Source organism: Juglans microcarpa x Juglans regia, chromosome 2D (genome assembly GCF_004785595.1).
Source record: "Juglans microcarpa x Juglans regia isolate MS1-56 chromosome 2D, Jm3101_v1.0, whole genome shotgun sequence".
NCBI lineage: Eukaryota > Viridiplantae > Streptophyta > Magnoliopsida > Fagales > Juglandaceae > Juglans > Juglans microcarpa x Juglans regia.
The window spans coordinates 17,827,805-17,899,893 of record NC_054596.1 but is presented as its reverse complement, the minus strand read 5'-3'; the positions used below and the strand labels follow the sequence as shown (position 1 = coordinate 17,899,893).

Here is a 72,089-nt window from a genome sequence, read left to right as displayed (position 1 = left end):
AGAATTTGTTGAAGAGGAAGACTCCCTTTGGGTCCCGGTTTGGCTCTCTTTATCGGGATTACCGCCAAACTTGTTTCATGAATCAATTTTACGTAGTATTGGTGGGGGCTTCGGGAGGTTTTTGAAAAGGGACAATGCTACAGCTTGTGTGACTAGGCTGGAAGCTACACGAATTTGTGTTGAGATGGATGTTTCGAAGCCTTTGAGGCATTCTTTTTGGCTGGGAACACTGGGTTAGGAGCAGAGTCTTTCCCAGGAGGTGATTTTTGAATCAGTGCCTCTGTTCTGTATGCATTGCAGAAAACAGGGTCATTCGGAGAATAAATGTAAGCGTCAGGAGAGACCTTAGCAAAAGGAGAAGCAGATGGCTAGTGTTGAAGATGGGCATAAAGAAAAGTCAAAATTGGTTTGGCAATCAGTGGGGCTTAAAGGAAAAGAGGCATCGTTGAAGGAGCAGAATACGGATGGTCTGGCTCAACAAAAGTTGCTTCGAGAGGCCTTTCTGGTGGGTAATCGAAATCGAAATGAAGAGAATCAAGTGGTGTTGCCTGGGGTATTTTTTGTGGCACCGTCTGGTGAGGCTCTTGAGAATTGTTTGGATGCCAATGTTGCTGGTCCGTCTACTTACGTGTGCTCCCAGGTCGATAATGGCTCCAATTCTGGGGAACCAATTATTCAGAAAAATATGTAGGAGGGGAATGTTAATTGGTTTAAGATCTTGGGGGAGGAAAGTGAGGAGGATCCTATTATTGCTTTGGAAAAATGTTCTCCCCGAAGCTCCTTGAAATTGATTGATGAAGCAATGGAATTTGAACTGGGATGCCAGACGGAAATAGGAAGGTTGGGGGTGGAAGGTTTTGACGATGAGGGGTTATTTGCTTTTGATCGAGCAGTATCGGATGTGGAACCAGAGGATGAATTAAACGAGTTAGCGGCTAAGTGTTTTGATTCAAATCCAGACATATATGCCTTTAAAAAAATTGAGGGGGATCACGAAGGAAAAATCAATAGTGGTTCTGGAGCGGCGTACTCGATCCAAAAAATTTCTTTGATTTATAATGTACATACTTACGTGGAATATTAGGGGTATTCTTTTGTCGAAGAGTAGACTTCGGCACATTGTAAATAAAAGTCGCCTTTTGGTGGTGGCCCTTTTAGAGCCTTTTTTGGATGCTAATAAGTGTAGTCGTTGGGCTAGATGGATGAATCTGCCCAATTTTTTTAATAATGCTGAGGTTGGGGAAAAAGTATGGTTCTTTTGGGATGAGGGTTTGGAGTTTGAAACAGTGTCAGTGTCGGATCAAGCAATTAGTGACTGGTTTGTCCATGGTACTTGCCATGTGTTAGTGACTTTTGTTTATGCAAGCTGTTTCCGGATTAATCGTTTAGAGTTGTGGGAATATCTGTGTGACCAGAATGCGAATGGTTTTCCGTGGCTCGTAGGGGGGACTTTAATGTTATTCGGGATGATACGGAAAAGGTTGGTGGAAATTTACAAGCGTCGAGGGTCAAGGCTGATTTTAATGTTTGTATTCATGATTGTGGTCTCATTGATCTTCCTTATGAGGGGCATCGGTTATCTTGGTGCAACGGAAGATTGGGGGGGAGACGTATTTCGGCCCGATTAGATAGAGTGTTGGTAAATACGGTATTTCTAAATTCATTTAGGGATGCTCGAGTGGAATATTTTCCTTGCGCTTCCTCGGATCATTGTCCGATGTTGGTTTCTTTATTACGAGAGGGGGGCGGTGGTGAGGCTGTTTCGTTTTCAGCGAATGTGGGGCACTCATGAAGGCTTTCTTACTATGGTAAAAGATGTGTGGGATACTCAAGTGGAGGGATGCTATATGGTGCGTATAAGCCTGAAATTGAAGGCTCTTAAAGCGGCATTGCAGAAGTGGAATAGGGAGGTGTTTGGTCGAGTGGATATGGAATTAAAACAGCTTAAAGATCGGATTGTTGGCCTGGAACAAGTTGTGAGTGTGAATTACTCTCAACAAACTGAAAATGAGTTATTATTGTGCAAACATAAACATGTGCAGTGGCTTCATCGTGAGGAGATCATGAGTTGTCAAAAGGCTCGTCTCAAATGGCTAGCGGAAGGGGATGATAATTCTGCTTTCTTCCATGTGACGCTGAGAATGAAAAGGAAAAATCAAAGAATTGAGAGAATGGGGCTTGATGACGATCAGGTGTTGGGTTCGGCTGATGAGGTTCATGAAGCTACTGTTCTTTTCTTCCAAGAGTTGCTCACGATGTCAGTGGTGGAGTTTGACCAAGAGGCCTTATCTTTGATGTCTCCTTCGGTTTCAGAGCAAGATAATGAAGTGTTATGTGCGAGACCCTCAATGGAAGAGGTTAAAGAGGCTCTGTGGTCTATTCCAGCTGATAACAGCCCGGGCCTGGATGGCTTATCGGCTAGTTTTTTCATTCAAGCCTGGGAGGTTGTAAAGTCAGATCTTTTGGGTATTGCTATTGAATTTTTTGAAGGATAACTGTTGATGACATTTTTTGGAGCCACAAATTTGGTGTTAATTCCTAAGGTAGATGAGCCTGTGGGGTTCGGTCAGTTTCGCCCAATTAGCTTTGCTCCGTTGTTTATAAGATCATGGCGAAGATTATGGTTTTTCGGCTGGCACTTATTCTTGATCGTCTCATTTCTCCTGAGCAGGTAGCATTTGTTCAGGGTCGTAGTATTTTTGATAATGTATCTCTAGCACAGGAACTGGTGCATGAGATTAATAGAAAGGTGAGGGGTGGAAATGTAATGTTAAAAATTGATATGGCAAAGGCGTATGATAGGGTGAATTGGCGTTTTCTCTTGGAGGTGTTAGGGAGACTGGGCTTTTCGAAAAAATTGAGGAGTATTATTTTTAATGCTATATCTTCTCATTTTTATTCGATCATGCTGAATGGTGGAACGAAAGGTTTTTTTAAAGCTTCTCGGGATCTCCGTCAAGGTGATCTTCTCTCACCTTATTTATTTATTTTGTCAGAAGAAGTGTTGTCAAGGATGCTGCATCATGAATTTCAGTTGGGAGGAATAAAGCCTTTTAATGCGAATGGGGGTTTTATGATTATCCATTTATTATATGCAGATGATCTCTTGATTTTTGCGAATGGTGGTAAAGTTTCAATGAAGAGGCTCATGGAGGTGGTTCGTAGGTATGAGGTCATGTCGGGTCAATTGATTAGCCCGCATAAGTCTTCAATATTTTTTTCTTCCAACATGTCATATGAGAGGAAAAGCACTTTGAGACGAATTTCTTGTTTTGAGGAAGGAGAGTGGCCGTGCACTTATTTGGGGATTCCTTTATATGTGGGGAGGATGAAAATCCGGATGTTCGACTCTTTGTTGGCCAAAGTTCAAAAGAAATTAGCCGGGTGGAAAAGCAAGCTTCTCTCATTTGGAGGTAGAATTATTTTATTAAAGCATGTTTGAATAGTATGCCAATTCACATGCTTTTAGTTTTAAATTTGCCGAAAGGAATTTTGTCGGCGCTGAATGGGATTTTCTCAAATTTTTTGTGGGGATCTAGGAAAAGAAAATGGATTTCATGGAGAAAGATTTGTTTTCCGGTAGATGAAGGTGGGTTGGGTATTAGGAATCTCAATGAGGTTCAAGATTCTTTGCTTATGAAGTTTGCTTGGAAACTAATTACTAGAGATTCGATGTGGTCAAAATTTTTTGTGCAAAAATATGTGAGTGGAGCGCATATTGCTTCAGTAATGTCTTTGGGGGAGAGGTTCTCATTTTTGGAAAGGTATAATGAGATTGTTGCCTATTGTTCTTCAGAACTCGCATTGGATTGTTCGGAGTGGAAATGTTAATTTTTGGTTTGATAATTGGCTGGGTGTGGGGACTTTGGCAAGATTGGTTTCGGTGGTAGGGGAGCCGAGATTAAAATTGAATGAAGTGTTGACTGCATCGGGCCCAAACGGTGATTTACTTCGAGAGTTGGTACCAGAAAATATTGTTGAGCAAATCCTTCAGGCTCGGGTGAGGTTGCGTGAGGGGATGGATATTTATGTATGGAAGCAGGCATTGGATGGACGGCTTATAGCGAAATCAGCATGGCAATTGATCCGAAAGCAGGGTCATATCTACAATTGGAGGTGTTGGTTATGGCAAGAGTTTGTGCAAAAAAAAAAATGTCTTTCTTATGCTGGAGAGTTCGACGTCAAGCTGTACCAGTGGATGATATTGTGCAGAAACTTGGGATCCCAATTGTCTCAATGTGCCACTGCTGTAGGAACGCAAAATAGAGACGATTCATCATATGTTCTGTGAGGGGGAGGGAGCACAAGAGGTTTGGAATTATTTTGCACAGGTGTGTAGGATTCATCTGTCACTTATGCGAAGCTGGGATGGTATGATGAATTATTGGTGGGCTTAAGCTGGTGGAGCTACACAGGTAGGGTGGTGTCGTGGCATTCTCCCAATTTTTATTTCTTGAGAATTATGGAAGGCTCGCTGCGCAGCAAGGATGGAGGATAACAATTCAATAGTTGGGCAATTATTCGTGCTGTAAAAGGTACATTAATAGAGACATCTAGGAATATTCGGAAGTTCAGGAAAATTGGAGTTCATGATAGTGCAGTTTTGCAGGAGTTACTTTGTCCAATTGTGCCGGTGTGGGAGATGATGTCAAGATTTATTTCCTGGTACCGCCAGTAAAGGGGAGTTTAAAATTAAATGTAGATGGGAGTTCTTGTGGTAATCCGGGTATGTCAGGTGAGGGTGGGGTTGTTCGAGATTCACACAGAAGAGTTATAGTCGGCTTTGCTCATTTTTATGGACATGCTACAAATACAATTGCAGAATGTAGAGCTTTGCTAGATGGGTTGTAGATGTGCAGTATACTTGGGCTGAGAGATTTAGTGCTGGAGTCCGATTCTAGTGTGGTGGGGGGTTGGCTATGTTCAGGTATTTGCAAATATTAGTTTTTATGGGATTATTGGGAGGAAGTGAAGGATCTTGTTCGTCGGCTTCAGGTTTGGGTTCGGCATAATTTTAGAGAAGCTAATATGGTGGCTGATTTCTTAGCGAGCGAAGGCTCTAAAGGTAGAACAATTGATTTTTTTGGGGAAGAATTGGTTCAAGGTCGCCTCCGGGATTTAGTTCGCATGGATAAATCGGGTTTACCTTTTATTCGACATTGATTTTTTGATTGATTTTATGAGCTGTTATTATTGGTTTTCCTCCACCTTAGTGAGGGTTTATTAATAAAAAAAGGCTTTGACCTCACATTTTTGTTGAAAAAAAAAATTCATAGCATATATGCTCTTTACCGTTGCAATGCTCTCCAGTTCTACTCTTGACAGATATACTTTGTTTTACTTTCTCCTTGTATAGATTATGGTAAGCTGTAATATTTCAAGAATATAAATAAGACAAACTAGACACATTCTCAATATTACAAAACATGTTTTCTTTATGCTATCATAGAGCCAGATGCTCATACTTTTTTTTTTAAAGGCTGGGCATGGTATTTTAATTTTATTAAAAAACCCTCACTTGTGGCGGAAGAAACCCATGATTACAAATCAATATCTGGGGGATACAAACTCATACCCTTTTGATCCTTCCTTTTGCCTCATTTTTTTCCCTTTCTTCTCTCTAGTCTACACCCTTTGTTCTTCATGGCCTCTCCCTTAACGTCGGAAATTTTGTGACCTTGCATTTAAAGCAAGAAAACTACCCTTTATAGAGGGAACAAATTATAGGCTTGGCCAAGAGCCAAGACCTCATTTGGTTACTCACAAGGGAACTCTTTGCCCCTACTCAATTCATCTCATGTCTTGAAGGTTCTTGTGATGGACAACTTCAAATTAATCCCAAGTATAATAAATGGAGACAGTTGGACAAACTTCTTCGAGGATGGGTTATTGGCACACTAATTGAAAAAGCCTTCGGTCTAGAAACCACAGAACAAGTATGGCAAGAACTCAAGGAAGCATATGCCCAAGCGTGAGCTTCTCAAGAGCGCCAGTTTCAACTACAGCAAAAACTCTACTACATGCGTAAGACCTCATGTTTCTAATCTACATGATTACTTATGCAAATTTAAGAGCATTTGTGACTACTTAGCAACCATAGGAACCCCTCTCCATGATCGAAACAAAGTCTTCTCCCTTTTCAATAGCTTAGGTCCAAAATATGAGCCCTTCATCACTGCCATGCTAAAACTTCCAATGCCCTCATATGCATAAATTCCTCTCCTTCAAAGTTATGAAACATGCCTTACCTTGCATGAAAGTAAGACTACTGATCATGTTGCTTTCTACTAGAACAAAAAAAAACTATCCAATACGTGACTCATGACCACAGTAGGGGAGTTCCTAGAAATTTCACTCGAATCAACATTTTTCTTCTCAAGGTAAGGATTTCCATACCCAAAAAATTTTGGCCCATCAATAGCTGTGGCGAACCCCAACAAAATCATGCTAGCAATTGTGTAGTGACCTGCCAGATCTGTGGACAAAGAGGACATGAAGCCCTTTGATGCTGGCATTGGTTTGACAAAGCTTACCAAGATGAAGAAGTTCCACAAGCATTGGCAACAATGAAAACATCCAATGGGGCTAATGAAGAATGAATGGTTGACTCAGGGGCCTCGACACATATGACTGCACACTTAAATATATTACAAAACTTAAGCCTTTATCATGGTTGTGATCATGTCATGGTCGGCAATGGTACAATGTTGTCGATTACTCATATTGGTGAAATCTATGTTGGTAGTCCTCCAAACTCTATTAAACTTGATAATGTTTTACTAGTCCCTGATCTTGAAAATAATGTACTTTCTATTGGGTATTAACTACTGATTATCCTATTAATTGAGTTCTTTTATTGTGGATTCACAATAAAGGACAAGAGTACCAATAAAACACTGCTAACAAGCCACAAGTAGTGTAATTTATACCCTAGCCACCTCCTTGGAAGCTCATTTTTCAATGCACTTTCAAGTTGTAGACAAGCATCTTTGGCATCAATGGCATGGGCATCCCCAAGCTACAACCATTCAGTCTCTCCAATCTCTTTGTTTAATAAAAATGATTACCCCAAATAAGCCATGTTCTACATGTGATAGTTGTCAACTTGGCAAAACAAGCTGTTTACCTTTTATTTCTTCCCCCTAAAAAATGTTTGGGCTTCTCAAAAAAATTCATTATGATCTTTGCAGTTCTACCCATGTTAATTCTATTGATAAATTTTCCTACTATGCAGTTTTAATTGATGATTGCAGTCGATATATGTGGTTCATTCCTTTAAGAAATAAATTTGATATTTTCCATCATTTTATGTTTTTATTAACTTTATTGATAGCCAATTAAAAAAAAACGTTTAAAAAGTTTCAATCTAATGGCGGTGGCGAATTTACAAGCAAAGCACTCACTACTTGTTTACAAGATAACAATATTATTCATAATACTTATTGTCTCCACACCCCGGAGCAAAATAGTGTCGCTGAGCGACGACATCGTACTATCCATGAATTAGGCCTTACTATGTTGTATCACGAGTCTCCTTTCTTTAAACTTTTTGGTTATCACCCTAATTACTTCTCTCTATGGGTTTTTGGATCCAAAATCACTCTTATGTGTCTTCTTGGGACATAGCACTAACCATAAAGGTTATAAGTGTTTTTATCCCCCACTAGACGCATGTATATCTCCTGCCATGTTATTTTATGAGATGATTTTTTCCTTCAAACACCCTGCAAGTCTTCACTATCTCACCTCCCCGTCTCATACTCTCTGAAATTATCCAAATGTCACTGTATTATAACGCAACGGAAATATCTACCAATTTACTTAACAAATTGGTTAGTTGTTAATCATGCAATTATTTAATAAATAAGCAATAACGTAAAGTAAATAAATTGTATAACACCAAGATGGTATCAAAGAGAAACCCTTTAAAGAACTCTTTAAAGGTAAAACCCTATGGGATAGTAAAACTCAGAAAAGTCAATTTTTTTATTTGAAAATCAATTACAAGTAAAACTCAATTACAAAACCTTTGTCAATTGACACTTTTACTTAACCAGACAAATGACACATTTGTCTCTATCGCAATAGCAGCCAGAACCTCTGACGATCTTCAAACATTGAATTTTCTCCTGAAACTGCAGTGGTTGAATCACGATCACTCCATCTCAATCTTGGATCAACGATCACACTATTTGAGAGAAACAATATGAAAATTCTCCAAGGAATTTTCTCACCAAAATATGCACTATAAGTGCTTTAAAAAATATCCATAACTGAATATCTTTAGATCCTAACTAGTAGGATTTCTTAAATAAACAATCTGAAAATCAATTTGAATTGCAGTAGGACTTTGCTGACGGAATGAGCCTAATAGGAATTTGAGGCACAGTAAGAATCTGCTGATGGAAGGACTCTGCTGGGAACGAGTTTGCTGACGCATCTATTAACACTTGGTGCTAGGTCTTCTCAGCAGATATTGTTTCAATTCAACTGGATAATTCCATACTTCTTGAATTTAAGATATACACACTCTTGACTTATCTAAAACATTATCTAATGATTTCTAGATACACTTCAAATGTTTATAGATATAGATTAAAATATTTGCATTCATCAAATTCAACACTGTAACAACTTAACCAAATCTCTATCGTCCTAGCCATCTAATTCTAGCCAACCACTTTTACATTTACAATCTTCTATTTTGGTGGATTGGTGACAAAATACTCAGTTAATGAATGTAATGTGTACTTGAAACAAAAAAAACTAGCAGACCAAGATCTCGTGAAGAAAATCTTAATACAGTAATGAAAACAAATGACATAAAACATTAATTGAAATTAGTCTCAACAAAATCAGAGGTTAGAAGTAATCAAATCCTACTAAAACTCTGTTATAGTCATCATTAATAACCATGTTTAGTAAGCAAGAAATCAAGACATTGTTTAGCTAGATTACATCCCAAAATAAGCAAAACAATTTCTGTACTAAAATATCAAACGAAAACTTCAACTCCTGCCTACTGCTGCTGCTACTTCCCCTCACTTTTTACTCCCCCTTTTTGTCACAAATCTGTCAAGGCTTAAAGCTCCTCCTCATTAGAATCAGAAGAATAAATACCAAGCATATGTGTACTGAGATGAGGACACTAAGAAAGATCTTGATTTGACACTACAAAAAAAAACTCCCTCTAATCTTTACTCAACCATGCATTTTGATAAACCAAATGTATGAGTATGAATGCATGTCAAATAGTGAGCAAATGATTGAGGTAACCTGGTTGAGACATAAAACCAAACACTTGGTGGGCACTTATTGAAAACTGAGAGGTAGAATGTAGGAACCCATCCAAAAACCATCATCAACACATGAAAATCAGTATAGACCAAATACTGGAGTAGATATGGACAACCTAACATTAAAAAGAAATCCATCTGAAACCTTATATACCACACGGGCACTTCACAATCACACCACAGGAAAATCCCACAATCAATGCATAAATAAGCCCTAGGTAAGATAAAGGAAGAGGATTTGGTACTTATCATGTAGGTGAGGAAGTCTGTGTGATTACTAAACCTCGACAAACTCGAATCCGATAAGAGTGAGAGGAGGTGTTCAGCTAGGGCACAAAGAGAGTGTGGGTGCCGTGAGTGAGTGGGTAATAGAAAATATGGGGGAGGAAGGGTGGGGGGTCAGGGGGTCAAAGACATGTGTGAGGCTATAGGTCTATCTAAGTGACTTAAGTCACTTGCTGCCCATTCGTGCCATGCACGGGTCTAAATCGCATGGTCCCACTGGGACTTATACAATTAGGCCATAACTTATACTAAAATAAAGTAGACCACCCCTACTAGACTTATCCCAGAAAAATATGCCAAGCAACCTAATAACCAACAACAACAAAAAAACTAAAAATATAGGATTAAAACTGATTGCCCAAAAAAAATTTCAAAAATTTTAAAATCAATTGAATCAAGGCTCATGCCAAGTGCACCACATGTTCAAGCATATTGTCACTCACACAACCAAAAAAAAAATAAAATGAACTCTCTCATTGCAACAAACCACAATGGTTGTACACAACTTAGAAGTTCATCATTATCAAAGTCAATGTGAGTGTGTGAGTGAGGCTACTTACTTCAGCAGAAAAAATCCACATTTATGTATGTATATTTTATTCTTCTTCTTCTTTTTTTTTTTTCATAGATACTCCCAAGAGGTTTATCTTTCACGTTAAAAGTAAAAAATTATGCTAGGGTCTAAATACTTTGATAAAGTATCTCCTCCAAACATAAGGTTGCTCACCCTTTGGTATGTCCATCTTATTGCTCATCTCCATAATGAATAGAGCAATGATTTTTTCTATAAGGACGTAAGGATCATATTCGTGTAGAGTGTTTGCCTTTTTTCGCAATGAAGAAACACCGACTTTTTCTATATGGATCAATTTTTTATGTCTGGCAAGGGGAGACCTCTTGTTTTTTAGTACTAGGTTCAACTAGTATTAGTCAATTTAAGGTATAGACTCCCCATTTGGACAACATCTATAAAACTTTCTAGAGCATATATTATAATAATAATAATAATAATAATAATAACATACGAAAATAAGTTCCTCAGAGTGCACTAGGATTTTACTTTGGAAAAATGAGCCATAAGGTCTACACCCACATGTGGACTGCACAAAAATAGAAAGGTGCTTCAGCTCCAAGTATAGGAAGTGTGAGGACCAAAAAGACTTGGCACACCAAGCATGAAAATTGCTCAACTGAACAAAAATAAAACTGAGATACAAACTATAAAAAATAGAAACCAACTCAACCCAAACAAAAAAGATGCAAACAAATAAAATAACGTGAAATGCATATCCTAAACTAATGATATGCAAGGAATACAAGAACATACAAGTGGTCTTATCGCTTAATGTCACACACATGTTTATCTAAAAGCTTTTAAAAAACCCTCATACAAATTTTTGAATAAACATAGGTTTCCTCATCAAAGTGTGGCGAGATATATAATGACAACATGATCTACATAGACACATATCACGTTCAAATGAGTGAACCACGCTCTGATGCTAATTGAAATTTCCTAAATGTCCTTGTATTGTAACGCAACGAAAATATCTACTAATTCACTTAACGAATTGGTTAGTCGTTAATCATGTAATTATTTAATAATTAAGCAATAACATAAAGTAAATAAATTGCATAACACCAAGATTGGGTTTGAAGGGAAACCCTTTAAAAAACTCCTTAAAGGTAAAACCCTACGGGGCAACCAAATCCAGAAAAGTTAATTTTATTATTTGAAAATCAATTACAAGTAAATTTCAATTACAAAACCTTTGTCTATTGGCACTCTTACTTAACCAGAAAAATGACTCATTTATCTCTACTGCAGTACCAGCTAGAACATGTGACTATCTTCAAACATTGGCTTTTCTCCTAGCACTCTAGTGGCTGAATCACAATCACTCCATCTCAATCTTGGATCAATGATCACACTCTTTGAAAGAAATAATAAGAAATTTTTTCAAGGAATTTTTTCATTAAAATATGCACTGTAAATTGCTCAAAAAATTATCCATAATTGAATCTCTATAGATCCTAACCATTAGGATCCCTTATATAAACAATCTAAAAATTAATTTGAATTGCAGTAGGATTTTGCTTACAGAATGCGTATGTTAAGAATTTGAGGCACAATAAGAATATGCTGACGAGATGACTCTGCAGGGAACGAGTCTGCTGACGTGTCTGCTTACACCTAGCGCTAAGTCTTCTCAACAGATATAGTTTCCATTCAACTAGATAATTTCAAACTCCTTGAACTTCGGATATACACGCTCTTGACTAATCTTAAACATTATCTAATAATTTTTAGATACACTTCAAATGTTTATAGATATAGATAAAATTTTTTACATTCATCCAAATCAACAACGTAACAACTTAAACAAATCTCTATTGTCCTAGTCATCTAATCCTAGTCAAACACTTTTACATTTACACATTCTGTTTTCTCGGATTGGTCTCATCCCAATCTTTCTCTTATTTTCCCTTAGTGACAACTACACCTATTGGTGCTAATATGCCTTCCATCTTATCACCTCCTTCCCTATTATTGCATGCCCACCAACTACTAACACCCATGACACATCTTAACACTAACAACCCCTCCCATGCAAGTTTCCAAGACAACACTTTTCATAATATACAAGCACCATCAAGCACTAACATCCCTCCTTCTCATGCACATTTTCAACCCACTTTTGATCCATCACCTAGGCCTTTCACACATTTGCAGTCAACACCTGAAACACCTCATCACCCTACGCTCACTCAATCCAAAATGGGTATACATAAACCAAATCCCAAATATGCTTTTACCCATTCCCCATGAACCTAAGACCTTTCGTTCTACCCTCAAACATGAAGGCTGGCTTAAAGCTATGCATGATGAATTAGACGCTCTTCACAAAAATAATAGATGGACTTTAGTTCCCACACCTTTGACTTGCACATCATTGGTAGTAAATGGATTTTTAAAATGGAACTCAAAGCGGATGGTTCCAAAAACTGCCTTAAAGCTCGATTAGTGGCAAAAGGTTATCATCAAATTAATGAAGTTGATTACTCAGAAGCCTTCTCCCCTGCCACCAAACCAGGTACTATCCGTACTATCCTTACCGTCATATTAGTTCAAAAATGAGATATTCACCAGTTAGATGTCAAAAATGCCCTTTTACATGATTTTTAAAAATGAATCCATTTTTATGGAACAATCCCTTGGTATTATTCACAAAGACTTTCCTAATCATGCTTGCAAGTTACATCAAGCTCTTTATGGCCTAAATCAAGCTCCTCATGCATGGTTTCATCACTTAAGTAAATTTCTTTTAGATTTTGGGTTCTTTTGTAGCATTTTTGATCCCTCATTATTTATATGTCATCTCTCTCATAGCACCATTTTTTTATTACTCTATGTGGATGATATTATCCTTACTAGTTCTAATCCAAATTTACTTATTGATTTTATTCTTGCTTTCAATCATGAGTTTGCTATGAAAGATTTAGGACCTTTACATTATTTCCTTGGCATTCAAGTGACTAATAAGACTAATAAGACTAATGGTTTATTACTTTCTTAGACCAAAACTGCTTTACATATTCTTCTTCCTGCTCAGATGAATGACTGTGAACCAATGCCAACTACTATGGCTTAGAAAACTGAAGAGTTTGTCGGCACAAATCCATACGTTAATCCCTCACATTATCGGAGCATTGTTGGTGCTCTTCAATACCTCACCCTTACTTGGCTGGACTTAGCCTTCAGTGTCAACTCCATCTCTCAGTTCATGCACAGCCCCACAAAGGGAAACTATCAGATGGTTAAGCATAGTTTACGCTATCTTAAAGGAAAGGCCAACTTTGGCATTGAATTACACCCTAACTCATCTATGGAATTATATGCATTTTCTAATGCTGATTGAGCAGGATGCCCTAAGACTTGCCACTCCACCACCGGTTTCTACACCTTTCTTGCTAACAATTTCATCTCTTGGTGTGCAAAAAAAAAAAAAAGTACAGTATCAAGATCCAACACTAAACCTGAATACCATACTATGACCCATACTACTGTCAAACTGACTTGGCTCTCCTTACTTCTTCATGATCTAGGTGTTAGTCTACCAAAAGCACCTACTTTGTTTTGTGACAATCTCAGTACCCTTCATCTAACTTGCAATCTAGTACTCCATGCTCACAATAAACATATTGAGGTTGATTATCACTATATTCAAGAACGGGTCACACTCAAGTTTCTTCAAACATAGCATGTTCCTTCTTCCTCACAGGTCGCTGATATTTTGACAAAACCCCTATGTAAGGGGTAATCTATGAAGGTTGTTAAGCTGGCCATAGAAATTAAAGTGAAGTGAAGTATTGGGGAGAATCAAAAGCAACGATTTTAATTGATAGAGGATGAAACGTTGTGTAGGGATAAATGAGGTTGTGCGTTTAAGGAGAAGGCAATGAAGAAGATCAAAACGGTGAATTTGCAGGATTCTTACTAGGCGTTTATGTTTACTTGTAATAAAACATAGTTGTTTTGTGTAGGAGAAGAATAGTATAAGAACCGAATGCTTGTATGAAGTTCAGTGTTCATAATTGTTGAGATTAATGATCAATTGGAGGTTGGAAGTCCCTCGAAGGCTTATTCCAAGAATCAAGATTTGGATTCTTGGATTTCTTCCATTTCCTCGTTCTTAGTTTTGTGTTGCTCTAAGATATAGTTTTGTTATTTGATTCTTGCTGTGTGTGGAAGTAGATACTTAATAGTAGTATTAGAGAAGTCAATCCTCTCATGGTGGAGGGAACTCGAGCAGCCTTGAAGATGCATCAAGAAGGTACATTCAAACAATAAGAGGTTCTGTAGAGACAGTTGGATGACCATCATCATGCAATTCACGGCATTGCTGACAGGTTAGACCAACTTACTGATATGATTAAGTCCTTGGTTGAGAATTGTCAAGTATAACTCCCACTAGATGTTTCTCACGAAGTGAGAATTGAGAATAATGAAGAAAGCTTCTTTCAGCCTAGAGGTGTAAGGCTAGAATTTCTCCTTTTCGATGGGAACAATTCTGCAAGGTGGATTTTCGAGGCCACCCATTGTTTTTATCTTCATCAAATGCCTTTAAGTCAAAGGTTGTTGATGGCCTCTTATCAAATAGAAAGGGAGGCGTCAGTGTGGTACCAAGATGCCATACATTGTGGTGTGTTTACTAGGTGGGATTCCTTTGGGAAAGCCTTGCAAATTGGATTTGGCTCCACAGGTTATGATGATCCTATAGAGACTTTGACACCCCTCAAACAAACATCATCTGTAGCTGTATATAAGTCACAATTCAAGGGTATGTCTAATAGGCCTAAAGGATTATATGAGGGGCATAAATTGAGTTGTTTCCTAAGTGGATTAAAGGATGAGATTCGGTTACTTGTATGAATGCTCAATCCTATTAATCTTAATGCAACTTTTGGATTGGCAAAGATCCAAGAAGAGTATTTTTTGATTGCTAAGAATCAGTGGAGGAATGGGGGGGTGAATATTGATAAGAATTTTGAGATAGGGTGGGAAGGGAATAAACCACAAAAGCCAACTGTACCTATTAGGAAAATTTCATCTGCTCAAATGAATGAAAAAAGAAGGAAAGGACTTTGGTATCATTGTGAGGAAAAATGGAATCCAGAATGTGTGTAAAAACCTAAAACTTTATCTTTTGCAAGTGAAGGATCAAATGGAAAAGGGTTCAGAAGTGAAGGAAGACAATAGGAAATTCAGTAGTTTGGCAAAAAAGAAAGGGAGTGAGGAAGACTGCTTGGAGATTTCGATTCATGCCATTTTAGGATATCCTATCAACAATGTTATGAAGTTGTTAGGAAGGATTGGCACATGCTCAGTGGAGATTTTAGTAGATTTAGAAAGTACTCATAACTTCCTAGATCCACTTGTGGTGAAGACAACTAATCTAAAAATTCATGGTGATTCTAGTTTACAAGTGAGAGTGGCAAATGGTGATAGGATGTGAGGAGGTGGTTAGCATTGAAGGATCCAGATTCATACTACCATTTCATGTTTTATCGTTAGGGGAGCTATGATATTGTTCTGGGAGTTTAGTGGCTAAAGACCTTGGGACGCATTAATTGGGATTTTAGTAGTATGTCAATGAGTTTCATCTTTGGATAGTCAAAAGTTACTTTACAAGGTTTGAATTCTGATAATATAATTGTTCAGTCTGGGGATAATTGTTTGAAGTCTTCCTTAATCAGAAAAAAGGCTAGTTTTTGCAGTTGATGGTAGTGGAAGAACCTCAGAATCCTAGAAGTCAGCCAGAAGAATTAATAGAAGTTTTTTAGGAGCTTAAAAAACTTTTTGGGGAGCAAGTGTGGTTGCCTCCAAGAAGGACTTTTGATCATAATTACCTTCAAGGAAGGGACTGCACCAATATTTGTGAAGACTTATAGATACCCACATTACCAAAAGACATAAATAGAAAACATTGTCTAGGATTTATTAAGATCTTGAGTTGTGAGGCCTAGCTAAAATCCTTTTTCTTCACCAGTTTTATTAGTGAAGGTAGCAGATGATACTTGAAGAATGTGCATAGATTATCATGCACTAAATTAAGAAACCATCAAAGACAAGTTTCTCATACCTATCATTGACGAGTTACTTGATTAATTGTTTGACGCTAGATTCTTTCTGAGCTGGGCATGAGATCTGGGTATCATCAGATCAGGGTCAAGGATGGGGACATTGAGAAGACAGCTTTGAGAACTCCTAAGGGCCCTATGAATTCTTCTTAATGCCTTTTGGCCTTACTAATGCACCTACCATCTTTCAGAGGCTCATGAATGACATATTCATAAAAGTTTTTAATAAGATTTGTGTTGGTCTTCTTTGATGATATTTTGATATACAATAGCAGCTTAGTAGAGCATGTTGGGCATCTCATATTAGTGATGAGAGTGTTGAAGTAGCACACCTTATATGAAAAAAGGTCTAGATGTAAGTTTAGAATGGAAGAAACTGACTATTTAGGCCATGTGATTTCTAGCAGTGGAGTGAAATGTGACCCCTTGAAAATTTCATCGATGCTGGAGTGGCCCATTCCAAAATCTATGAAGGCATTGAGAGGTTTTTTGGGCCTTATAGGTTTTTATGGGGAATTCATATGAAATTATGGAGCTATTGCATCCCCATTAACTGAGTTGTTGAAGAAGAATTCTTTTGTTTGGAGTGAAGAAGCAACCCAAGCATTTATGGAATTAAAAAAAGCTATCACTCAACCTCTTGTGTTGAGGTTACTAGAGTTTTTTAAAAGCTTCACAATTGAGTGTGATGCTTTTGGTGTGGGCTTAGGGTCTGTGCTCATGAAAGAGGGCCAGCCTATAGCATTCTACAACAAGGTTTTAAAAGGCAAAGCATTGTTATTGTCAACATATGAAAGAGAATTACTGGCACTTGTTTCTGCACTCAGTAAATGGAGGCCTTATTTGTTAGGAAGAGCTTTCAAGGTAAAAACTAATCAACAAGCCTTGAAATATCTACTAGAGCAAAGGGTAGGGACTGAAGTTCAACAGAAGTGGCTGTCAAAGCTAATGGGTTACAATTTTACAATCGATTACAAAAGGGGTATTCTGCCCAAGGTTCTGCGATAGGCTAAACAGCCTCTTGATGACTTTTCTTCCCAGCCCGAACATGCCTATTCTTCTCTAATTTTCCTGTTCTACAAATCTGCGAATTATGACCTTATATTTTGCACGTAGCGCAATATGCAAGAAGTGTTTCATACACAATTTCTTGGTTGCTACTAGTAGGCAAACCTGAAGCCCCAATCCAGAAGTGAGTTAAAGGTGTTTTTGCTGCATCGACTTCCATGCATAATCTTGCTCCATCCATTCTCGTAGTGCAACAAGTCGGATTATCTCGACGTATGAATGTCCCAATAGGCGCCATGAGAATTTTCAAAAAAGCTTCACGGTAGAAATTAGGAGGAAGACCCGATACAGAAAGCCAAACCGGTACCCTCGAAGGTTCTTCATCATTAAATTCTGGAGTCCAACGAAAGACACGATAGAAATTTCCATTAATCTCACAGACCTCCCTCGATAAGGCTTTCGTAAATTCAGCTTCCGTAGCCATTCGCACAAATACATGATGAGTACACCGCATGGAAGAAACCATTGGAATGGCCGGCCATTCCATAGCTATGAATGAATGCACACACAACGTCCAGCGAAGGACGTTGTTTCAAGAACTTGAGCACCACAGAATATCTGAATGGTTCTGTAGAATGTTCAATCTCATCCTTGGAGAACAGAAAGTAGACCTTTTAGCATTTTCGGAGGTTGGGGTGCCAGCACCATCTCAGGGATGGGCTGTGGAACAACAGCCACCAGGTCGGCAAAGGAAGGCAAACCTGAGCCACCATCAGTGGCTGCCATGCAGCCTCTTGAGGGACCAAATCGTGCGGCTAGAAACGTAAACCCTATGCACCCGTGAATTTCATTAGTTAATACACGTTAATTAGGAGTTAATATTTTAAGAGTAATTCTAGATACAATCATGAATTATATAAATGCCTCACACTTATTTTGAAAAAGAGTGAAGTCTACCTTTAAAAAATTAGTTTTTTCACGTATATCTCATATTTACTAACTTTTCGAAAGGAGTGAACAACGCTTGTGAAACTCATGACTGCAAATATCATTTCTCATATTTTAATATTTATCATTAATTATTTGTTTTATGAGCACTGGGTGTTCGGGAATAGCTTTCTGACTATTCTCAAATACATATTGGGTAATTCAAGAGAAAAAAGAGATTGTTTTGCACCCAATGAGATTTGAACTTTAAACCTGGGGGGAGCATACCCCCAAACCCAAGGCCTTTATCACTTGACCCAACCCGGCCTAGGGGTTTTTGTTAAATATTTTAACATGAATATTAATAATTGTATCTTCAATTTTCTATAATCCATGATAATAAAATAATAACAATTAGAAAACGTAACTCCCTTCACTATAGTGTGATAAAGAATCTGACTTAACTATGAGAGAATGATCACCCTAACAACTTTATGAGTACCCTGACAATGGCTAGAGGCACAATAATTTATAGGTGAGAACCCTTTGACCCCTCAGTACTATTTATAAGCTTTTGGCCATCAAGAAATCTAAGACTTTGTTTTTTACTATAATTAGAGATATAAAGTTAGTCTTATCTCTTAGGAGTTTTCTTATCCCATTATAACTCATCTATTAACTGATAAGTTTTGAATTATTCCAAACTCTATAAAGATGGGTGTGTGGGATATAGAATTTAAATAAAACTCTTACATTCTCTCACTTGGCCCATACGCATATAATTTTCCGTTCATGAGTTTATTACAAGAAATTAACCATACTGCGCAAATTCATTTTTAGAAAACTTTCATAGCTCAGAATACCTTACATGAGGTCTATAATATCAATGTCAAACCAGCTACTAATGCGAGTCATGGTGGTCCTTTGTTATACAACCAATAGATTCCCTTTCATGTACCACAACACAAGTAACTTAATTTAACACGATCTTTCAACATTGCCTTTAAGCTCAAGGTTTTGTGTCCAACACCTATTTACATTCAGGTTTTTATACATTTTAGACAATTTAGACGAAATTATAGACTTTACATTGATTCATGGATTTCAATCACTCTTTTATGCATCGGTCTTTTATAAAATTACTAATTTCTATAATTTGTGAAAATATATGCGAACCTTCATTTATTTCTATATCAAATTTAAATTTTGAAAACACACTACGTAACCAAAAATAAAATCAAGAAGATCACACGAGGTTACCGGTTCTGATGTCTCCATGGCCAATTCTTCGATGGTGTTTCTCTGATGAGATAGATGATCATTTGCTTGTTGTTCCATGTTATCATTAAGAAAATCATAAAATGAACTATAAGCATTTTCGAAGTATAAGAATGCATTTCACAATAATCACATCTCTAGTTTCTATACTCTCACTGATTTTGCCAACCATAAGGAATTTTACATTTCAATTTTCTTAAAATTCAAACTATGAACAGAGACAATACAACCTAAATCATTGGATCTCCTTGAGTAATCAATAATGTACCCATTAACTATTATATGATCCAACCTTTTTTTCATTTGGATTGTAAGGTCTTACTTTAGATTGACTATTCATACATGTATATGCCTTAAATCAAGTATCCTATCACTCCACAACTCAAAATAAGTCTTTGAGACTACTTACTAGAAACACAATTTAAGATATATACCATTATCTTTAATAATTTTACTACACATCTTGTCAAGAAGTTAACAAAATAGGTCAGGGTTATGACCTGACTCATAATACTTTTCCTGACAGTCATTACTTCAATCCAATTCGATGATTTTTACCTTTCTACCTAGTTGCATTTCCTCCCCATGAGAAGAACCTCAAGAATTTCTAATGGCTTGAGAATTCTCATGTAGCAAATAGATACAGCAATACCATGAAAATTATCTATGAAAATAATGAAATACTTATATCTATCAAAAATTATAGAGAAAATATTTACATCCATCTATATGCATTATCTCAAGAAACTCTCTATTCCTTATATCATCTATTCTTGCTATCTTTGATTTGTTTTCCTTTTATACAAATCAATACACATTCTGAGATTAGAAAATCTAAATGCGAAAAATATTTTATATACTAACCTCTATAACTTTTAACAAAATCATTATTATAAAGGCAAATAAAAATTTTATTGAAAGGAAAAATGGAACAAACATAAATGGCCTTTTGAAACAAATTAAAAATTTGAACATTTGTGCTTGACTTCAACTACTAAAATAAGTATCAACATTTATAGAGTTTGATTTGAAACTTATACAGACAGAATACATATGAACATTGCACTCAAGTTCAATCTAAAAAGAATTTATAAACATGTATAAGATCTGATTTGAAACTTGTATAGAAAAAAGTTTTACTCTTCCCTTCGAATCATGTCTTATGCTCAGGGCATCTAAACCTTCATGTATCATTGTTTCTTTCAAAATTCAATTGATACAATTCTTATATTTTCATTACCATAATTTCCTTCATTTCCAAAAGATACAAATGATTTTTTATACAAATTAGCTAAATAAATTTGTATCTAGCTAACAATTATGCTACCAACTTTCTTATATCTCATTACTTTAATGAAATAGTAATGCCTCTGAACTAAATCATTATGTACACCTTAAGAAATTCATATAGTTTGATATGCAGTAATTAATCTAATATTCTTAAACATTTTACTTTTCTTACCCTTATCATTATTCTTAATAATAATTAATGTTAAGACTTAAAAGGGATAAACCAGAGTCTAAAACTCTTAGTGTAAAATTGACATGCTCATATTTCTCTATACTAGAGTCCATTCCATACAGAAAGTCTTGTAAAGATATTCATATGTTTACTGCAAGAAAAACATTTTGATCACATTATTGCTTTGAGTTCGACACTCGCAAACACTAATAAGAATTTAAACAATTATAGATGAACTAGTAGTGTCATCAAGACTCTCCTTTGAGAGTAGATCTGGATACACAAAGTATTTTCACTAGTATTAAATTCAGGGAATGAACTAGTTTTATTATCATAATTCTCCTTTAAGAGTAAACTCTAACATACAAAGTATTCCCTCTAACCTTAAATTATGTGGACGAACTAGCTGTATCACCAAAATTCTCCTTTGGGAGTAAACTCTAGCATACAAATTGTTCAACCCCAACTTTACTTTGATGAATGAACTGGTAGTGTCATCAAGACCCTCCTTTGGGAGTAGATTTTGAGACACAAAATTGTTCACTCCACCAGTATTAAATTCTATGGATGAACTAGTTGTATCATCAGAATTCTCCTTTAGGAGTAAACTCTGACATACAAAGTGTTCACTCCATCATATCCACCTTACTATGGAGTTTACTGATTTTTCACCAAAATTAAGAAAATTTGGTACCTTTGGTCAACCAATATTTTCTTTAATTTTTATGTAAATCATTTGCTTCATATTGGATAAACAAATATATATGGCATGATAATAAGAGCTAAAATAAACAATTCATACATGTATTTAATAATAATAACATGTACATAAAATTTAATATATGTATTTAACAATAATATGCATAAGAGAATTTAATAATTTCTTTTTAATAATATAAAATAATATAATTATTTTAATCTGACCGGTCCAAGTCTGAACCAGACCAGTTTACTAAACAGGATGGAACTCGGTTCAATTCAATGGGTCGCCTTCCTCTTTTTTTTTTTTTTTTTTTTGGTTTTGTTATTGGGCTGGGCCACTGTTCAGCCTATTGGTTTTCCGTTCCCTCTTGGACTGGGCCAAAGCTCACAGCCCAGCCCAGTAGCCCAAAATAAATGTGGTAAAAAGAAACCCTAATTCATCTTCTTCAACCTTCAGCTGCCACCACTTATTTCTAGACCTTGAGCTGTCGTGGTTGCGATGCGTCGCTGGAGAGGGGAGACACCAAGAAGTCTCCATCCTTCTTTAGTCGGCAACCTTAAGGTCACGATTCACTCCCTTTTTTTTTTTTTTTTATTACCAGAAACTACCGCAGCAGTGGGCTTTAGAGCCCTTTGCCACTGTTATAGGCCAGTCGCCAGCCACCGCCTTTGCACAGCTAGCGTGTTGAGCCATAGGCCACCATACACAGTGGTCTACCCCATACCCAACAGCCGCCAGCTATACAATACACAAGGGCTGCCAAACATACAAAGGCTCACAATGAGGTTCTTCTCTACAGATATACCTAAGCTTTATTCATTACAATACGCAATACAGTGTATGAAAAAGCAATAGAGAAATAACATAAAATCAAAGCAATATCTGCTTCGAAAGGATGTATCAATATCTTGTGAACAATTTATGAGAGTTTCTTTTCCTCCAGTACAAACACAACACAATAAAAGTAGAAAATAGGAACATTCAAAAGCCGAAATACATGTATATAATGTCACTGTGTGGGTCTCTCATAAAAGACAAACACATAATAGATGTAAAAGGAAAACACCATTATAAATTTCTTTGTTAGATCGAACGACATTATTTGTAGTCTTTCGCAATATCACAATACACGAAAGCATATAAAACCAAATATTTATTCACTATATATTTTATAGAGATCATAAAAAATCTATAACATAAAGCTCTTATACCACATGTTAAATATATTAACATAAACATTAATAATTGGATCTTCTATTTTCTATAATCCATGAGAATAAAATAATAGCAATTAGAAAACGTAGTTCCCTCCATTACAGTGTGATAAAGTTCCCTCCCGAAGGCTAGAGGCACAATAATGCTATAGGTGAGAACTCTTTAACCCCTCGGTACTATTTATAAACTTCTGGCCATAAAAAAATCTAAAACGTTGTGTTTGATTGTGATTAGAGATATAAGAGTTAATTTTATTTTTTAGGAGTTTTTTTTATCCCGTTATAACTTATCTATTAACTAATAAGTTTTGAGTTATTCCAAACTCTATCAAGATGAGTGTGTGAGACATAGAGTTTAAATAAAAGGAAAAAGCCTCAGGCCGGATGGGTGCCAAACATGTTTTTGCACAGGCCAATAGGAACATGCCACGTAGGCATTCCATGGGAGAGTGAAATGAAGGCTAATGCACCGAATCACGTCTTATGGCTCAATCGAATCACCTGTCTCCTTCTCCTCCCTATCCCTCTCCCTCCCCCTCTATGCTCCACTCCACCACGCCGAAAGCCCCAAAGAAATCGTCTTCAGGTCGAAAGCTAAAAAAGATTTGTGTTTTGGTGCAGCAATTTCCTTCAATTTGTCTTCCTACAACGATCTTGCCTAATGAAGGTTAACATAAAAATTAAATTAGTTAGGAATTACATTTTTACACACTACAGTAATTTCCTTCAATTTGTATTGTCTTTGCCCTTTTGGTAAAAAATGATCAACATTTTCTTTCTCCCCCTCAATCCTTTGTCTTTTCCTCTTCAAGCCCTCACTTAGGGTTTTTTTTTTCTTTGTTTTCTTGGAACTATATAGCTCTCTCTCTCTCTCTCTCTCTCTCTCTCTCTCTCTCTCTCTCTCTTCAAGCTCCTTGGTATTTTTTTTCTTTGTTTTCCCAAAAACTACACAACTCTCTCTCTCTCTCCCCCTCCCCATCCCATCGAACCCATTCCATCTCTGTGGCAAATGTGGTTTCATCGAGTTCAAAACAAGATGTGCAGTCTGTTGTACAAGAAAGGGCACTGGTTCAAGCTTTAAAAACCTTCCCAAAGGAAGTCAATCAGCATTAGTGCAAGAAAGCCAATCAACATTGCAACAACGGTGCCTAGGAAGAGTGTGAATTAGTGCAAGAAAAATTTTACATTGCTAAAGGAGAGCTTTAGAAACAAGAAAAATTCAGTATAATTGGTTGGATTTGTCTGGGGGTGCATAAAAATTGAAAAGGCACATGAGGGAAATGTTTTGGGGTACTATCTCACACTTAAATCTTCCATGGTAGGCAATATTCAAGCTGCCCTGTACTTGCAGATAAATTTCTTCATCAAGTTTCGATCTTGATTTTGTTCCTATGCCATATAGGCTTTATAGTTAATATTTTTTTTGAATGAGAGAGTTCAAGATGGCAAGAGTTATGATGGGTTCAACGGAAGGAGAGGAGGAAGAGGGGGGAACAGATTTTGCTTTGTTTGTGGGGGTTGGGTTGGGGGGTGGGGACAATGATTGTTGTCACAGTAAATATCGAGATTGGGAGGAGGGGCGAAGGGGCTGACGAATACACTGCATGCACCTCTATTTTTCATCTTGCTGAAATATTCGATGTATTAGCCATCATTTCACTCTCCCATGAATGCCTACGTGGGATGTTCCTATACATTGGCCGGTGGGAAAACATGTTTGGCACTCATCCGGCCTGAAGCGCCACTCTAATAAAACTCTTACAGTTTTGTCATTAATTATCAAGGTTGAGTTAATTAAGAAAGGACTCGTGGTTTTAATCTCATTTTGATTAGGTCCCGATTTTCCTTGTGATCATCAGGATTTGAGTTCCATTTAGTAGTTACGTACAACCAGTGATCTATCCGAAGTTTTTATTTTTCATTTAAAAAATTCAGCATCTTATATATTTATATGTTCATTAAGATTCTTATATATAACCCATATACTTGGAGGGCCTACATACATAAAATTCCAATTTGCTTCTTCTTTATTAATTCTTCGTTTTAATTATTTATCATGTTTTAACCTTAATTTTACGTACATACGAAATTACAGTCGAGTCTTCTAATGTACTTAAACTACTGTTTCTTTGATTCCCACATAGAACACAATTAGGATTCAACGTACAAGATTAGTACTAATGAAGTTTAATTAAATGAGATCACCGTAACGTCCACGCGGGATATGTACGTTTCCTTCCTTCCCAATATCCTTAATTAACTCTTTAAATACCAACATAAATTGAAATCTCCTTGATCCCAACCTATCTATCTATCTTCTTCTTCTTCTAAAACTTCTTGTCAATCAACAATGGCTGCTGGCAAAACTTCCCGCAGAGGTCTCAAAATATGCTGTGCTGTAACGGCGATTTTCTTAGTTCTCATTGCCGCTGTTCTCGTAGCCTTGTCTTTTACCATGTTCAAGCCTAAACACCCCAGAATCAGCCTCCACCTCGAGGGCCTCCAAAACATTGATTTGTTAATGCTGATGAATGCAACAGCGAATGTCACTTTGGGCACTGTTTTTACCGTCGAGAATCGAAACTATGCAAGCTTCAGGTATAAAAACTCTACCGCATACGTTGATTTTCACGGCGACCTGGTCGGGGAGGCTCTGATAGGGGAACGAAATGTTCCGGCACGCGGCAAGCTTAACGTGACACCTTCCGTGACTCTCATGACTGGTAATTTGGTGATGAATCCACATTTTTTTGCTGATTTGGGAAGTGGGAGCCTGAACTTGACATCGACGGCAACTTTGGTGGGGAAAACGAGTCTGCTCAAGATCTTCAAGAAGCATGCTACAGTTTATAACAGGTGTAACATATCTGTTTTTGTTTTTACTAGTAGTGTTGAATCCATATGCGAGACCAAACTCAAGATGTAGTTTTTGTCATGGATTCATTTGCAGGCATGCATATATTGTAGTATAACAGAAATGTATATTGTTTCAAAAAAAAAAAAAAAAGATATGTATATATAGCCCAATAATTTAATTATATACTTGTGATCTGCTTTTTCTCGAGGAATAGGATTTGTTTCCAAGTTTTGTATATATAATATGCTATTTAATCTTCTTGTTTTCCAAAACTTCCATATACAGTGGATCTATACAGTGGATCGATTCGGATGAGATTCCGTCTCAAATAATCAAAAAAAAAAAAAAAAAAGAAATTATAGTCTGATCGATCGACTTTGATTGAAGTTTTTTGTTTTTGTTTTGAAATTTATCTCCCGGTCTGACTCCATATTCAGTCGTTTTGATCGTTAATTAGACGTATCATGGGGTTTTCAAACCATTTTGGGTCCATGTTCATTAATGGGCCATTCGCAAAGAAGAATACATGGGTCAGATTATTAATGGTCCAGCTTCCTATTGCTTCTAACCATGGAATCTTGATATGAATACGAACTCCACGGGCCACAAAAAAAGCCTCCTTTGTTACAGGATCGTCGTAACAAAAAGGGTATTGAATCTAGTTGGAAATTTAAGAATAAAGAAGCCATGCTATCTTTGGTTTTCATACACGTACACGTGTACACACACACACATATATATATATATACACACTTAGATATGTGCACATGATTTTATTTATGCATGTATTCCGTTAGAAGATCTTGTCTTTACATATTTGAACATAATTAAACACGATTGTTCATAGAGTAAATTTGAGTTCTGTAAAAGATGGTAAGATTCATGTGAGCTTAGTTACTATATCTATAGGAATAATAGTACTTATTAATGGCGCCTTATGCTAGCTTAAGATTTTGATCAGTTCGTATTTAGAAAGATTCAGCATCCTAATTATGCATCTTAGGCTTCTCTCTCTCTCTCTCTCTCTCTCTCTCTCTCTCTCTCTTCTAAAGTTGAAATTTCAAAAACCCTCTTCAAATTACCACCCACTTTGGAATCACTACTCAAACTATAAAAAAGACTGCAATGCAATAGGCCAATTTCTCCTAAGAGAGATAAAATTTAGATGCCTAAAAGCTTAGAAATCCTTAAAAAAAAAGACAAAATAAATCTAAATTTAAAAAGATCTATTTCTTTAAGAATTTAATTTTTGAAAAAATAAAAAATTTTAATATTTATCTAAAAAAAAAAATTCTTCTATTTTAACTTTATATTTTTTTTTTTGTTTTTAAATAATGCATGTTCAACCTTTAATTCTTGGATTAAAATTTTTTATTTTCTTATGTTAGATTTTATTATTTTTTCAAAATTTTAAATATTTTATTATGTGTATTAATGCCAAAGTTTTGATGAAGTGGGCAGGTTACGATTTTTTCAATAGTGTAATGGGCAATTGAGACTGCATGGAATAGTTTAAAAGATTTTTGTATATATATTTTTGGTGGTTTGTATGTTATTATTATTCGTGGCAGCTTTCGTATTGGGTTGGCCGTTTGGTTTAAATTAGAGAGGCACTAGGAGCCGGACGGGTGCCTTTCAGTATTTTACACCAACCACTGATAAAAAGATACGTAGGGATTCTAACAAAATTAACAATACAATTACATGTAGGGAATCTTCATAAATTTGTCTCCTCCCCCACCCGCACCCCTCGTCTCTCTATTCTCCTCTCCCCCCCACCCCTCGTCAAGCAGCCTCAAGCTTCCTTTCTCCCTATGCTCTCTCTCTCTCTCTCTCTCTCTCTCTCACACACTAAAATTTCAGTCTCTGCTAGTATCAAGAGCTCCAGATTTGTTGTGTTGGAACTTATATTTCTTAGTATCGAACCTAAAAGCATGACAACCGAAAATGGCTCCACCTCAGCTCCACAAAAGAGCACAATTGAAAGTGGTCCCAACTCAGTACCACGCAAAGGTCCTCCGCACCTTCACTCGGCAGAATCTTCTATAACAATTATGTAATTTTGTTGTGAAATTATTCTTTGTATTGAGGAATTGCAATTCTGTTGTAACCGACTCACAACTAGGCTAGAAATGCCAGCGCACACAATCTGCTCGATACAATGCCTGAGCACCACTGGATATTGTTTCCCTTTAAATAGCACACTGTATATCCAACATTGGGTAAGGAAAATGAAATATATGAAATCATTCAATCTTTCAGAACCAGACAAATTGTTATTTGACAAATGAGGAGGGAATCGGGAGTTCGGATGGGCCAGTGAGCTAGTTACAAAAAAGAAGCAAAAATTGTAAGAAAGGTCAGAGAGATTAGGTGGAATGGGACCTGAGAGATGGCTAGAAGAAAGATCCAGTTGTGGTTGGAAATGGGTTTCGGATGGAGGGGAGAAGAGAGAAGAGAGAACAGGGAAAGGAAAAGGGAGAGAAGAGGGAAAAGTTACACCCATCGTAATTCTTATAAGTCTCTTACGTGTCCAAATTTGATTGAAAGGTGTAAAAAAGAAAAAAACACCCGACCGATTTGAAGATTTTCTAGTATTATTTGGGAGATTATAATTATCTTAACTTTAATTAAAACTATAATCAACTTAACTTTAATTAAAACCTACCTCAATATATATGTTCTAAAGTTTGTATACGTATGTTTGGATATAAGAGAGATTTAATTCTATTGTTTAATCATTTGAATGCATGGTTGAAGTGAAAGTTTTATTATTTGACTACCAAATCTCTATCAAATCGATCTGATTATGACCGGATAATCGTTCTGATGATCTTAAGCAAGTCATGATGTTCTTTTTCAATCATACAGGAACGTGTGAGTTTAATGTGTGTCTGTGTGTGAAGAAAAATCTAAATTTTATGATTGTGAAAGATATCTAATAACATCATTTTAAGTTAGCATTGGGGTTTTAGGGTTTTAGATCGACCATATCCTTCATCTTTATGATTAATTTAATTAAGAAATCTGATTATTGCAAGATTCAAGCTGATCTCGACCATAGACTATAACACAAATTATCTTTTGTGATAGAGGAAATCGTCACCTAAAATAACCAAAATGTCACTAAAGATATTTGGTGACAGCTTGAAACCGTCACCACGACCGTCACCTAATGTGTGTCACAGAAAATAATTGGTGAAGGTTTACTGTTGAACCTTCACTAAAAATATTTTTAGTGACGGTTGGAGGTATTCTGTTTGCTGTAACGTTCAAACGTCAACCCGACCGATTGACGTTCAAATGTCAGAAGTTGATGTTCGTTGATTATAGTTCGAACGTATCATATTTACGTTCAAACTTTTATACTTCCGAACGATAACTGCAATATACATTCAAATATCCATTCGAACGTTAACGGACCATTGTTCAAGCGTATCGGGTATATCATCCAGACGTTAGTAAGAATGTTAACGAAGAAGCGTTCGAATGCAAGTTGTACGTTTGGAGGTTTGTTCAAACGTTAATCGTTTAAACATTCAAACGTTTTGTTCGTTTGAGGGTGAGTACGTTCAAACGGTGAGTCAGATGTTCGAAAGTTATGTTACAATTCCGTGAAATTACGTTTGAACGTTACTTCGAATGTGAACCAATATTCAAATGTTTTTTATTTACATTTGAACATACAGATCAGAAATACTAATTTCATAAAATAAAAAAATACCAATTGTATCATATTACACATCATCAATTAACAACTAACAATATATTATAAAGTTTCAAAATTAGATATTAAAATAAGTTATATATATTGATAAAATTCATTTCTTCTATATAGTATATATTATAATATATACTATAAAATATTATATTTTATATTATATATTAACTATATATAATATAGGTTATATATATAATATACAATATAATATAGTATATAAAATATTATATATATATATATATAATACACTGTATTCTATTATATATATATTTGAGAATTAAATCGCCAAACGTTCGAACATGACTCAGAATGACGTTCGAACGTTTTGTGTATTTAAGGCCCAAACCAAAACGGGAAACGTCCTTCTCAGCACTACACCGTTATCTTTCCACCGTTGCACGCCGCCATCAAAATGTTGCCTCTGCCGTCAAACTCCGTCACAACCATCACAAAAAGGTAGGTATCCCTCTTTTGTCCTCTTACATGATTTTTTTTTTTAAAAGATTTAGTAGGATTTTGTGTAAATCGAATGTTAGTGGTGGCTAAATTTTCAACTCCATTGTTTGGCCACAACAGGTTGCCATTGGCCAAATGGTTACCGTAAAAAAGTTTCTTGAAGTGTATACTTCATTTCTATGGTGGGGCATTTGGCCACTTAAACCGTGGTATGTGATTTTCGATGATGGCTGAGTTGACTCAGCTATTCTGTGTCGAAACATTCGAATGTTTCGACAGAATATTCGAACATATGACGTTACAATTGCATAGCCCTTCCACGTTCGAACGTATCTTTTCTATATTCGAACATTACTTTTCAACACACTTAAGTTCGAACGTTTAATATTAATGTTTGAACGTAAAAATTTTTAATTTATCCACCATTTTGCCTTTAACGTTGCAAAAGTCAATAATTTACGTTCGAACGTAAAAAAACATATGTGAGAATGTAAAAACAAACGTTCGAATTAAAAACATACGTTCAAACGTAAAAAATATACGTGCGAATACAAAAAACATACGTTCGAACTAAAAACATACATTCGAACTACAAAACATACATTTGAACTTAAAAACCATACGGTCGAACTGGAAGGTATAACGTTCGAATACAACACATTTCAAAATTCTTATCCGTTATGCCCTTAATGTTTGAACGTTAATATAATTTTTATCTAATAAACGTGCATCTTTAGATAAAACGTTTGAACAAATGTTATATAATGTTCGAATGTTAATACAGAGCAGTTTAAAATTAATATGACTTTCCTCGCGCACCGCGATTCTGTTACAACGACATAAAACATTTCATTTGCACTATCATCTCCCGCTGCACTTGCTCTTAGACTTCACTGCATATTCTTTCCTCTTGATATCTCTGTTGGTCCTGCAAATGCGTCTCTAAATGAGACTGTCGCTCTAAGAAAGACTCTAGCTTTTGCTGTCTCGATCTCATATACTCATTCTCGTACCATGCAGCTTCTAAATCTTTGGTAAGATTATTATTTTTGAAGTCAATTAGGTTGAGGAGGATGAACATTTATGCTTGAAAGATCGTCCCAAACCTCTTGTCATACTAGACTGTGGCCCGAGCACTTGCATGCATATGTCTATGTCACTAGGAGAGGATTCCTCAAAAGCTGACTGCACTCCATCATTTTTTCCTGCAATTTGAAACAAAACACACAATAAGGAACGTATTAAAAGAAATATAAACAAAAAATAAATTATTCACTTGTTGCATAATTTATTTAACAAAATTAACACCGCTTACATAATTATCTGCAGCGGTAGGATTCATCCACTCACTATGCTAATTAGTGTGAGCATCAGTATAGATATGAATGAGAGAAAAGTTTTCAGGATCATCATGTTTCTAACAAAGTTACATTAGCAATTTTAAAAAGATAATGTTAATACTTAAATAAATGAATATCAAAACTAAATGAATTCTATAATTTTTTAATTTCCATTTCTTCAGTAAGGTGGTGAAATGGCATTAAACCGACACGATGGTGGACAGTCAGAGTGGATCTATTTTGTACATTTGTAGAACTTAAGTGCTACAAAATTAATTAAGAATGTTAATTGTAATATATATACATATAATATATAGAACGAATATAAATGTAAATAATTAAATGATATAAATGTAGAATACCTGATAATCTGGAGATGCGAAAAGATCACAACACTTTCTTCAATCGTCTAACTTCATCTGCTGTAAAGGAGATTGCGCAGCCTCTTCCAACGTCTCAAACTTCTTGAAGTGATCATGACATCGTCCCTTGTGACATCATAATAGTGTAGCTATCAATTCATTCATAGTTCTCAAATCCTCGTTACGGCCAAAGTCAAAGTTGAATTCATCCTAATAAGTGAATTAGGTCAAAAAATATGATATACTAATCTAGGTGAAAAAAATATACTCTTAAAGTAAATTCACCAACACACGACTTCGAATGTGCTCCTTAATCTTATTCGAAACATCTCAACATGAGCGCACATAAAATAGAGTATAAGCTCAGATTACTGTGCCAATATAGGAGGAAAGCGCTATTGCACTATCATCCACTCCTCTAGTGGAATTATCAGAAATGATGATCTTGAGTTTTTCATGCCTTCTATTTTTCTCAAGAGAGACGCCACGTGTATAGTGACGACTGCGACAAGCGGATGCATCAACTATATGATAATAGAATAATTATACTTATATAGTTATTGACACAAAAGTATTAATTATATAATTAATTATCAACAACATTTCCTTACTGGTAGGTGTCGACTGGTTGTTATTCTCTTGCGTGTTAACTTGATCTTCAGGAGCGGATTCCTCAGGTGGGGAGTCCTCAATGGGTTCGAGACTTGGACTTGACGGAGGAAGCACATTTCTTCATTATCGTTTTGACGATATCCTTGAAAATGATTAATTATATCAAAGAAAATTAATTAGAAGAAATTATGAAAAGTATAATATTCTATAGTCACCTATATGAATAAAATATTTAGTACCTTTTATTCTTTATTTTCGGATGTATTTTCCATGTTTGTTTCAGAATCTCCCTCAATAACATCTTCGTCATCATCATCAACCAATTTTTCATCCTCTTTATCCACTTCCTCCCCAGATTCTGATTCGTCTTCTACTTTTGACTCTTTTTTTTTTTGTTCTTCACTTATTTGAATTGAATGATCATTTAATACGGACAGGTCGAGATGGACGGGTGGGACGTCATCTCTACACAAGGGGAGCAAGTTGAGTGCACTGAGGTCAACAAACAAGTTAATACCCTTTCCATCTTCCTGATAGGCCTCTACAATCGGAGTGTCATCTTCATCTCTACTATTCTAGTAATCTGCACTCGTTCCTGCTTCATATATATTTCTAGGGACAAATTTTTGTACAACTCGCCAAGTTATCTCTACTATCTTCATCAGTGCTTTTCATTGGATCAATCAAGTAATAGACTTGGATAGCTTGACAAGCCAATACGAATGGATCGTCTTCGTACAATTTAGATGCAGTATTGACACTCGTAAAGCTATTATCCCTATGTATCAAAACCTGACCATCGCCTAGATCCCACCAATCACATTTAAAGGCATATGTTACAGATCCACCCAGATATTTCAATCCAATAATATCACGTATGACACCATAATAGTCAATATCATCTGTTCCATGACTCCACTCGACTAACACACCATAGTTTTGAGTCTTTCTATTACGTTCACGGTCCAGAGTATGTAATCTATAACCTCAAGCCGTGCAGTGTATCAAAGTGCTCTATTTGAGGGACCACGAGCCAATGCATATAATTCAGGAGAAATTGATTCGGGATCACGAGCGCGTTGTTCCAAAATCTAATAATTGTAATAGTATATATTTATTAAAAGTTACCCAGAGTTAAAAGTTTCAAAATGTAACATATATATAATTTTAGTTCATACACGTTGTTCAAACCATCCTGAAAATTCTTCCTCGTGTCTTGTCTCTATATTCTCTACGCCTTCCTTCCTAAGTTTGTGCATGTGCTCACAATATATAAGTGAGAAAGAATATTATTTTGAGCACAAAAGTTATAGTTAAACTTGAAGAAACTAGAATTATTCGATGCATGCAACAACATATCTGAGATAGTCATCAATCTCTCAGCAATTATTTAGTACATATCATCGAACTTTACCCAACTCTCCATCAATTGAATCGGAACCCGTTTGTGCACTCAAGGGTCGTACATTCTGGAAAAACATTGATAGCTCACAAGGAGGCAGAGCATCAAGATCAGTATTTCGCTCTTGACAATTAAATCGTGTCTCAACACCACGAAGATATAGAGAGCAAAATGTTAACCATTCATCATGTATATAGGCCTCTGCTATTAAAACCTTAACTCTGACTTTATTCTCAACAGTGCGCTTCAGTCGACTCAAATATATTTTAAGTGGATACATCCAAAGGAATTGCACCGGTCCACCCAACAATATCTCCAGGGATAAATGTATTGCTAAATAGACCATGACATCAAAAAATGATGGTGGAAAGATCTGCTCGAATTTACATAGTATAGTAGCAATGTCTTTTTCCAGTTTCCGCAACACATCTTGCTTTACTAACCGAGTGCACAAATCCTTAAAAAACTTATAGAGTTCAGATATGGCGACACGTACATTAGATGTCAGTTTCCCATGAATTCCCACCGATAATAACTTCTGCAAAAATATGTGACAGTCATGAATTTTCAATCCACTAATTTTCCAGTCATAGGGGTCACGCATCTACTGGTATTTGAAGTATAATCATCTGGCAACTTCACACCTTACAACCGTTTGCAGAAGTTCATCCTCTCCTCCCTCGTTATCATAAAACATGCATGCGGCATGACCACCCTGTTGCCTTCCACCCGCAAAATATAGATTATGTTTAATTCTTATTCTCTCAATATCTTTCATCGTCTTGATCGTGTCCTTCGTCTTTTTGTTAATACTTATCAATGTACCCAGTATATTATCACATATATTCTTCTCTATGTGCATTACATCCAAACTATATTGCAACATGCAAGACGACCAATACGGCAAGTAAAAAAAAGACCACGTTGTCTAATTCAATTCTGTTGCACCTAGTTTTCTCTTGTTCTTTCCCTGTCATTTGTCAAAATTGTTTGCTCTAACATGTACCAGTTATTTCACTATCTCTTCCTCATACAACTCATTTAATGAAATTCTATCCTCTACTCTCCCATCAAACTTAGCACATTTTCTTCTCCATGCATGATTTGTTGGTAGATAACGTCGATGACTCATGAAGCACAACTTCTGAGAATATTTTAACCACTCACTAGCAATTTTTGTATTACACGTCGGACATGCTAACTTTCCTTTAGTACGCTAGCCGGAAAGATTCTCATATACTGGAAAGTCTTTTATCGTCCACATTACCGCAGCATGCATCTAAAAAGATGTCGACATGGATGCATCATAAGTTCTGACGTCTGTTTCTCATAACTCTTTCAGCTCTTCAATTAACGGCTGCATGAATACGTCAATGTCATTCCCAAGTGATCTCAGGCCGGGGATAAGTAAAGTTAACAAAACGTTAGACGCCTTCATGCACCTCCATGGTGGAAGATTGTACGGAATCAACACTACAGGCCAAGTGCTATAACTTGTACTCATATACTCAAAAGGGTTGAATCTATTGGTTGTGAGTCCCAGGCGCACATTCCGAGCTTCTATCCCAAACTCTGGGTATTGATTATCGAAAGATTGCCACGCAAGTGAGTCGTCTAGGTGCCTCATGTATGCTTCATCCTTAACTCTTTTCTCCTTGTGCCACCTCATATCATGAGCTGTTTTCTTACAGATATATTGTCTGATGCAAGCTGCTTCAAAAAGCCATACGTTCATTAATAAGGGAATACTTCAAGGGATTCCAACTTCCTTGTAGGACTCTAAAGAAACTTTGACAATATTCCAGATACCTCGCACTTTCCCATCCTCCTAGCTATATACTATCAAGTAGCCCGTAAGAAAAATATGAAGGCCATAGGCCAGACCAAACTCTAAGGCCATGGGCTAGGCTAACTCTAAGGCCTCGTTTGTTTTCAGGAAACATCTCATCTCATCTCATCTCACCTCATCATTACAACTTTCTTAAATCCCCACACAAAATAAAATAAATAATTCAACTTTTTCAAATCCCAAAACAAAAATAATATTAAAAAATATATTCTAACAATATTTTATTCAACTTTTTAACTTTAATCTCAACTCATCTCATCTCATCTTTGAAAACAAACAAGCCCTAAGTAATTAAAAAGAGTCCAATTGTGTCCTATAGTAAAGAAACTATTATTGTAAATGAACTAGGCTCAAGGAATATTTAGAAGCCCATCGAGTAAGCCCAATCTAATTGGATTCATTACATTGCCTTTCCCTCCAAAAACTCTTGTCCTCAAGGTTGGAGCATTAATGACTTGAGGCCTTTTCTTTCAAATACTAGAGGGCAGTGGCGTTCCATGAAACTAAGCCGATGAACACCATACTTCTTCCACCACCTTGGATTTGTGCACGGAGTGTAGTCTTGATAGTCACTGCTGCATTTAGGAAACTCAACATGTTTATTTTGAAGAGGAGTAACTATCAATACCTTGGGAGATTGGACATCGCTTGCAACATTCTTAGTGTCAAACCTGCTCTTCTCAGAACAAAATATCCCATTAAGATAAAAGGAACATTCGCATAGCACTAAAAACATGATTGACATAGAGACAAGCCTCAAACTTTTGCCCCCTTGGGGAGCTGGTTTTCCATCTTTATGTTTCATGATCCTTGAAGTGTAAACTACATTGCCTTTCCCTCCAAAAAACCTTGTCCTCAAGGTTGGAGCATTAATAACTTGGGTTTAATATTCCATAACATCCAAACCATCACAATCTATTTCAACAAGGCTTCCTTCATTTCCTCTATCAAAGGCTCAAAAACCACTTTAAGTGGCAATATGTCAAATAGATAGTGAGCAAAAACTGTATTCTCCTTATATTTTTCAGCAAACTCACCCATGTTGCCTTCTTGATCAATGTTCCTCCACCCAAATGCAAGGTCAGCAATATCCTTACATACCAACCCAAGAGCAGATTCAATCTTCTCACAAAACCTCAAGGCTACACATAGAGTTCCAGGCACTGAACCATTTGAATACATTAGATACACCCAAGGATTGAGAAACTGATGTTTCTTCTTGTGAGTTGGACTATCATCCACATCGTTTTGATTTTCAGCTCCCATATCAAACAATGCCATATCTCCATCTTTCAAGGTCCTGTCATTTGGAGCCACTGCATGCTCATAATGAAGCATATCACTATTTTCACCAGTAGCACAAAATACATGTGTATGAGCAGTGCCTACACCCACCATACATGCAGGTGTGGTGAAGAAACATGCTTTCCAACTGATACTCTTTCATTCCCACTCTAGTTTTTTTTTTCATAACCTCAACATGAGCTTCGAAGCTTATATCATTGGCATACTAGATAACAACAAGCTCCAGCTCTGACTTCCAAACACGTCATTAAGTCAAAATGGGATGCAAGGTTTCCAAACCCATCTCAAACTTGTCCACACCCTCAAACTCTGCTAGTTTTGCATATTGATTGCTGTCGATATTGAGCCCATGCAATAGAAACAACAATGTTTTCCCAAATCCATGGAATTGGTCATGTAAAACTCTAGCAATCTCATATGTGTAGTATACCACGCTAACTAGGTATCTTTCCTTGAAGTATGACGGTGGTTTTATTTCTCCCAACCAAACAACATAATCTGCAGATAAGTGAGGAGCAAACAAGATGAACTCTCCAGTCAATATGTCAATAGCTCCATAGAAGCCTAGTCCTCAAATAGGTAAGCAAAGTAACTCTCCTGACTTCAAATAGGACATGCTTGTTTCTTATCGTTCTCATTCCAAAACAAAACACAATCATTCTTGCATGCATTTTTGGACTTGTACTCAAACCCTAATCCATTTTCTCAACTGTTTTGTTTCATAAAAGTTCTTAAAAAATGCAGACCCTTCGGGAAGCACCTCGTTAAATAAGTTCAATACCATGTATATTGCTTTTGTCGACATCCCATACAATGACTTAATGTGAAGCAACCACACAATAAACCACATTTTAGAATGTTTTGTACATTCTAGATAAAGCTCGCGCTTTAAATCTTCTCACATTGCAGCGAAGCTTTTAGAATCAGTCTCTCGGCCACTTGAGGCATTGTCGTCAACCTCATCATAAACATCACAGCTCCAAAGTCACCCAATATCTCCTCTATCTCATCTTACTCATATTCATCATCTATGTGCCGCAAATAATCCGGATGACCAAACAATACATATGTTGACTATTCATACTGCTCACCATGCAGTACCCATCAAGTATACCCCAGATCCATACCGTTCACAAATATATGACTTTCAACTTCATCAAACCCTATCACATACAAATTTTTACACCCTCGACATGAACACTTAATATAATCACAACTATCAGCAGAGGCTCGAGCAAAATCAATGAAGGTTCTTACTCTACGCGCATAGGATACGTAATCCTTTCCAAGTCTATCGCTTAGACGCATCCAACTTTTTGTCTATTTCTGAAAACATCTATCTATTAGTAACACGTACATAGAATTAGTCTATCGCTTAATTATTAAGTGTATTTTAAGTATTTTAAGTATCTTAATTATTATGTAATTTAATATTAAGTGTATTTTAATTATTAAGTGTATTTTAAGTATCCTAAGTATTGTTATTTATTTGTTATCTAATAAATGTAATTTAGTAATTAAACTGTTTTCTGTGTTTAATGTTCGAACGATACAATATTGCGATCGAACAGTCCAACCCAGAATACGAACCAGAGAGCAAATCACAATAGCAAAACACAATCAATCATCCTAAAAATCAATTCACAATGAAGATAGATAGACAAATACATATATTCGATATTAAAACCTTTAAGTTATGAAATTTGGACATACCTTGAGCTGTGCAAACCGAAATAACTCAATAAACGCCTACAAAATGGTGTTTAAACAAATATTATCACTATAATGAAGAAAATGAGTTAATTTATATAAAAATCTAAACAACAAACATACCTTGAGTCAATATAGTGCTAATGTTTATAAATTTCGTGGATAGAATGAAGGATTATGGAGAGAAAAGTGGAGGATTGTGGAGGAAATGAGTGTTTTGGGCATTGGTTGAAGAAGAAGAAGTGAGAAAATGAGAGTAGTGCAGCAGGCTGAGGGGTTTTGAAGGATGAGTAGGTTTTAAAACTTATTACAGTGACATTTGTCGTTGTAATAAGTTCTCTATATATTGAAACGACGCCGTTCTAATTAATAACCCACTTATTACAACAAAATAAGTTGTCACTTGGGTGAACGTATACCGTTTGAATGAATAATTTTGGCATTCGAATGTGAAAATTCAATGAGCGCAAAATTTTCCTGCTTGAAAAAATTTCATGGAAGTGTTCGAAAGGGTAAAATGGCATTTGCATGATTTTCTACATTTCATACACTTTCGTAAGAGACAATCCGCGACTATTTCGTGGTGCAAAAAATTCTACAAACTATTTGAACTCTCTTCTTTATGTAAATTACTGTTCGATCTTATTACGTGCAGTCGAATAGTTTTACTGACTATTCGAACGTACTACAAATTGAAGTATTAATCATTTTATCTCTTTTAATCGAACTATATTATTATAATTATTTGATTCAACTATAGTATCCATAATTAGTTTATTAATGATAACATGACCAATTTTTTGGTCGTATTTCTTTAATGAGGTAGATGATCATTTGCTTGTTGTTCCATGTTATCATTTAGATAATCATAAAATGAACTATAAATATTTTCAAAGTACAAGAATGCATTTAACAACAATCGCATCTCTAGTTTCTATACTCCCACTAATTTTGCCAACCATAAGGAATTTTACATTTCAGCTTCCTCAAAATTCAAACTATGAATAGAGACTATTTAACCCATTGGGCAACCAATCTTGTAGCTAACAATCATACTACCAACTTTTTTATATCTCATTACTTTTCAAATCAAGATTGAATTTTACAGGAATAATGCCTATTCAGCCCGTTGGTTTCCTTTCCCTCTTGGACTGGGCCAGAGCTCACGACCCAGCCCAGTAGCCCAAAACAATTGTCCTGAAAAGAAATCCTAATTCATCTTCTTCAACCTTCAACCGCTACCACTTATTTCCAGACCTTGAGTTGCTGCGATTGCAGCACATCGCTGGCGAGGGGAGATGCTAAGAAGTCTCCGTCTTTCTCTCGCCGGCGACCTTAAGGTCACAATCCACTCTTTTTTTTCTTTTTAAATTGTTTTATTACCAGAAATTGTTGCGACAGTGGGCTTTAGAGCCCTCTACCGCCATTACAAGCCGAACTCTACCAAAGAGGTTCACTCCTCCTCCTAGCGCCGACCTCACCATACGTAGCCGACAAGAAGCATGAATAGCCAAGGGCGGCACCCCATAGTTTGATATGTAGTAATTAATCCAATATAATTAAACATTGTACTTTTCTAATCTTTATCACTATTTTCAATAATAATTTATGTTAAGGCTTAAATGAGATAAAGTAGGGTCTAAAACTCTTAGTGTAAATTTGGCATGCTCATGTTTCTCTATACTAGAGTCCATTATGTATAGAAAACCTTATAACGATATTCGTATACTTAGTGCAAAAAAAATATTTTAATCACATTAATGCTTTGAGTTCGATACTCACAAATATTAATCATAATTTAAACAATTATTGATGAACTAGTAGTGTCATCAAGACCCTTCTTTGGAAGTAAATCTTGATGCACAAAGTGTTCTTACCAGTATTAAATTCTAGGAATGAACTAGTTGTATCAACAAAATTCTCTTTTGGGAGTAAATTCTGACATATAAAGTGTTCCCTCCAACCTTAAATTATGTAGACGAACTAGCTGTATCACCAGAATTCTCCATTGGGAGTAAACTCTGGTATATAAATTGTTCAACACCAACTTTACTTTGATGGATGAACTAGTAGTGTCATCAAGACCCTCTTTTAGGAGTAGCTCTTGACACACAAAATTGTTCACTCCACCAGTATTAAATTTTATGGATGAACTAGTTGTATTATTAGAATTCTCCTTTGAGAGTGAACTCTGACATACAAAGTGTTCACTCCATCATATCCAACTTACTATAGAGTTTAATGATTTTTCACTAAAATTAGGAAGATTTTGCACTTGTGGGCAACCAATCTTTCCTTTAATTTTTGTATACGTCATTTGCCTTATATTGGATAAATAAATATATACGGCATGATAATAAGAGTCAAAATAAACAATTCATACATGTATTTAATAATAATAACATGTATATAAAATTTAAAACATGTATTTAACAATAATAACATGCATAAGAGAATTTAATAAAAATTAATTTTTTAAATAACATAAAATAATGTAATTATTTTAATCTGACCGGTTTGGGTTTGAGCCGAACCGGTCTAGTAAACCGAATGGAACTTGGTTCCTTTCAGTGGATCGTCTTCCCCCTTTTTTTGGTTATGTTATTGGGCTAGGCAACAACAATGGCCTATTCAACCCGTTGGTTTTCCTTTCGCTCTTGGATTGGGCCAGAGCTCATGGCCAAGCTCAATAGCCCAAAAATAAATGTGCTGAAAAGAAACGCTAATTCATCTTCTTCAACCTTCAGCCACCGCCATTTATTTCATGACCTTGAGCTGTCGTGGTTGCGGCATGTCGCCGACGAGGGGAGACGCCAAGAAGTCTCCATCCTTCTTCCACCAGCGACCTTCAGGTCACAATCCACCCTTTTTTTTTATTATTATTACCAGAAACTGCTGCGGCAGTAGGCTTTAGAGCCCTCTGCCGCCTTTACAGGCCGGACACCGATGAGGAGGTTCACTCCTAGCGCTGACCTCACCATACGTAGCCGATGAGAACCATGAATAGGCAGGGGTGGCACCCATGTGGGACTTCACAGTCTCACTGTGCCACTAGCCACCTCCTTTACACCGCCGGCGTGTTAAGCCACCGGTCACCATACACGGTGGTCTACCACGCACTCAGTGGCCGCCGGCTACACAATACACAAGGGCTACCAAACATACAATGGCTCACAGCGAGGTTCTTCTCCATAGATATACCTCAACTTTGTTTATTACAATACGCAATACAGTGAATGAAAAAACAATAGAGAAATAACATAAAATCAAAGCAATATCTACTTCGAAAGGATGTATCAATATCTTGTGAACAATTTATGAGAGTTTTCCTTCCTCCAGCACAAGCACAATACGACAAAAGTAGAAAATAGGAACACTCAAAAACCGAAATACATGTATATAATGTCACTGTGTGGGTCTCTCATAAAAGACAAACATACAATAGATGTAAAAGAAAAACACCATTATAATTTCTTTGTCAGATCGGAAGGCATTATTTTTAGTCTTTCGCAATATCACAATAGACGAAAGCATATAAACCAAATATTTATTCACCGTATCTTTTATGGAGATGATAAAAAATCTATAAGCTAAAGCTATAATACTATATGTTAAATATTTTAATATAAATATTAATAATTAGGACTTCGATTTTTTATAATCCAAGATAATAAAATAATAATAATTAAAAAACGCACCTCCTTCTATTATAGTGTGATAAAGAATCTGACTTGACAACGAGAGAATGATCACCCTAACAATTTTACCTCCGAAGTCTTCTGATCGATGGCTAGAGGTATAATAATATTATAAGTGAGAACCCTTTAATTCCTCAGTACTATTTATAGATTTCTAGTTATCAAGAAATCTAAAACTTTGTATTTGACTGTAATTAGAAATATAGAGTTAATCTTATCTCTTAGGAGTTTTCTTATCTCATTATAACTCATCAATTAACTGATAAGTTTTAAACTATTCTAAACTCTATCAAGATGGATGTGTGGGACATAGAGTTTAAATAAAACTCATACAGTTTTGTCATTAATTATTAAGGTTGAGTTAAGAAAGGACTCCTCATTTTGATCTTAGGTCTCTATTTTCCTTGTGATCAGGATTCGAGTTCCATTTAGTAGTTACGTACAACTAGTGATCTATACGAAGTTTTTATTTTTCATTTAAAAAATTCAGCATCTTATATATTTATGTTCATTAAGATTCTTATATATAACCCCATATACTTGGAGGCCGGCCTACATACATCAAATTCCAATTTGCTACTTTTTATTAAACTACTGTTTCTTTGATTCCCACATAGAACACAATTAGGATTCAACGTACAAGATTAGTACTAATGAAGTTTAATTAAATGAGATCACCGTAACGTCCACGCGGTATATACGTTTCCTTCCTTCATCCAATATCCTTAATTAACTCTTTAAATACCAACATAAATTGAAATCTCCTCGATCCCAACCTATCTATCTATCTTCTAAAACTTCTTGTCAATCAACAATGGCTGCTGGCAAAACTTCTCGCAGAGGTCTCAAAATATGCTGTGCTGTAACGGCGATTTTCTTAGTTCTCATTGCCGCTGTTCTCGTAGCCTTGTCTTTTACCATGTTGAAGCCTAGAGACCCCAGAATCAGCCTCCACCTCGAAGGCCTCCAAAACATTGATTTGTTAATGCTGATGAATACAACAGCGAATGTCACTTTGGGCACTGTTTTTACCGTCGAGAATCGAAACTATGCAAGCTTCAGGTATAAAAACTCTACCGCGTACGTTGATTTTCACGGCGACCTGGTCGGGGAGGCTCTGATAGGGGAACGAAATGTTCCGGCACGCGGCAAGCTTAACGTGACAACTTCCGTGACTCTCATGACTGGTAATTTGGTGATGAATCCACATTTTTTTGCTGATTTGGGAAGTGGGAGCCTGAACTTGACATCGACGGCAACTTTGGTGGGGAAAACGAGTCTGCTCAAGATCTTCAAGAAGCATGCTACAGTTTATAACAGGTGTAACATATCTGTTTTTGTTTTTACTAGGAGTGTTGAATCCATATGCGAGACCAAACTCAAGATGTAGTTTTTGTCATGGATTCATTTGCAGGCATGCATATATTAATGTAGTATAACAGATATGTATATATAGCCCGATAATTTTATTATATACTTGTGATCTGCTTTTTCTCAAGGAATAGGATTTATTTCCAAGTTTTGTATATATATATATATATATATATAATATGCTATTTATTCTTCTTGTTTTCCAAAACTTCCATATACAGTGGATCGATTCCTGAGGTTCCGTCTCGAATAATCAAAAAAAGAAATTATAGTCTGATCGATCGACTTTGATTGAAGTTTTTTGTTTTCGTTTTGATTGTTAATTAGACGTATCATGGGATTTTCAAACCATTTTGGGTCCATGTTAATTAATGGGCCATTCGCAAAAAAAAAACAAAAATGCATGGGTCCGATTATTAATGGTCCGGCTTCCTATAGGCTTCTAACCATGGAATCTTGATATGAATATGAACTCCACGGACCACAGAAAAAGCCTCCTTATAGGTTTGTAACCGCGGATGCTTGATTCTAGGGCAATATGAACTCCAAGAGCCACAGAAAAAGATTTTTTTTAAAAAAAAAAATTAAAAAAAACTAAATCAAGTGGCTAGAAGTTTATTTTTATGTGAAAAAAAAAAAGGTAAGAGGAGGCAATTGGCTGTTACTTTTTTACTTGAATTTGAAGATAGTAGCATCCTATTCGTTGGAAAAACATGACCGTATCCTATCTAGTATTTGTTGGGAATCGTATATGCCAATAACTTAGACCCATGCAATAGAAAATTCAAATAATTTTTAGGCGGCTAATACCATTAGTTTAAGTAGTTTGGATTTAGAGATGAGTTGAGAAGGTTTATAAATAATATAATAAAAGTTGAATTATTTATTATATTTTGTGTGAAAATTTGAAAAAATTATTTTGAGATTTAAAAAAGTTGAATTGTTTATTATATTTTATGTAAAAATTTAAGAAAGTTGTAATGATGAGATAAGATGAGTTGATGTGGGTTTTGAATACAAACGAGACCTAAAGTTTATTAATACATATATCATGTCAAACCATGCAGGATCGGAGTAATATATACAAAGGGCATTGAGTCTAGTTTGAAGTTTAAGAATAAAGAAGCCATGCTATGTATATTTGGTTTTCATACACATATTTATTATATACTTATATATGTGCACATGATTTTATTTATGCATGTATTCCGTTAGAAGATCTTGTCTTTACATATTTGAACATAATTAAACACGATTGTTCATAGAGTTAATTTGAGTTTTGTGAAAGATGATAAGATTCATGTGAGCTTACTATACATCTATAGGAATAATAGTGCTACTTATTAACGGCGCCTTATATGCACTATTAGCTTAAGCTAGATTTTGAGTTCGTATTTAGAAGGAACATACAGATTGATCAGCATGCTAATTATGCATCTTAGGCTCTTATTTATTTTATTTTTTTCCTAAAGTTGAAGATTTCACAAACCCTCTTCATGCTACAAGAAATCCGACCTTTTGCGTCACCTTCAATAGATGCAAAAAGACCAAAATAGTGACACAAATGAGTATTTCCATCCATTCCTCATCGACGCATGGGAGTCGATAGTACTCGCTCTCAAAAGCACTTTTGCATCGAAAGTAAATAACGTCTCAAAAAGATATTATTTGAGTCATAATATGGAGATGCAAAAAATGGACTTTTTGTCAGAAATGATGTTGGATACAGTGACAAAACTATCTATTTGCAACAATGCTATGGTGTCATAAAAACATATAGCTGCAAATCAGTTCTCATTCTCAACAACTCAGATCGACGCAAAAAGGCCAAATATAATGACACAAATGATGATTTCCATCCATGTCTCAAAATCACTTTCGCGTCCAATGTCAATAACGTCGCAAATATTGCGACTATTTGTGTCATAATATTACGACGCAAAATTAGATTTTTTAGTCACAAATGATTTTGGATACAGTGACAAAAGTACCAATTTGCAATGATGTTATGGTGTCGTAAAAACATATAGCCGCAAATCAATTCTTATTACCGGCACATGTATGTGGTCGCAAAAGGAATTTGAACATGCAATACATAATCTTTTGCAACTATGTAGGTTGTCGCAAATATGAGAAATAGTGCAACAAAAAGCAAAAAGTTATTTGCGTCGGTAGTTTTGGTGTCACACATTCTTTGGACGGTAATGATATGAATGGTTCAAAATTGATGCAAAAAATGGTTTACCCTATGTTGATTAATCCCTTCACCATATTCACATGACGTAAATCTGTTTGACACTTGCATCCAACTTTTGTCCATTTGAATGCGAATCAAACCAACTAGGAAACCTATGTGAGATAAGGCCACTTGAATTTTTTACAACAAAGAATAAATACCAAGAAGAAGAACAAATTTAGTTGAGTTGGCATAGATATAAGGAAATTTTATGGAAATTTTATTGTAAACTCAAGTTCCTTGCACAATAATTACAACCTATGGATTTGTATATAGATTATTGAACAAAGTTTAGATGTTTAATTAATTGTTAACCAAAGCAGGTTTATGTTTTCTTTTAGACGCCCATCATTTCTATCGAGTTACCAATGAAATAAAGAGAAAAAAAAAGACTTTTCATTACACTTTGTTTATTACTCAATGAAAAGGGGTTGATGATAGAATGATAGATTGATTCCACCAACCATTATATGATCAGCCTCACGTCTATTCTAGAAATCATTTTAAAGGATAATATCCCTTTTTTAGTTATAAGGAATAGAACTAATTTAAATATATCTATTTAATGAAATAATGTGTTTTATTTATTAATATAATTTTCAAATGAGTAATGTATTATACAAAATAAATACTCTTCATAGTTGAATTGTAACACCCCGTATTTCAGTGTATTTTTACTGAAGGATTATTTTTTATTGTTCAAAAATTTATCCTCTTATTTTAAAATTGGTTGGATTTTTAGTAAGTTTATTTCTATGATTTTAATTTGGTGAAAATTAATTTTATGTGCTTTCTAAATATTTATTTATTGTTATGCATTTAAATTGCTTTTAATATTTAAATTAATTACTGTGGGATTTAATTATTTCAATTTGACTTTACCATTACGTTTAAATTATTTTATTTAACTTGTGGTTTTAAAATCGTCTCCGTTAGATCTTTTTTGTGATCCAAGTTATGAGGATTGGACCTCATTTCTTTTCCTCCATTTTTTCTTTCCTTCCTTTTTCTTTTCTTTCTTTTCTTTTTTTCCCCATTTCCTCTCCTCTCCCGCGCGACCTCTCTCTCTCCTCTCCTCCGCCCGTTTCCTTCGTCTCCTCCCAGCGCCGCCGTCGCGCCGCCGTGCGCGACACCGCCCAGCCGACCAGCTCCCCCTCCCTCCGGCGACCTCACCTCCCAAACCTCAGCCCCTACCTCGCCGCCGGTAGCCCACACGCCCCCCACGAAGCCGCGGGCCACCTTTACGCCAGCGCCGCCGTGAGCCGGCGGTGGCCCTCACCGCCCAGCCCATTAGCTTCCCCAGCCGCCGGCGACCTCACCCCACCAATCTCACCTCCATCCGTGCCGCCGTTAACCACCAGTAGCTCTTCGAAGCCGCGGCACTCCTTCCGCCGTAGCGCCGCCGTCGCACCACCATTGGCCACCATCTTCCTACCACTTCATCCCCGACCTCTTGGCAACCCATTGGACCCAACCCCACCTCCGATCCGTCACCGGTGAAGCTCCACCAACTACATTTCCGATTTGGGCATTTTGGTCTTCTACCGCCCATTCCGCCGTCACCCACGGCAAACCACCGCCACCATTGGCTTCACCGACCTCCCTAGGCCCTACCCTATCAATCTTGGGTCTTCGTTTGTCCTCGTTGAAAAGTTGGTAATTGTGACCCACGGCCACAGTGTATTTTACACTGTGGTGTTGCTCAGAAATCACCACTTGCAACTTCGAGATCCTCCGGAAATTATTATATTGCACTGTAAGTATTTTCCTTAAAGAACTTTCGTGATTTAAATATATTTTTGCACTAACGCATATTATCTGTGAATTGGGTTGTTTTGCCGGACTGAGTCCGAGGAGTTTCGGGGGTCGGATGGATTGTGGACGGAGTTGTGTTTGTTTGCATTGTGGTTGTTGGTTGTTGGTTATGACTTGTTCACGTACATCGCATATTGCATGCATGATCATGTTTATAAAGAAAATTGGGTTTTCGCATGATTGCATACATGTTCATGTATTTATTAGATTTGGATTTTCATGTGAGTAAAAGGAAAGAGACTGTAGGGATGGTGGTAAGCAGGGATGGTGGTTGTGTCCCGCCTGTGATTCCCGCCTACAGTGCTCTGTTAAGTATTTATTGTGTGTAAAGGAACTGTAGGGATGGTGGTAAGCAGGGATGGTGGTAGAGTCCCGCCTGTGATTCCCGCCTACGGTGCACGCGTTAGGGATGGTGGTAAGCAGGGATGGTGGTTGTGTCCCGCCTGTGATTCCCGCCTACGGTGCACGCGGTAGGGATGGTGGTAAGCAGGGACGGTGGTAGAGTCCCGCCTGCGATTCCCGCCTACAGTGTCCGATAAATGGATTGTTTGTGTGAATCATTTTATGGGAAAATGTGTTACGGACATTTTGGGCCAAAATGGGATTTTTGGCGTGTGTTGGAATAATCATTTTTCTGGGAAAAAATGGTATTTTATGGCTAACTGTATTTTGCTATATTGTTGGTTGCATTAATGTATTTTTATCCCGAGAGTTGTTTGGTTTATACTTACCTGTGGTACCATTTTATGGTATCGCAGATTTTGATGCAGATGGTGATGACGAGCCTTAGCTTGGCTCCGTTGGAGGAGTGATCTGGGATTGCTCCTGTTTAGTGAGTTATGTGTTTTTATCAGTTTATGTATTCACCCTTTTGTATTATATTTGGGATGACTGTATATTTATTTTTTTTAGATAAATTGTTTTAAATATTTGTATTTAAATTCTGGTACTTAGTTGACTATCCGCTGCGTTATTATATTTGTACACTGTTGCATGTACACACACTGGCACTTCGTTGGGATGTGTGACCGTGTTGTCACCATCCTGGCGTCTCGATCCCTGTGTATTTATATAAGGGGGATTGGGGGCGCCACAGGTGGTATCAGAGCAGTTCGGCTCTGGGTAAAACCACATGTCCCATAGGTGTAGTACCAGAAAATTTTAAAATTTTGATTTGAAATTATTTTGTTGGGAGTACATTATTTTTAATTTAATTTATTTATTTTAATTGTACGTTAATTGTTTGTTATTTATCTTATTTTTGTTATTTTAGTTTATTTAGTTATTTTATTATATGGCAGGCAATTTTACTTGTTTCTATTATTTTCTTGTGTACTATTTCATTTGTTTTATTCCTTTTGTCTTATGATATTTTATTTTGTTGGTTTTATTTTATTTTATTTTATGTGATATGGTTGTATTTTAATTTATTTTACTATAATTATATTTTTAGTTTGTTTTAAGCTGATAGTGGGGTTAAGGGTTACGCTATGGCAGGAAAATGGTACGACCAAGAAGGCAAGCTAATGAGCCCGAGGGTGAATTACCGAGGGGTGATGGAAATTATGCCATGGCGAGGGCGTTGAATAGGATGACGGAGTTTCTTCAGCAGAATTTTCGTCCACAGCAAGGAGAGCAGTTCAGGGCGATGCAGGCCGGGTGCACCTATGAGCGCTTCTTAGCGCATAGGACCCCTGCTTTTTCTGGTGAAGAGGATCCATTACGGGCTAGAAGGTGGATTCAAGATCTGGAAAGAACGTTTGAAGTCTGTGGATGCACTGAGGCCCAGAGGGTATTATATGGGAGTTATATGCTGCAAGGTGAAGCGGCGAATTGGTGGGAGACCAAGCGGTCACTTTTAGAGATGGAGTTGGGATCCTTGGCTGCTGTGTCTTGGCAGCGTTTTAAGAAAGAATTTGATGATCGATTCTTTCCTGTTTCGGTGAGACGGCAATTGGCTCGGGATTTCAATAATTTGGTTCAAGGAGACATGACTGTCGAGCAGTATGCAAGGAAATTTATGGAGCTTGGACGGTTTGCTCCTCACCTCATTGCTACGGAAGAGATGCGGGCTGAACGTTTCCAAGAAGGGTTGCGCCCTCAAATCCGCAGGCAGGTCGCATGCTTGGAAATCCAGAACTTTCAGAGGTTGGTCAATGTGGCCTCAATTGCTGAGCGAGAGCGAGGTGCTGTGGTAGGTTCCCCTCCGGGTAAGAAGCGACTGAACGTTGATGGTGAAGGGAGCAGCTCCGGGTCGCCACAGAAGTTTGTGCAAAGGATCGGGGCCAGAGCGCAGGCAGCTTCCGGTATACGTATTGGGGGCCGAGCTCCAGTTTGTGGTAGATGTAATAGAGCCCACGAGGGCGAGTGTCGTCAGGGTTGGAACCAGTGCTTTGAGTGTGGTCAGACAGGACACTTTGCTCGTGAGTGCCCTAATTGGACCCAAGGGAATCAGGGTGGTCATCGCGGTGGTAGGACTAATCAGAGGCAACTAGTTCAGGCTCGGGTGTATGCAGTGACTCCTGGTAGTGCTGGCGACGAGATTCCAGGGACTCAGGACGCTGGAGTTACGGCAGGTATGGGTCTAATCTTACCTTTCGTAATGGATGCCATGTGTGGTTTATTCTTGGGTTTTGGAAAGTTATGCAAGCTGTATCCATGCCCGTTGGGTGTTGGAGGTTGTGTGATTTTCTTAAGAGTGTTCTGGTTGTACTTGGTATCCTGCTTTAGAGTGATGGTTGGCCCTACAAATTTCGAGGACGAAATTTTATTTTAAGGGGGGAGGATGTAACACCCCGTATTTCAGTGTATTTTTACTGAAGGATTATTTTTGATTGTTCAAAAATTTATCCTCTTATTTTAAAATTGGTTGGATTTTTAGTAAGTTTATTTCTATGATTTTAATTTGGTGAAAATTAATTTTATGTGCTTTCTAAATATTTATTTATTGTTATGCATTTAAATTGCTTTTAATATTTAAATTAATTACTGTGGGATTTAATTATTTCAATTTGACTTTACCATTACGTTTAAATTATTTTATTTAACTTGTGGTTTTAAAATCGTCTCCGTTGGATCTTTTTTGTGACCCAAGTTATGAGGATTGGACCTCATTTCTTTTCCTCCATTTTTTCTTTCCTTCCTTTTTCTTTTCTTTCTTTTCTTTTTTTCCCCATTTCCTCTCCTCTCCCGCGCGACCTCTCTCTCTCCTCTCCTCCGCCCGTTTCCTTCGTCTCCTCCCAGTGCCGCCGTCGCGCCGCCGTGCGCGACACCGCCCAGCCGACCAGCTCCCCCTCCCTCCGGCGACCTCACCTCCCAAACCTCAGCCCCTACCTCGCCGCCGGTAGCCCACACGCCCCCCACGAAGCCGCGGGCCACCTTTACGCCAGCGCCGCCGTGAGCCGGCGGTGGCCCTCACCGCCCAGCCCATTAGCTTCCCCAGCCGCCGGCGACCTCACCCCACCAATCTCACCTCCATCCGTGCCGCCGTTAACCACCAGTAGCTCTTCGAAGCCGCGGCACTCCTTCCGCCGTAGCGCCGCCGTCGCACCACCATTGGCCACCATCTTCCTACCACTTCATCCCCGACCTCTTGGCAACCCATTGGACCCAACCCCACCTCCGATCCGTCACCGGTGAAGCTCCACCAACTACATTTCCGATTTGGGCATTTTGGTCTTCTACCGCCCATTCCGCCTTCACCCACGGCAAACCACCGCCACCATTGGCTTCACCGACCTCCCTAGGCCCTACCCTATCAATCTTGGGTCTTCGTTTGTCCTCGTTGAAAAGTTGGTAATTGTGACCCACGGCCACAGTGTATTTTACACTGTGGTGTTGCTCAGAAATCACCACTTGCAACTTCGAGATCCTCCGGAAATTATTATATTGCACTGTAAGTATTTTCCTTAAAGAACTTTCGTGATTTAAATATATTTTTGCACTAACGCATATTATCTGTGAATTGGGTTGTTTTGCCGGACTGAGTCCGAGGAGTTTCGGGGGTCGGATGGATTGTGGACGGAGTTGTGTTTGTTTGCATTGTGGTTGTTGGTTGTTGGTTATGACTTGTTCACGTACATCGCATATTGCATGCATGATCATGTTTATAAAGAAAACTGGGTTTTCGCATGATTGCATACATGTTCATGTATTTATTAGATTTGGATTTTCATGTGAGTAAAAGGAAAGAGACTGTAGGGATGGTGGTAAGCAGGGATGGTGGTTGTGTCCCGCCTGTGATTCCCGCCTACAGTGCTCTGTTAAGTATTTATTGTGTGTAAAGGAACTGTAGGGATGGTGGTAAGCAGGGATGGTGGTAGAGTCCCGCCTGTGATTCCCGCCTACGGTGCACGCGTTAAGGATGGTGGTAAGCAGGGATGGTGGTTGTGTCCCGCCTGTGATTCCCGCCTACGGTGCACGCGGTAGGGATGGTGGTAAGCAGGGACGGTGGTAGAGTCCCGCCTGCGATTCCCGCCTACAGTGTCCGATAAATGGATTGTTTGTGTGAATCATTTTATGGGAAAATGTGTTACGGACATTTTGGGCCAAAATGGGATTTTTGGCGTGTGTTGGAATAATCATTTTTCTGGGAAAAAATGGTATTTTATGGCTAACTGTATTTTGCTATATTGTTGGTTGCATTAATGTATTTTTATCCGAGAGTTGTTTGGTTTATACTTACCTGTGGTACCATTTTATGGTATCGCAGATTTTGATACAGATGGTGATGACGAGCCTTAGCTTGGCTCCGTTGGAGGAGTGATCTGGGATTGCTCCTGTTTAGTGAGTTATGTGTTTTTATCAGTTTATGTATTCACCTTTTGTATTATATTTGGGATGACTGTATATTTATTTTTTTTAGATAAATTGTTTTAAATATTTGTATTTAAATTCTGGTACTTAGTTGACTATCCGCTGCGTTATTATATTTGTACACTGTTGCATGTACACACACTGGCACTTCGTTGGGATGTGTGACCGTGTTGTCACCATCCTGGCGTCTCGATCCCTGTGTATTTATATAAGGGGGATTGGGGGCGCCACATGAATGGTTATATAGCAAACTGTAGAATAAGATCTACAAGTTAGTATGAGATAGATTCATGAAAGAGCCTTTTTTCTCAAGAACAAAGAACACAATAACAAATAACTGTTATTAAGTGGGCCTCTTGTTAAAGTTCATACAACCACTAAACTTCATTAACAATGCCACAAAATCCTTAAATGTGCAAATAAAGAATTAGAAAGCCCACACTAGAAAAGCAATTATGAATTTACCATAATAGACCTAGAGTCAAATCTGGACGTCTCAAATTCTCAAGCTATTTGCACTATATTGTGTCCCTATATCCGAATGTTCCTAAGACTTAACAGTAGGGTGAAAAATAAATTTGTGGACACAAGCGCAATGTGTTGTCAAGTGTCCAAGGGTGATGTCCATGAAGCTCTTCTATTCGTCGATTTTGGATCCACACACATAAGAAGATTCTTACCAGATTATTCAGGCCAGCATACATTTATGCTTAAAAGTTCATGTGGAGCTATATAATTCTTAATCTTAATAACTCCCACTCACTTTAGTTCCAGCATGAAGTCTAAAGTAAATTAAGACCCCCACTCACTTTAACAACTCCCACTCACTTTGATATCTCTGTTCTTACTTTCTCTCTTCTCTCTCATCTATCACCATGCCCATTTGCATTCTGGTATTGTTCATGGATTTTGTTCATAGGTCTAAATTTTTATCTTCTTTTTTTACAACCTCAAGTCAAGCCTTTCTCCTTAGCTATCAAAACAGTAGAATCCCATATATTTTCCTGCCATTAGCCTTTCTCCTTAGCTATCAAAACATCAAAACAAGCCATACATGAGTATATACTTTTGCTGCTACTCCATAGTTGTAGCAAACTCATCATCCTATATCTTTCATCCCTTTTTCACCCCTTAAATCAAGCCACAAACATTGTAATATTTCTGTCCATAATTCTAGCATCCTTAAAAAAACTAATTTTTAAACCCTAAGCCCACCACAAACAGACATTGACAAGTTTTGTCTACTCTTACCTATGTCACACAAATTGATCTCGTCATTTCCTTGTCTTAAAGCATTTTGATGAACTAAGAGCAAACCGTTGATGCCATCTTGGTGTCTAAATGCTCTGTTCTAGCTCAAATTTCAATAAATTACATAGAAAATTAAACAACTCCAATAAATTGGCAGCAAGACTTATAAAAAAAAAATGGCAGCAAGCCACAAGAATCATATAATCAGATTTGATTGTCATTAGTGAATTCTTGAGAATCTGTTTATAGCATGTTCATTCTTAAATGAGTAGGAATCTGTTTGAAAAAATTATTGAATGTCTAATAGCTTCATCAATATAAGGGAATCTAGGGGGGGGGGGGGGGGGGGGGGGGGGGGGGGGGGGGGGGGGGGGGGGGGGGGGAACTTATTACCTAATGCGCATTTACGACGGAAGTTGCTTTGTGCGACCGACGAAAGTTGCTGAAAGTGCGTCGTGATTACCAATGAATATTGTTGGAAGTCAATGGCTGGGATAATGGGATAAATACGATCGACCTGATCATCTTGGTCCGACGTGGGACAATTGTTTACCTCTCAACGGCCTAACGCTTTGGACAATTTTCATGAAGGGGATAAGAGGGCCGATAGCCTCAAGAACAAATTGGGGCTTTTGGGATGACAGTTTGGTGGAGATCTTCACCTAGAGGTACGAAGGTTAAAATTGGAGCTTTTAGGATGATAGGATGTTCAAATATGAGGTAAAGGAAGGTTAAAAGTTGAGAAACAAAATTCTTGAATGGCAAACAAATTCTTGATGGACTCTCATACGAAATTCTTGAATGGCAAATCTGGGGCTACATATCTATCTTCAAATGAAATTCTTGAATGAAAAAAAAAATTCTGCTTTAGCGTTCAAATGGTTCTAGGGAATTGGTGATGCAAAACATACTTTTTGCATTGAAAATCTGGTGGACTCTCGTACCTGCGCAACTTCCTGTCGTGAGAAACTAGTGATTTTGTAGCAACAAGAAAGTATACATTTTTACGTCCATTTCTAGTTTCGCTGAGGTATAGATTACTTGGTCTTACTTTTTATGTTGGCCCAAACTTGCAGCGTATATGTTAACTGTCGACGCAACTACCTGCTGTAACTGTTCATAACACACCAGACTTGTATTTAACACGGCATGGTTTACTGCGTACGTATATCATTGGAAAATGTCTCTTATTACGGCAAATTATGGTCTGTGGAAAAATAAACCACAGCAAAAAGCCACTAATGTCATAGTGAGTGCTTGTTTCCCTTAGTGCTCATGATGAATTAACTAAAGTACAGACATATATAGCATATAATGTGCCTAAACAATATAAGTCAAGCAACTTCTTACAATGTTCTTACACATTACTATATATTTGGTAGACAACTTCAATATGTGCTTTGCACACTATATATGTGGCAAACTACAAGAACTTCTTACAATGTTCTTGATGGAAGCATAGTCAGATTTTGCCCAAGAACCTTGGCTCCAATGTCTTCTCGATCATCCACAGTTTGTGATTGGTAGAATAACATTTTTCTAAATACATGATTTTTCTTACAATTAAATAAATTGAGAAATATTAAAAGGACATTAAAAGACTAGTAATCACAAATGTATGTGTGCACTATGAAGTCAAAGAGAAAAATAAAAATAAAAAAGGTAAAAAAACATACGACAAAAGAATTTAATCACTTTGGTGCCCCTATATGTGACCTATAGGGCATACATTGTTCTTTGGTTTGTGTTACAAAATGGAGATCTAAAATGGCATGACTTTCAGGGCTGATCGTAACATTAAAAACATAATAAACTTGGCCATAGATGTTACATGCTGCATGCCAAATTTAATGCTACATGAAGCTAATAGGAAAAGCTGAAGAATGTTACTAATTTTAAATTAAGGCTCTAACCCTATATATGTTATATATAATAATAATAATAATAATAATAATAATAATAATAATAATAATAATAATAATAAATTGAGTACTTTTTTTCCTTTTTGTGAAAAAAGAAACTATATATGTATTATAGGATACACATGATGCAAGGGATCAATTCAAACATCAAATGGTATTGGTTTCGTATAGAGCCTCGAACTTGATCCATTATTACAAGGTTTTTTTTTTCTTTTTTCTTTTTATATATAAGAAGAATCACATTAATAACACAGAGTTTTACAGACAGTTATCAAGCCAAATGGCTTGAGAAATAAAATGTAGAAAACAAGTGTACCACATCTCAGTAGACTCAACAACCCAAGCATGCCAGGCTAAGCCATGAGCAGCTTCATTACCAACCCTACTTACATGTTGAAGCTGAATGTCATAAAAAAAAGACATCAACTTCTTGGTTTGTTGCAGTAAAGCACCCAGCTTGGGGAAGACTCTGCTGAAGCTTGAAGTTCCCTCACCATCAACAAACAATCAATCACCACCTTTGTAATACCCATAGGGATACATAACTGTAGGCCCCGAAACACAGCAAGTAATTCAATGTCTTTAGGTGCAGAAACTTCAAGCTCATCCTTACTAACTGCCATAATAACGTTCTCATTCTCATCTCGTAGTATAGAACCAATCCCTACTTTATCTTGGTCTCAGAACATCGCTCCATCTACATTTAATTTCAAGAAACCAACAGGAGGCAAAGTCCATCTGCAAAACTTCTTAACATTTGTCAGATAAAGTTTTCTTCAACCAGAAACAGACACATGCCTCCGAGGTGGGCCTAGTAACAAAATTAAGGCCTGATGGTTTTACAAGCAGAACATGGAAACGCATGTCCTTCCTCGCAACCAAGGCTGATACAGGGATCTCTTTTACGGATAAAAGCAAAAACAAAAAATGATAAGGAGTAAATAGAGAAGAAAAGGATGAGGGTAGACGTGCTAAGAGAAGTGCTTCAGAAAGTGAAGGCGAAGGCTCAAAAGTTCCAACCAACAATGATAGATCGGTGGCGGCTGTTGTTCAGCCCCACTGGGAAAAATTAAACTCGTCAGCTGGAATGTCCGTGGGGTTGGGGCACTAGGCATTCGAACACTTCATGATGTAATTGTGAAGGAAGGTCGCAATGTTCTGTTCCTGCAAGAAACAAGATTAAGAACTCGAGCAGTGGAAATTTGTAAGTACAAGTTTGGTTTTTCTAATTGCCTAGTTGTTGATTGTGTGTGGAAAAGTGGCGCTATTACTTTGTTTTGGAGCAAGGATTCAAAGTCTCTTTGCAAATCACATCAATGCTCTGATTAAAAATGTTGGGGTTCATAAAAAATTTTTTTTACCTTACCGGGGTTTATGGTCATCTTGAGGCCCATTTGCGTTATAGAATATGGGATATTATTTGCAAAGTACACAGTAGTAGGGGAGGGGCATGGCTGCTGCTGAGTGACTTTAATGAGATTCTGAGTCAGGCTGAGAAGTGGGGCAGGAGGATGAGACCTGAGAAACAAATCACTGATTTCATAGATGAGTTAAATGATTGCTCTCTGAGAGATTTGGGCTTTAGTAGACCTATGTATACTTGGTGCAATCAGAGAGAAGGAAAATAGAACATTAGTGAGAGACTAGATAGGTGTCTTGCTAATGTCCTGTGGTGTGCTGATTTCCCAAATGCTAGTGTTTCATGGATCTACTGCCTATTCTGACCATTTGCCAATATGGATTGAGATTGATGGGGAGATTTTTAAACAGAAGAGGCCTAAGTTGTTTAGATTTGAGTCAATGTGGATAAGAGAGAAAGGCTGTGAGAATATTGTGAAAGATACTTGGAAGGAAGTTGGTGACAGAAATGATATGATTTCAGTTATGAAGAAAATTTCAGAGTGTGGATATAGACTACAGAGGTGGAATCAGTCCTATTTTGGTAAAGTCAAGTAAAACTTGAGGAAGGCCCAAAATAGACTACAAGACCTAGAAGGATGTGATCCCAGGAGCATTGACAAGGAGACACTTGTTGCTGCTAGAAAGGAGGTCCATTTATGGTCGGAAAGGGATGAGATGATGTGGCATCAGAGATCCAAAGCCTTGTGGTTAAGAGAAGGTGGTCAAAACTCCAAGTTTTTCCATGTTAAAGCTACTAATAGGAAAAAAAAAAAGAATCTTATTCTTAAAATTCAAGATGATAATGGAATGTGGAAGAGTGGTGATGATAGGGATCAAGTTATTCAGGAATTTTTTACAAAGCTTTTTACAACTACTGATCAGAGAGGGTTTATGGAGTTCTTGGGCAATATGACTGGAAAAGTTACAAGTCAGATGAATGAGGGGCTAGCTGCAAGTTTTTTCGAGCATGAAGTGATACAAGCATTGAAACAAATGTACCCCTTGAAAGCTCCAGGCCCAGATGGCATGGCACCACTATTTTATCAAAAGTTTGGCTTGAGGTTGGTGGAGCAGTCACTACAATTGTCTTGAAGGCCCTAAATACAGGTGAGTTCTCTTCTTACTTGAATCACACTCCTATAACACTGATCCCTAAGAAAAAATACCCTACAAAAGTGGCTGAGTTTTGACCCATTAGCCTCTGCAATGTAGTGTATAAATTGTTGTCTAAAGTCATTGCTAATAGACTGAAGCATGTCCTCCCTAGCATTATATCAGAATCACAGAGTGCTTTTATTCCTGGTCGTCTGATTATAGACAATGTGCTTATTGCTTATGAATTGATTCATTTTTGAAACATAAAAGAGTAAGAAAAAAAGGCTACATGTCTCTTAAATTAGATATGAGTAAAACATATAACCGTGTTGAATGAGATTTCTTAGAAGCTACTATGATGAAGCTGGGATTTGAGAGACAGTTTGTGAACTTGATTATGAAATGCATCTCCACAGTTTCATATTCAGTGTTGATCAATGGAATTCCTAAGGGCCCTATCATACCATCTAGAGGATTGAGACAAAGGGACTCTTTATCCCCCTTTTGCTTTTGGTTCACACATGTTTTTTCTAGATGAAAGAAAACATATGAGTTACGACTTCAAGCTTGATTACATTACATGCTAAAGTAGATGCATGCATGAAATTTGCTTAGCTATGATGGAAAAGGCTCATGTTAAAGAAGCAATTAAAGGGATCGAAGGTAACGTTTGTAACGTCACAAGAGCAAATGACTAAGCTATTCTAAATCTTCAACTTATGTTATAATAAATAGTCGACAGTACATATATCTAGAAATAGTGTACTCAAAGTAGTATTCAATAATAAACAGCTAGCACTACATATATATTATTTTTAATTCCAACCAACCCAAAATATTATATTTCCAACAAACCACTAGATCTGAATGAGTACCTGTTTATCTTGAATGACCCCACAACTTTCAAAAGGCATGTAGCTGCCCAAGCAGTGTGCCAAATGCTTTCAACTTAGCTGTGCTCCATCGCTAGTACCATGATATTCAAAAACTGCCTATTGCAACCACACTTGTTTGTCTTCACATTCTGAATCACAAAATTCTGAAAATCCACCAATCATCTTTCAAAATCTTGAGACAAAACCATCCATGACCAAAATAAAGGCACTCACATAATATATCTACCTGACCACCAAAATATTGCCATCTGTTGTCTTCCAAAATTCAAAAAACCTAAAAATTGGAACATAACCAAAATTAGTCAGCAAACTGAGTCTCCCTTGGAGACTCTCCTTCCAATTGCTGCTGTGACATTGAAAACGTCATGAATTTACCGAACTCGGCTTGTTTTATCAGAATTTCTTGCACATTTGCTTTTAATGCTTCAAGTTGGTTCTTATAATACTGAGCATCTTGTGACAATGCACCTACATTTTCAGGACTTCCCACTGTTCCTAATGTTTCTGACACAACCGTCCCACCCAAATCACTGGCATATCTAGGTGATTTGCCCATCACCTCCCTGAAGACAACTGTCACTGCCTCCTTAGTTCAAGCTTCCGGCATTACATTCAGCTTCTCCACCATTTGGTTCTTTCACAATAATAAAAAATTCGGTTTTAATCGCCATTCATTATACAAAACCAATACAAATCTGGGCTGACTAGTTAATTAGAATCCAATATAACAACCAAGGAGGCAGTTTGTTTAATGTTACTCATATAGAGATCTTCACTCACGTTTGTCACGAACTTTCCCTTCTTCCACGACCATCGACTCTCTTTGCAATCACTACTCAAACTATAAAAAAGACTACTCAAACTAAAGTTGAAGATTTCACAAACCCTCTTGATCAAGTTACCACCCAATTTGCAATCACTACTCAAATTATAAAAAAGACTGCAATGCAATAGGCCAATTTCTCCTACGGGAGATAAAATTATGCCTAAAAGCTTAAAAATCCTCAAAAAAAGATAAAATAAATTTAAATTTAAAAGGAATTATTTTTTTAAGAATTTAATTTTTGAAAAAATATAAATAAAAAATAAAAGTTTTTGTTATTTATCTAAAAAAAATTGTTCTTCTATCTTAACTTTATAGTTTTTTGTTTTTAAATAATGCATGTTCAACCTTTAATTCTTGAATTAAAATTTTTATTTTATTATGTTATATTTCATTATTTTTCTATTATTTCAAAGTTTTAAATATTTTATTGTGTATTAATGCCAAAGTTTTGATGAAGTGGGCAGGTTACAATTTTTTAATAGTGTAATGGGCAATTGAGAGCTGCATGGGCAATAGTTTAAAAGATTTTTGTATATATATTTTTGGTGGTTTGTATGTTATTATTATTCTGGCAGCTTTCGTATTAGGTTGGTTTGGTTGACCCTAATGATAATTAGTTAGAGTATATATAAATATATATATATATATGTGTGTGTGTGTGTGTGTGTGTGTGTGTGGTTTAAATTAACGTGAGTATTATTTCGGAGATTATAATTATCTTAACTTTAATTAAAACCCACCTCATTATATATGTTCTAAAATTCGTACACGTATCATGTTTGGATATAAGAGAGATTTAATTGATCTATTGTTTAATCATTTGAATGCATGGTTGAAGTGAAAGGTTTTTTTTTTTTTAATTATTATATCAAATCTCTATAAGATCTGATTATATATAATGGTTCTGATGATCTTAAGCAAGTCATGTTCTTTTTCAATCATACATGAGGAAAGTCGTGTGAGTTTAATGTGTGTGTGTGAAGAAAAATCTAAATTTTATGATTGTGAAAGATATATAATAAGATTTTGAGTTAGCATTGGGGTTTTAGATCGATCATATCCTTCATCTTTATTATTAATTTAATTAAGAAATCCGATTATTTCAAGATTCGATCATAATATTGTTTGAATTAAAATAAAATAAAATAAAATTGTTTTATATGGGGACTGTTGATCAAATGAATCAAGTAGTATTTGATTCTTTGAAAGGCATTAATAATTAAGATTGGAGCTTGACCTTCAACTTAATTAATTAATTAAGCTACGCATGATGACTGACTAGCACTACTACATGCGACGAAGGTATTGTTGTTGGGTGAGTGAATCATCATGTAGACTTGGGTTTTATGCTTCCTTCCTAATTCGCACCCTTCTTTCTTTATTGTTTTGTACCCAAATGATATATAATTTCCATCTTCGATCTCCAAATACCATTAAACTAGAAAATTAATCTCTTAGCTGGAGATCGATGGACGGCCAGAAATATTTCACCAAAACAAAAAAATGAAGTATACATAATTAATTAGGAGATGAAAAAATTGATATATATATATATATATATGTATGTATCATGTATGTAACTAATGATCTACTAACAATATTATAAGTTGTCATGAGTGGAGTTGATGCTCAATTATTGTGTCAACCCTAGCTAATTCGTAGTAATAAATGAGAGTATTAAGTACATGCAAGTGGGTTCTAATCCTCGTATGAGGATCCCCACTACTTTGCAGTAACAAAGAGGATGACATAGTTGTGGGATCTAATTATCATGAAGAAAAAACTCTCTTGAATATAAATAATTTGATTCGAATGTGAATCATTCGAACTTGACTCACATATTTAATTAGTTATTCGGATCGAGTTAAGGTTGATTCATTTGTAATGATCTTAAGACAATTGGCTAGACAAAGAAATATTACTACCCTTAAATTAAACGATTGAATTTGGACCAATATTGGGTGCATTAGTACTCTCTCTACAAAATAAAAGATCCTGATAGTTTTATGGCATATGACTCGGTTGTCTAAATTATGAAAAACGTGGGATTCGAAACTGCCCACCCCTCTAATATTAAAAAAAACAAAAAAAGCATATAAGATTTGGTAATCACAAGATTTTATTCTCTTAATTTAATAATTCTAAGTAGAATTTTTGGTTTACATTGGAGGTTGTTGATGGGCCGGCAAAGAAGTATAGAAATAGTCAGTCATATACATTGTTTGAGTTCAAAGAAAAAGAAAATTAGATTCAACTCATGTGATGATTTAATGTTGCAATTTAATTTGTTACCATAAATGAATACCAATTCCCTTTCAATCACGGAACCTATATATACATATATATATATATATATATATTTATATATATATGACAATTGACAACCGGCCACCATTCTTTTTCTGGTCACGGGGCATTTAGTATCGTGTTCCCTTTTCAAAAAGTCAAACCAAATTACATCCTTCTTCAACTGGCTGCACATGGATTATCAATTTAAGTCTTCATGTTGGGCTACATTAATAGATATACCGAAAATTCTATTCATCATCCTCTTAATCATCTTTTTCTCGCAATTTTATTATCATCAGATGATTAAATGATAAGTATTAGATAATAAATAATTTTTCAATCATTATTGTCTAATATTTATATTTAAATATAGTATCAAATGAATGATATTTTTTCATACGTGCGCGATGTGCGCATAATAGCTTAGGAAATACAATCACGACCATTATAAATACCAAATTTTTTGTGGCAGCAAAAGTAGTGATCAACAATGGTGGTGCCCGACAATCACGCAGAGCCATCATCAGAATTTTGAGGTCTATCGATCATATATAGAACCAAAATCATGGTCAGCACAATCACCTATAATTTCTTTTTTCTATTCTAATTAAGACGAGGTAGCTCTCTCTCTCTCTCTCTCTCTCTCTCTCTCACACACACACACACACATATATGTATGTGTATATATATATATGTATCATATATGCCTATTCCCAGGATGAATAGTCTGGTTTTTGAGAACAAGTTTTGGGATCCAGGAAAAGTAGTCGAGCTTGCTAACCTAGTTGTTTCAGATTTTAAGGCAGCAAACCTGGTACAAGAAGTTGAACCTGCTAGATTAAGACAATTTGCTTCTCAATGTTGTGCCCCACCTCAAAATGTATACAAAGCTAATTGATCAGATGCAGCCGTTGATAAAAACACATTGCAGAGTTGGGATTGGAGTAGTGGTTCGAGATTGGGAGGCTAAGGTGGTGGCTTCACTCAGATCACAAAAAGGCTGCTTGCTTCTAGATGCTCATTTGGTTGAAGCATTAGCTGCTCTTAAAGCTGTTATTATGTGTCAACAGTTGGGTTTAACTCATATAATGCTAGAAGGGGATGCACAGCAAGTTGTGTTGGATCTTAATGGTTCAAACGAAAAGTGGAACTCAGCTGGGATGATTCTCAATGATGTCAAAGCTTTTTTTGTTGAAGATGGAGCAATTCAGTTCACTATGTCCTTGGGACTTTATAAAATACTATGGCTCATGTATTAGCCAACTGCGTTTGGGTAGTGAAGTATTATGAGGTATTTTCTAAATAGTAGTGAAAAAGTATTGATAGAATATTCAATAACAGTGAATATATAATAGTAAAAAATACTGATAAAATAATGAATAGTAGTGAGATATTATTAGAATACTTGAGAATGCCTTAGTACCCAAACTATCATCGATTATAAGTTGAATAATATGGCTTATTCATTTTTTTAAAAACAATGTATGCCTATTCCCTGTCTGTTGGAGGCATGCACTACTGATAAAGGACGTTGCTTCATTAATACACAATATAATTTCTTCATATCTACGCCTGATCATCTAATTCTACCCATGATTTCTTTAACATTATTAATAAGGTCAAGTAACTAGCTAGAATTATATTAACAATGAATTCCTATTTTATAAAAGAGCCTATATATATATGGACGTCACGACTCACATGAACTTAATTGTCTATGAATAATCATCCTTATATTACGTCGTGTAATGAACTACAAGGGTATTGGAGATTAAAAAAAAAAAAGTATTTTATGGTTGGAATGTGTTTGTAAAATCTAAAAAAAAAAAAAAAATCTTTTTTTGTTCTTCTTTTCGACAAACGTGTATATATAGTCTTAAGTAAAGTATGGAATATATGACATATGAATTAAGATTTATTAAAGCGAGGACGGTGTCTCAAAAGCCGCATATATATATATATATATATGACGGAAGGCCGCCGGCATGCATGCGTTTAATAATGATATTAATTAATTAAATACGGTATCTAATCATACATGCAGTTGAAGAGGCCGCACTTAATTGCTTACTCTATGCATGTATATATAATGCTAGCTATATATATATATATATATTGTTGATAAGGTACTGATCTGTCTTTAATTTTCCGGCCTTTATTCCATTGAAGTCACTTTCTGATCTCTATTTGGACACCTACTGCTCACTAAGTTGTCTTTTTCTGGAATGGCATGGTGTGACCGTTCTACCAGCAGCATCTTATAAATCGACTGCAAATATAATGAATTATTATAATTACCCTAATATATAATCTATTATTATTATTATTTACCCTAATATATAATCTATTATTATTATTATTATTATTATTATTATTTCCTACTAAATTTGGACCCCATATATATCTATATCTATATATATACACACATTAATATTATTGATGCATGCTTAATTTGCTATATATAATTCTTGTAGTACTTCTTAATTCGTTTACGATGATTTGGTAATTATAAATTATTATATCTTCCCTTTTTTAATAAAATTAGTTATTTCCTGAAGGAAAAACATAGTTTTAGCCATGACTTATAATTATTATTAATTAGGTCAAAACATAATTAATAATTGTATATTTTTAGACATAGTAGTACTCACACATTATTATCATTATATAATGCATATTATATAGTAGCTAGCTAGTATAATTCATTTTTAATTATCCTCGATATATGATTGATCGATGCATGCATTAATTTTTCTGGGTACTCCTAATTTTGTGCATCGATCATGCATCATGATCCTCATAATTCAAGTATTATTACGACTTGTCTTTTCATGAAACTGTTGAAGAAGACCACTTAATATATATGCTTGATCATGAAGTCGAGTATGTACTAGATCTGAGATAAACCTTTGATCTGCCTCTCCAAAAATGTAAATCACATCAACATGATTAGTGGTTGTTAAACATTTGATTGGTCACCTAACTGCTTGCAATCCAAATTATCTAAATATTGTTGGATTTTAATCTAATTAATGGTCATCAGTCATTTTCAGCTTCTTTCATATCATATATTATATATATATATATATAATAGTTTCTGATCATCATGCCGACCTGAAAACCTTGCATATATATGAACTACTCATCATGTATATATCCAAAAGAGAATAGTACTTTGGATTAGATAAAATCTAGTAAGATTACATACATACATGATCATTAATTCACTCGATCGAGAAGGTACATAGGATGAAATGATATTATTGCATGCATGGCCAATGTTCCAGTACTGGCTTGCCATGTGCTAATTCAAAGACTTTCACTATCGATCATGACAGATTCTGGAACCTGACAGATTCAGAAGGTTGAAATGGTTCTTTTTAGATTAAAAAAGAATTAATAATGCTGTAATTTGTAATCTTTCAGTGGAGCAAACTTTGCATGCAAAGATGCTCTTTCCCTTCCTTTTTTTGTTTTCTTTTGTTTTTCGAGGTCTCTTTCTTTTTGCAGTTGAGTTCCCTCGTCTTTAAGTTAACAAAGATGGTAGATGATATATTGATATCAGGTTCTATCAAGAATGCCTTCTCTTGCAATTTAACCACAGAAATCACTCTCTGGCAAAATTGGCAAATAGTGCTCATGTTAGCACCAGATTTAATTTGGAACTGATCTGACAATCTAAATCAACAATTAATTAATTCATCAATATTAGTTTTATATTTGATAATTGATTGGGATGAAAAATAGGAATTTTACAATTTGTTTTAAATAGTAGTATTGGTAATTAATTATTACTACAAGAAAAATGAGCATTTGTGACTTCGATTAGAAAATCTATTTACAATCAAAACACTTATTTTGATAGAAAAAAATCATTTTCATAAAAAATAACTGGCCACAACTGAACATTTTAATTGTAGTGGGCAGCTTCAATCTAGCAGCTCCCAGCTTGAGAATCCAGACATGGGGTGTACCACTTTCATATCAGACACAGCTATTTTATGCTCTGAGCAATTCGTGCGTGCATGCCTGCAATGAGCCTGCTCGAGACCCAAGACCAGTTCCATTTGTATTATAAATATATAGTATCGAACCGCGTACGCTTTGGCTAAATTTATTTTCTTATACAATTAAAATATGATTATTATTCTTCTAATATAGAAAGAATCATAGGATCTAGAAGAATGTGATGGAAAATAGAGTCAACCAAAGGAAGTTTCTTGGTGAAACTCTGGTACTAGACAATTACTCTGTGTGCTTCTCTGTGCTCACCAGCCTTTAATATATTGCTAGTGCACATGGAGGGGTCATTTTTCTGAAGGTTTTTTAAATGAATGGCCTGCAAGAGGTTGGAGATGAATTAATATTTAAACCTATCAATCTACTTTTCATTTTACTATAGTTTTTTCTCATAGTTTTTATAATGTTTTCTTTGAGGGTATAAGCCACAGAGGAAGTTACATCCTTCCTGATTCTGTTGGGATTCTCATACCCACTTGAATAATGAATCAAATGATAAATAATTTATGCCTCCATTAACATGTTATTTAAAATAAAACCTACTGTGTTTTCTGTGGTGGGGTCAATTGGTTTGGCTAAGATGTGGTGCATATAGTCAGTGAGGAGGAGAATATATATATATATATATATATATATATATATATATATATAAGAGGTATAAAAATCATGAAACCAGCATTTTGTTTTAGTAATGTTACGTATAGTTGTAGAATGCATAAGTTTAATCTCTTGTTGCATTGTAGGCAAAACTAATATATAATACGTATTCTTCAGAGCTTTATAATAATATTATTAACCATACTTTCAAGCACCACATCATGATCTCCTACTAATATATGCCAATATTTCCATGACAATTTTGGTTGCTTAAGGGTACTATCATTGGAGGCAGCTAATTTAAAGAACAATGCCTTCTAAGTAAATAGCTTTTATTTTATTTTTTTTCTTCATGAAATGAGTGATAATTTGCATTTCCTATAAAAATTCCAAAAAAAAAAAAAAAAATCTCTTTGTTAATTAAAGAGAACTAAAAACTCAGAATCGAATCTAGACTCTCATAAATACAATCATCCAATCAACTTAATTGATCAACTTAATCTAGACTTATCATCATGATAAGACAACATTGTTTAATCCTAACCAAAGGAAGACCAGCTTAGTTTATCCAATAAAATATTTCCCTTATCTTACACGTACGTAGTGCATTTAGCATGACCTTTCAAGTTTCTGCATGACGCTGATCTGGATTGCTCTGCCAATTGCTCCAGATACCTAAAGCGATTTTAATCAATAAGGGATGGGAACCAGCTTAATGTTGCACCCTCAACATTGGATCGAGGACGTTCCAAGATCAACGCAAATAAGAGCTCTATCATTCTTGAAAATGTCTCATCAGTCCCTGATTTCTCGCAAACATATAAATATTCTCTGTCGATATTCAAGTTTCCGTGAATTACCAAATAGCTGAATAATTTTTAAGATGTAGATCAAGCCACCAGTAAAAGATAACAAAAAATAAATAAATGCTTTCTATTGTTTCAGGACGTTTCCTGTCATTAATCTGTTCAGGTAATAATATTGCTTCGTTATCTATCCTGGAAATTAACGCCTGATCTTTACCTAAGTACTGTTGCAAAAAAGATGAAAACCACTTGCTTTCAGATGCAATATTGCCTCAGTTTCTTGTCTATGATATGGATATACACAGCACAGAGGTTATGGAAGAGAGGGAGAGAGAGAGAGAGAGAGAGAGATGAGTTTAGAAAAGCATGGTGCTTGCGATATATAACACATGATGTCGACAAGAAGTAATTTCTTTGAACATTAAGATCATGTCTTACAAGGAAGATGGGAGGGAGACTGAGAGAGGCAGATATTATCGTGGAAATTAACCAAAATAATTCACTAACTTGGACAAAGGAACCAAGCACAGTCCCCTCTTCCTTAAATCTGTGTAGTCATGATTATTCTTTCCACCAAAGTTCATGATTTCCCTTCTTTCATCTGCCTGCAGTTCTGGATAATGATCTAAAGTATCTGCCATGCTCTATAAAATCATCAGAACCAAAATAATTTATCAGGTTCTAATACCAAGCCAATCTTATATCTGGGAATTTTTTCTATTTGAAAATGAAAATTAAAAAAATTACCAAGGAACTAATAATATGATGATCATGTGCCTTTCTTGGATTCATATCACCTGGTTCCAAATCACCAACCTACTCACAAAAATGGGTGAAGAAAAGATTCGCTAAACAAAAGAGATGTAAAATGAAAAAAAGGGAAAGAAAGTTACAGAAAATTACGACATAAGAGGAAGGAAACAAGTTGGAAAGATGGTTCATTTGACCTTGGGACTACTAACTGGGGAGCTAGCAGTATCCTCCAAAGAATCGTCAAAAGAAATTATTTTGGTTCTTGTTTTCTTGAAGCTCAATCTCTTGGGAATCTTCAGATTGCTATCGGGATTTTTCCATGCAGCAGAAGAAGCAGCATCAGAGACCCCAGAAGAGGTATGAAAACTAGAATTAGAGGAACTGTGTCCTTCATAACTTGAGAAATCTTCAAAGTATGCAGTCCAACCACTCTCTTCAGGGCTGTTTGTGGTTCCTTTAGAAGCAACAGCTTTGTTAATACATGAACTCAAAGAGTTTTCCATCGATCTAGCGTGAAGAAAATAAAGAATAGATAGGAGACTTCTGTTTTGCCAGGGGCTGAGATCAAGGGTTACTGTAAAGGAGGATTTATATCAGAGAAATATTATTAAAGAAGGTAGGGGGGATGGAAAAGGGAACCCATATTGTGGAATCTCTGGGTGGGCCAGGTGGGTTGAGGAAGTTAATCAGCAGTTGGAACAAAAACCAAGGCGGAGAGTGAAAGACAGAGAACGTGCAAGAAAAAACAAATGATAGAAGGAGAGAGGGGTTGACCTTCGTGGTTCCGAGGGGATTTTCACACAGCATTAGCAGCTTTTTTCTTTGGTAGGACTTACCTTCCAAACGTATCAATAAATCAGTCAATAAGAAACGCAAAACTAGCTGGAATTGTGTCAGCAAGACTGACGGACTGAACTGATTCAATTTTAGGTCCACAATTGGTCTTGAAAAACTTCCAAGTTGGATTGAGGACTAATTAAATTATGTAGCCCAAGTTGGACTTGGGGTAGAGCTCGGTACACTGTTTGGTTTTATGGATAATTTTCCTTTTAATTTCACTTTCATTCCAAACAACTTGTTTTTCTTCTTCTTCTTCTTCTTCTCTTTTTTTTTTTTTTTTTTTTTTTTTTTTTTTTTTTTTTTTTAATTTCAAAGCATTATGCCTTTATTTAATAAATAATTAATCATTACAATACTTTTCCTTCAATACAGAAGGGATTATTTGCAAAGGCCCATACTCAATCACACCCTTTCACCAGAAAATGAAACAGCAAGTTTTGCTAACAAATGAACTACATTATTCACTTCTCTGCGAGTAGACTTCGCATATCCTCAATCACAATACCATAACCTGCGCATTAATTTCTTCTTGACTATTAGCAATTGTTACTACCACCTTGGAGTCTCCTTCTAGCACAACATCAGATAGTCCTAGTTCTTGGCATAGAGTAACTGCCCTTCTAAGGGCACATGCTTCAGCTATAACAGGATTAATAGAGTGATTAATATTTAGACACAAAGAAGCCATAAGCTCACCATCATTGTTTCTAATCACAACTCCAATTCCCCCTTTGTTATTTTTGTTATCCGCTGCAGCATCCCAATTAACTTTATACTTTAGTTTAGTTGGTTTTTTTCAACAAGTTTGCTGTCTATCTGAATCTCCCGAGTGGTTTCCTTTCTTTTTGGTGCATTGTGCTAGGCTAAAGTCTTCCAAACTTTGTTTTGCTAGCTGGAACAACTGCCTTGGATGTTCAAATTTGTTCTCAAACAAAACGGAATTCCTTCTAAACCAGATCCTCCTCATAGTATAAGCAACCAATTCAATATCATGATTCATTACTATTTAGTCCGTCATTCAATCTCTTCCATAGCTCCAAAAAAAGTACCTTCATACTGGACCATTTTTTAACTGGGCTGTTTGTTTCAATCTAGACATCATTAGATGCAGGACAACTCCATAGTGCATGAATTATAGTTTCTGATTCCCTCACATAGACTAGGCATAAAGTTGATTCCACCATCTTTTTCTTAAAGAGATTTTATCTAGTTGGAAGTATATCATGTGCTGCCTTTCATAAAAACTACTTCACAATATTTTGCACTCTTAGATCTCATTTAGTTATGTAGTTTAGATGAGATGAGATGATATATTTTTAATAGTACTGAAGTTTTTGAGTTGAGATGCGATGAGATGACTTGTAAAAAAGTGTGTATTTGGATAATGAGATAATATGAGATAGTTTTTACTTTTTGAGATTTGATAAAGGTGTGGGTCCCACCAATGATTGAAAATCATTTTATAATTTTTGAGTAATAGTTATGAATATATTAATAAAAAGTAAAATTTATAATTAATTAAAAAATATACCATAAATATATTTATATCTCAAAATATATTTTTTTAATCGAAATTACTCTATATTACCACCAAAACTTAAAATGGTGGGTTTCAGCAGAGGGGAAGATGCATGATCTAGGAGGAAGATTGATCTAGAAATGGGATGGGAAAAAAAGAAAAGTGCACTGTTTACATAACTTTTTACTGTTTATGTCAGTTTTATACTATTCACTGCATTGTTTATGTCATTTTGTACTGTTCATTTTTCTATTTATGTTAGTTTTTACACTGTTCACTTAACTTTTTACTGTTTATATCAGATATTAATTTCAAAACGTAAATGAAGGTTGAAAACGCAAAGATGAAACAAAAACATCTCATTGACCATTTGGATACCCAAATGAGACTTGTCGTACAACCTATATGAGATAGTTTGTATATCATCTGGGTATCCAAATCGGGCCTTAGCCTCCATATCGATTCTCAATCACTTCTTTTACTTGTTGCATCAAAAGATTCCCCCAATCTGGATCTCATTCTAGAATGTTGTAGGTAATAAACACTCCTTATTGTAAAGGACCCTTTGTTTGTTGGTCCCCATATTAATCTATCCTCTTTATTTAAGCTACTCAAAGGGATACTTTTACTCAATGCAACTTCTCTTGTGCTAAATACTTCATCCACCATATTCTCTTTCTTCTTACCAACCCTTTCCTCTATAAGCTCACTGACATTGGATTCTATGTCAAGAGTTTTGACTGGTGAATGAACTCTATTAGAGGATTGTATTGGCAACCACTTATCCTTCCAGATTTTACTTGTTTTACCATTCCCCATTCTCCACACCAGACCTGTTTGAACCAATTCTAGATATGAGAATAGGCTTCTCTAAATGAAATAAGGCCTTGAACCCAACTTTGCTTTTAATAGTTCCTTATGCTTAACATATTTTTCCTTCATAATTGTGGCAACCATCAAATTAGGATTCTTCATCAACCTCCAACACTATTTTGCCAATAATGCCACATTAAAAATTTTCCAGGTCTCTCAAACTTAACCCTCATCCATATTTTTTTTTATTCACTCATTTTTGTCCATCTCCTCCAAATAATATTTTTTTCGTTGCATTTTTTACCCCCACTAGAATCTCAGCAGCATAGAAGACATTTCAGCACAATCTCCAAGGAAGCTTGAAAACACTCATAGAATAAATGGGTAGTGCTTGCAACACATCTTTAATCATCACTTCTTTACCTGCTTGAGATCGAAAGGTATTTTTCTAACTACTAATTCTCTTCTACATTTACCTACCATGGAAGGTAAAACTAATTATTTTTCATAGCTTCCACAAACTGAAATTCCTGCCTCTTGCAAGATTTGTTTCCTAACATTCACTGCAGCATTTGAAATGAAAAACATGGTTGATTTCTGCTTGTTCAACAACTAGCCCGAAGCCCTCTAATACTTGTTCAGGATCTCTTGTATCTTTATCCATTCACTGGTAGTTGCCCTTCTAAATATAACACAA

At 36.1% G+C, this 72,089-nt stretch overlaps 3 protein-coding genes across 5 annotated transcripts; 2 read left to right on the top strand and 1 right to left on the bottom strand.

Annotated features, from left to right (window-relative positions):
* The first annotated feature begins 25,165 nt into the window (after positions 1 to 25,165).
* On the top strand, positions 25,166 to 25,741 carry LOC121249316. The gene has a single exon (XM_041148024.1). It carries the CDS (start codon positions 25,166 to 25,168, stop codon positions 25,739 to 25,741), a length of 576 nt encoding a protein of 191 aa, XP_041003958.1.
* Positions 25,742 to 42,941: 17,200 nt separating this feature from the next.
* LOC121249315 lies at positions 42,942 to 43,517 on the top strand. Its single transcript, XM_041148023.1, has one exon. It carries the CDS (start codon positions 42,942 to 42,944, stop codon positions 43,515 to 43,517), a length of 576 nt encoding a protein of 191 aa, XP_041003957.1.
* A 23,575-nt stretch (positions 43,518 to 67,092) lies between these two features.
* LOC121248466 (vascular-related unknown protein 1) lies at positions 67,093 to 69,019 on the bottom strand. Of its 3 annotated transcripts, none has more exons than XM_041146938.1 (4): positions 68,415 to 69,019; positions 68,215 to 68,283; positions 67,975 to 68,111; positions 67,093 to 67,492 (listed from the first exon to the last, which is right to left on the bottom strand). In XM_041146938.1, exons 1-4 carry the CDS (start codon positions 68,721 to 68,723, stop codon positions 67,348 to 67,350), a joined length of 660 nt encoding a protein of 219 aa, XP_041002872.1. In that variant the 5' UTR covers positions 68,724 to 69,019; the 3' UTR covers positions 67,093 to 67,347. The 3 variants fall into 3 exon arrangements, with proteins under 3 accessions (XP_041002872.1, XP_041002873.1, XP_041002874.1); XM_041146939.1 differs by having other exon boundaries at positions 67,351 to 67,694; positions 68,415 to 69,013; XM_041146940.1 differs by having other exon boundaries at positions 67,351 to 67,691; positions 68,415 to 69,013.
* Positions 69,020 to 72,089: the final 3,070 nt, after the last annotated feature.

Bases quoted from the DNA above. Each gene is read 5' to 3' on its own strand.
- LOC121249316 (XM_041148024.1), top strand. From the start codon at position 25,166: ATGGCTGCTGGCAAAACTTCCCGCAGAGGTCTCAAAATATGCTGTGCT.
- LOC121249315 (XM_041148023.1), top strand. From the start codon at position 42,942: ATGGCTGCTGGCAAAACTTCTCGCAGAGGTCTCAAAATATGCTGTGCT.
- LOC121248466 (XM_041146938.1), bottom strand. From the start codon at position 68,723: ATGGAAAACTCTTTGAGTTCATGTATTAACAAAGCTGTTGCTTCTAAA. The intron at 68,284-68,414 runs GTCAAATGAACC...TTTTGTGAGTAG, and splicing joins CCCCAGTTAGTAGTCCCAAG to GTTGGTGATTTGGAACCAGG. The intron at 68,112-68,214 runs GTAATTTTTTTA...ATGATTTTATAG, and splicing joins ATCATATTATTAGTTCCTTG to AGCATGGCAGATACTTTAGA.